The 67,111-nt window shown below is 39.2% G+C and overlaps 1 protein-coding gene across 3 annotated transcripts; it reads right to left on the reverse strand.

The window, feature by feature from the left end:
* Positions 1-10,161: 10,161 nt before the first annotated feature.
* Positions 10,162-35,538, reverse strand: Il7r (interleukin 7 receptor). Of its 3 annotated transcripts, none has more exons than XM_006257699.5 (8): positions 30,960-31,085; positions 24,857-24,992; positions 21,884-22,041; positions 18,639-18,796; positions 16,842-17,010; positions 15,926-16,019; positions 14,523-14,598; positions 10,162-14,154 (listed from the first exon to the last, which is right to left on the reverse strand). In XM_006257699.5, exons 2-8 carry the CDS (start codon positions 24,910-24,912, stop codon positions 13,657-13,659), a joined length of 1,209 nt encoding a protein of 402 aa, XP_006257761.1. In that variant the 5' UTR covers positions 24,913-24,992; positions 30,960-31,085; the 3' UTR covers positions 10,162-13,656. The 3 variants fall into 3 exon arrangements, with proteins under 3 accessions (XP_006257761.1, NP_001099888.1, XP_063137593.1); NM_001106418.1 differs by lacking the exon at positions 24,857-24,992 and adding an exon at positions 35,361-35,518 and having other exon boundaries at positions 11,983-14,154; positions 30,960-31,098; XM_063281523.1 differs by lacking the exons at positions 10,162-14,154; positions 15,926-16,019; positions 24,857-24,992 and adding an exon at positions 35,361-35,538 and having other exon boundaries at positions 14,519-14,598; positions 30,960-31,098.
* Between the last annotated feature and the right edge of the window lie 31,573 nt (positions 35,539-67,111).

The raw sequence follows: 67,111 nt of genomic DNA on the forward strand, positions 1-67,111 counted from the left end.
TTAGGTTTGTGTGTCTCTCTTCTTTTGTTTTTTTGCAAGGAGATTACTTTCTTGCTTTTTCTAGGGTTTAGATTACCTCCTTGTGTTGGGCTTTGCCATTTATCATCCTTTGTGGGGCTGTATTTGTAGAAAGATATTGTGTAAATTTGGTTTTGTCACAGAATATCTTGGTTTCTCCTCCAATGTTAATTGATAGTTTTGCTGGATACAGTAGCCTGGGCTGGCATTTGTGTTCTCTTAGGGTCTGTATGACATCTGTACAGTATCTTCTGACTGTCATAGTCTCTGGTGAGAAATCTGGGATAATTCTGATAGATCTGCCTTTATAAGTTACTTGACCTTTTCCCCTTACTGCTTTTAATATTCTTCATTTGTTTTGTGCATTTGGTGTTTTGACTATTATGTGATGGGAGGAATTTCTTTTCTGGTCCAGTCTATTTGGTATTCTGTAGGCTTCTTGTATGTTTATGGGCATCTCTTTCTTTAGGTTAGAGAAGTTTTCTTTTACGATTTTGTTGAAGATATTTACTGGCCCTTTAATTTGGAAGTCTTCACTCTCTTCTATACCTATTATCCTTAGGTTTGATCTTCTCATTGTGTCCTGGGTTTCCTGTATGTTGTGAGCTAGAAGCTTTTTCCATTTTCCATTATCTTTGACAGTTGTGTTTTGCTCCTTAGATTCTCTCTTCTATCTCTTGCATTCTGTTGGTGATGCTCGCATCTATGACTACTTATCTCTTTCCTAGGTTTTCTATCTCCAGGGTTGTCTCCCTTTGTGCTTTCTTTATTGTTTCTATTTCCATTTTTCTTTCCTGGATGATTTTGTACATTTCCTTCTCCTGTTTGGTTGTTTTTTCCAGGAGTTCTTTAAGGGATTTTTGTGTTTCCTATTTAAGCGCTTCTGGTTTTTTACTTGTTTTGTCCTGTACTTCCTTAAGGGAGTTATTTATGACCTTCTTAATGTCCTCTATCATCATGATAAAATGTGATTTTAAATCTACATCTTGCTTTTCCAGTGTGTTTGTGTATCCAGTGTTTCTTTTGGTGGGAGAACTGGGTTTTGATGATGCAAAGTAGTCTTGGTTTCTGTTGGTTGAGTTCCTGTCTATGTCTCTAGCCATCAGGTTGTCTCTGGTGTTAGCTTGTTTTGCTGTTTCTAAAGGTGGTTCGACCCTCCTGTGGGCCTGTGTGTTAGCACTCCTGGAGACCTGTTTTCCTGTTTTCTTTCAGTCAGTTATGGGAACAGAGTGTTCTGTTCTCAGGTATGTAGTCTCTCCTGGTGGCTGGCTTTCTGCTCTCCATGAGGGCAGGAACTAGAAGGGTCCTCTCCCTAGCTTTCCTAGGTCCCTGTGAGCAGTGGGCACAGATGGCACAAGGCGTTTTCCTCTTGATTCTGGAATGTGGGCAAAGAATAATCTCCTCTGGTTTCATAGGAATGACCACACTTCTGAGGGTCGATTTGTATGCAGGGAGCTGTTTGACTGGTTCGGTTCAGATCTGGGTGCAAATCTGGACCGTAGGTCTCCTCCAGCTTGACTGCTCCTATATTCATGTGTCCAGAGGCACTATGCAGTTTCCTCTTGGGCCAAGGATGTGGGAAAAGGTGGGCAGAAGTGGCAGTCTGTCCTACCCTGCAGTCTCAGGATTGCCTGTACTTCTGGGTGTTCAACTCTCTCCCCCATGGGATTTGGGAGCAGTGAGCTGTGTGCTGGGATCAGAGAAGTTAGGGCCACCTTACAACCAATTTAAAAAGACACACTTCTTCAACTTGTCATTTTTTATTGTTAATGTGATGGAGCATGTTTTTATATTTCAATTAGTCTTATTTTTTCTGAGAGCCTACTATTAATATATTAATATGCTTCACTCATTTTTCTTTGGATACTCTATCTTCCAAAAGCTTTTGGATGTTAAGGACATTTCACTTAAAAAGAGCTGCCAAAGTGTTTCTACATTTTTCTATTACATTTTTATCTTTTGTTGAGGAGATTTTAGAACCTAATAATGAAATCACCACTATAAATTTTATCTGATTTTTTTGATCTTTTGCTTGTCTTGCTTCTGTAAAAGAAATTAACATGAGTTATTAAACATGATGTCCTGTTAGAATGAGTTCAGAGGGGTTTTGCTAAATCATAGAGATCAATGTTTATTGATTATGATGTAAAATCGAATACTATGCTAGTGTAATAGTAAAAAACCCAATAAGGGTTGAAAGGAGTAAGTGAAGTAAGGAAATATTGCAAGGGAAATGCCTCAGGTAGGAAGCCTCAACTCTCTATTTACTGTATTCTTTGGTGTTTTCCAATCTTGAAGTAACTTCAGTTTCCAATGATGATATAACTTAATAGAGTTTTAAATCTATTGATATATTTAAGTAGCTCACTACTGAGAATGACATTGTCTTAAGTTTTATCAGAATTTTACTAAGTATTTAAAAGCAACATACTAATCATTATTAAACTCTTTATTGGCAATTTAACCTTAAGAAAATTTATTATTATGAAGATAAAAATTTTACAGAGTATGTATCAATGTCATATTACAGCATATACTGAACTTTTATATAATTAAATTATTGGTTCCCCAGCATCTAAAATTAACAATTCAGTCTACTAGTAACTAAGATTAACATTGAAATACTTAGGAGTATCCTAAATATTTTGATCCAAGGTCTTAAACACCTTATATATTTAGGAGTGAATTTGACATCAACAGAAATCTTTTTCCATACTATGTGATGTATTGCCCTTGAGGATGATAAATATTTATCTTGAGAGAGAGACTGGCACAATAATTTACAGTTGAGGAATGTTTCAGATTAACTCAAGTGTTTCAACAGAAATGAACCTTCAGGTTATTTTCCCAACCTCAGGGGATTTGCCTGTTGTTTGCCTCACATTTTGTTTTTGTCCATGTTTTGAGGAGTGTTAATATGTTCCTTGGACTCAACAAGCTTTATGTATAACATTTTGTTCTCTTTACAGCTGTTACTTCAAGCTACCTACAAATGTTTTCACATAGGCACACAGTGTCATAATTCAGAAATCAAGGTTGGCTTTCACAGGGACCTTAAATGAACTAAATTTATCAATAAACAAAATGAAATGTAGATAAATATCAGAGAAGTGAAGCTAGGAAAATTTTTACCCCCTCTCACTCTATAATTTCCCCACTTTTGTGGTCACAGTGGTTAAGAGTACAGCTGGGAGGGAAATGTGGACGGGGATGGCAACTGACTCCTTGCACGTGGCTGTCCAGATGCTCTGCTTCCCAGGGATGTGGGGCCAGCTCTTTCTGAGCAGTTTAGTTGCCTTTTTTTTAGAACAGTGATGAAGAAACAATGCAACATTATTTCTTCATGTGTTCATTCATTCTTTCCTTTGGTATTGTGTTTGGCAAGAGATACAATGTCCTGTAATTGTAGTCCTCAATGCCATACTACTTAGAGTCCATATTTAAAGAGGAATCACAGGATGGATCAGTGCGGTGTTGACAGTAATAAGCGTGAAGTAGTATAGGGATATAGAGATCAGCGAAATCCTGATTTATAAAGATATCTCTTCCAGAGCAGATAATATCTGAGAGGTAATGAAAATGAAATTACACAAGGTATTTTACACAATAGGCTTCTGAAGATGGACATATCCTGATTACAAGAGCATGTACACAGGACAAACAGGCTCTGTATATGTAAGTACAGTAAAAATATTGAAATAGGGAGGTGATTTTCATCTGTGTACATTTAATACAACCATTTCAGTTCTCATTAGGGGAAGGGAAAGAGCAACAGCCAAAGAAGATATTATAATAAGGGGAACTTGTTGCAACTATCCATTTCCATGATAAAGGGGTGATCTGAACCCTGGATTCTAGAGAATACTATTTGCATGAGCAACGAGAAAAGCAAGGAATGAATTCTCTAGAGATTCCAGAACCATGCAGTCCAGTGAATGCTTGGATCTTCAGCCAACTATGATTTGCTTTGGATACCTGACTCCTTGCTACATAGGGGAATACATTTGTTTTGTTTTAAGAATCTAAGTAGGTAATAATTTGCAATAGTAGCCATAAGAAATGAATAGACTAGAGCCCCCAGAGCCTTTTCTACCTGCTTGGAAGCTATCACAAGGCTTTCCCTGTGGAATGACTTGAGCAGGTTTCTGCTATAGCACTATTTCTCTGGTGATTTTGTTGGGTATGTCATATGAGAAGCAGGTCAGGGCAGGAAGAACCTCTCTGTCCACCCAGGCAGAACATTTATCATTTCCATGAATTAGTATTTATTAAATACCCAAGAACAGAGTGGAGAGTAGATGTTAACTAGAAGCTGAATTTTAGAATTGAAGACAACGGCCAGAAATCAGTGAAGGGAAAAGGCAATTAGTACCATAAAAGGAGATATGGTGGAAATAAATAAGGGTATGGCAAAGAGAAAAGGAAAAGCATCTTGTTTTTGACATTGTGATGTCTTCTGTAAGAAAATTACTCTGAAGCTAGGGCATAGAAGCCACATAAAGATTGAGAGGAGTGTGGGGGACAAAGAAAATGTGCCTTGTACTTTCGAACCTTGCCGTTATTAAGAGTTGGAGATGATTTCATGTAGGTCAAAGCATGAGAGCCCATAACTGGACGTGAAAGGACTGATTCAATTAAATAGAATTCAATAGGCTTCCTCTGAGAAAAATGACAGGAAAATGTTAAGTGTTTCATGTTTGCATCCATGAAACCCAGTACACACCTGTACCTGGTGGTTTCTAAATATGTGTTTAAAAGATTTGCTAGTCTGCAAATGATCCCTTTTGCAAAGGAAAACTTAGTTCTGACCATTGTTATCTCCAGATTTCATCTGAGTAGGCCTCAATGCTGTCACCGAGTCCAGTGCTTTTTGACTATAATATGATTGCTAATCTTTTGATAGTGTGATATGTGTATATATGAGTTTGTATATGTATGTGTGTTAATTCTTTCTAGATCCTTGTAGAATTTTACCTTTACCAATATTTTTGTACTTAAAAATGTTCAGATATGGGCAATTTTCATGTTTAATATAGACCTTTGCAATGTCTGATTTGTATCCTAGTATTGGAAACTAAGTCTGGGTCAGAAGAAAGCCCCCCATAGAGAAACTTGCATTCTAGAAATTGAGTTTTTTACTAGACTTTCAGGTATACTCAGATGTCCAGATGATGTGGGGAGGCAGAATTCCCACACAAGAGCAAGGGAAAGTGGTATCTTCATCATGAGAACGTAACTTATAGAGTGTCAACTTGGGCTGCTAAATTATTAAGTACATGTGTGTACACGTGCCTGTGTGAGCTTAGGTGCACTATGATCACACAGCAGTCTCAGTCAGAGAACAACACATGCCCTAGACCTGCAGTTATATGCAGTTTTGAGCTGCCACGTGGGTACAGAAAACTGAACTGAGGTCTTTTGCAACAGTAAGTTCTTAAATGCTGAGCCATTTCTCCAGTTCTCACATGAAATTCTTTTTTTTTTTATTTTTTATTAACTTGAGTATTTCTTATATACATTTCGAGTGTTATTCCCTTTCCCGGTTTCCGGGCAAACATCCCCCTCCCCCCTCCCCTTCCTTATGGGTGTTCCCCTCCCAACCCTCCCCCCATTGCCGCCCTCCCCCCACCAGTCTAGTTCACTGGGGGTTCAGTCTTAGCAGGACCCAGGGCTTCCCCTTCCACTGGTGCTCTTACTAGGATATTCATTGCTACCTATGAGGTCAGAGTCCAGGGTCAGTCCATGTATAGTCTTTAGGTAGTGGCTTAGTCCCTGGAAGCTCTGGTTGCTTGGCATTGTTGTACTTTTGGGGTCTCGAGCCCCTTCAAGCTCTTCCAGTTCTTTCTCTGATTCCTTCAACAGGGGACCTATTCTCAGTTCAGTGGTTTGCTGCTGGCATTCGCCTCTGTATTTGCTGTATTCTGGCTGTGTCTCTCAGGAGCGATCTACATCCGGCTCCTGTCGGTCTGCACTTCTTTGCTTCATCCATCTTGTCTAATTGGGTGGCTGTATATGTATGGGCCACATGTGGGGCAGGCTCTGAATGGGTGTTCCTTCAGTCTCTGTTTTAATCTTTGCCTCTCCCTTCCCTGCCAAGGGTATTCTTTTTCCTCATTTAAAGAAGGAGTGAAGCATTCACATTTTGATCATCCGTCTTGAGTTTCGTTTGTTCTAGGGATCTAGGGTAATTCAAGCATTTGGGCTAATAGCCACTTATCAATGAGTGCATACCATGTATGTCTTTCTGTGATTGGGTTAGCTCACTCAGGATGATATTTTCCAGTTCCAACCATTTGCCTACGAATTTCATAAACTCGTTGTTTTTGATAGCTGAGTAATATTCCATTGTGTAGATGTACCACATTTTCTGTATCCATTCCTCTGTTGAAGGGCATCTGGGTTCTTTCCAGCTTCTGGCTATTATAAATAAGGCTGCGATGAACATAGTGGAGCACGTGTCTCTTTTATATGTTGAGGCATCTTCTGGGTATATGCCCAAGAGAGGTATAGCTGGATCCTCAGGCAGTTCAATGTCCAATTTTCTGAGGAACCTCCAGACTGATTTCCAGAATGGTTTTACCAGTCTGCAATCCCACCAACAATGGAGGAGTGTTCCTCTTTCTCCACATCCTCGCCAGCATCTGCTGTCACCTGAGTTTTTGATCTTAGGCATTCTCACTGGTGTGAGGTGAAATCTCAGGGTTGTTTTGATTTGCATTTCCCTTATGACTAAAGATGTTGAACATTTCTTTAGGTGTTTCTCAGCCATTCGGCATTCCTCAGCTGTGAATTCTTTGTTTAGCTCTGAACCCCATTTTTTAATAGGGTTATTTGTTTCCCTGCGGTCTAACTTCTTGAGTTCTTTGTATATTTTGGATATAAGGCCTCTATCTGTTGTAGGATTGGTAAAGATCTTTTCCCAATCTGTTGGTTGCCGTTTTGTCCTAACCACAGTGTCCTTTGCCTTACAGAAGCTTTGCAGTTTTATGAGATCCCATTTGTCGATTCTTGATCTTAGAGCATAAGCCATTGGTGTTTTGTTCAGGAAATTTTTTCCAGTGCCCATGTGTTCCAGATGCTTCCCTAGTTTTCCTTCTATTAGTTTGAGTGTGTCTGGTTTGATGTGGAGGTCCTTGATCCACTTGGACTTAAGCTTTGTACAGGGTGATAAGCATGGATCGATCTGCATTCTTCTACATGTTGACCTCCAGTTGAACCAGCACCATTTGCTGAAAATGCTATCTTTTTTCCATTGGATGGTTTTGGCTCCTTTGTCAAAAATCAAGTGACCATAGGTGTGTGGGTTCATTTCTGGGTCTTCAATTCTATTCCATTGGTCTATCTGTCTGTCTCTGTACCAATACCATGCAATTTTTATCACTATTGCTCTGTAATACTGCTTGAGTTCAGGGATAGTGATTCCCCCTGAAGTCCTTTTATTGTTGAGGATAGCTTTAGCTATCCTGGGTTTTTTGTTATTCCAGATGAATTTGCAAATTGTTCTGTCTAACTCTTTGAAGAATTGGATTGGTATTTTGATGGGGATTGCATTGAATCTGTAGATTGCTTTTGGTAAAATGGCCATTTTTACTATATTAATCCTGCCAATCCATGAGCATGGGAGATCTTTCCATCTTCTGAGGTCTTCTTCAATTTCTTTCCTCAGTGTCTTGAAGTTCTTATTGTACAGATCTTTTACTTGCTTGGTTAAAGTCACACCGAGGTACTTTATATTATTTGGGTCTATTATGAAGGGTGTCGTTTCCCTAATTTCTTTCTCGGCTTGTTTCTCTTTTGTATAGAGGAAGGCAACTGATTTATTTGAGTTAATTTTATACCCAGCCACTTTGCTGAAATTGATTATCAGCTTTAGTAGTTCTCTGGTGGAACTTTTGGGATCACTTAAATATACTATCATGTCATCTGCAAATAGTGATATTTTGACCTCTTCTTTTCTGATCTGTATCCCCTTGATCTCCTTTTGTTGTCTGATTGCTCTGGCTAGAACTTCAAGAACTATATTGAATAAGTAGGGAGAGAGTGGGCAGCCTTGTCTAGTCCCTGATTTTAGTGGGATTGCTTCAAGTTTCTCTCCATTTAGTTTAATGTTAGCAACTGGTTTGCTGTATATGGCTTTTACTATGTTTAGGTATGGGCCTTGAATTCCTATTTTTTCCAGGACTTTTATCATGAAGGGGTGTTGAATTTTGTCAAATGCTTTCTCAGCAACTAATGAAATGATCATGTGGTTTTGTTCTTTCAGTTTGTTTATATAATGGATCACGTTGATGGTTTTCCGTATATTAAACCATCCCTGCATGCCTGGGATGAAGCCTACTTGATCATGGTGGATGATTGTTTTGATGTGCTCTTGAATTCGGTTTGCCAGAATTTTATTGAGTATTTTTGCGTCGATATTCATAAGGGAAATTGGTCTGAAGTTCTCTTTCTTTGTTGTGCCTTTGTGTGGTTTAGGTATAAGAGTAATTGTGGCTTCGTAGAAGGTATTCGGTAGTGATCCATCTGTTTCAATTTTGTGGAATAGTTTGGATAATATTGGTATGAGGTCTTCTATGAAGGTTTGATAGAATTCTGCACTAAACCCGTCTGGACCTGGGCTCTTTTTGGTTGGGAGACCTTTAATGACTGCTTCTATTTCCTTAGGAGTTATGGGGTTGTTTAACTGGTTTATCTGTTCCTGATTTAACTTCGATACCTGGTATCTGTCTAGGAAATTGTCCATTTCCTGAAGATTTTCAAATTTTGTTGAATATAGGTTTTTATAGTAAGATCTGATGATTTTTTGAATTTCCTCTGAATCTGTAGTTATGTCTCCCTTTTCATTTCTGATTTTGTTAATTTGGACACACTCTCTGTGTCCTCTCGTTAGTCTGGCTAAGGGTTTATCTATCTTGTTGATTTTCTCAAAGAACCAACTTTTGGTTCTGTTGATTCTTTCTATGGTCCTTTTTGTTTCTACTTGGTTGATTTCAGCTCTGAGTTTGATTATTTCCTGCCTTCTACTCCTCCTGGGTGTATTTGCTTCTTTTTGTTCTAGAGCTTTTAGGTGTGGTGTCAAGCTGCTGACATATGCTCTTTCCTGTTTCTTTCTGCAGGCACTCAGCGCTATGAGTTTTCCTCTTAGCACAGCTTTCATTATGTCCCATAAGTTTGGGTATGTTGTATCTTCATTTTCATTAAATTCTAAAAAGTTTTTAATTTCTTTCTTTATTTCTTCCTTGACCAGGTTATCATTGAGTAGAGCATTGTTCAATATGAAATTCTTTTTTCATCTCTGCCTCCCTCCCTCCCTCCCTCCCTCCCTCCCTCCCTCCCTCCCTCCCTCCATCTATCTATCCTAAATGCTGCTCCCCTTCCTTCCTCGTCGCTGTCTCACAGAGTCTCTCCTCTTATACCCCTAACTAAAGGACATACATGGGCTGGAAGGAGGCTCCCAGCACATCTGTAGCAGACATGAAGCTCACTCCCCATGGCTGCCTTGTTGGGCCTTGTTTGGCCTCAGTGGGAGACGATGTACCCCACGAAGTTCTTAAGGTCACACATTTTTGCAAGCATACTCAGCCCCTATAGGCTGAATAACAACAAACAAATTGTATGCTGAATTGTTGTCCTCTGTCAACTCTGTCATTTCCTCTCTAGTCCCCGCCTTTAGACCCTCTGAAACACTTGCTCTTAGGCAAGTAGCAGCTCATAAACATGACTTACCACACCGCTCACTGAGTGAACTGCTTCTATTCATCTTGTTTTAAATACATTAAGACTAGGGTGCATACACTCTGCACGACTGCTTGTGCTTAATCACATCTTTGCTCACAAAAGATAGTTATAGATGTTGCCTCTTGTTTTAGGCAGTAGAACTTGTTATAATGATAGTTAGGGAGCTAATGAATTATGACTATGCAATGAAAGGCAGCTCTCGAGCTAAGAGAATGACCTTGAAAATTCTGAGGACGTAATAGCTCTACAATCTAAGAACATTGCTAAAAAAATTTGAGTAGCAAAACATTGGCAGAAATTCTAAGGGCAGCAAATATATGTTTTTAAAGACGGGACTCTTTCTGTCTCTTCAATGATCTTGAAGTCGTTTCTCATTCTAAAGAAATAAAAAGTTAAAGAGGGTCATTTGTTGTTCAGTGCATTTATTGAAGAAATTATGACCATATCCTAGGATGAATGACCTTGTAATGTGCTGCAGTCCTCACAATTCACATAGAAGTTTTTTCTTCTTTGAAGTAGGACCTTTTAAAGTCTGTCCAAGGGTCCTTAGGAATACCTTCCATGATGTAAGGCACAGTGAGAACTCAGTGCTCTTTGACTCAGAGCCTTCATCAGAACTCCATGACAGCTGTGAGAAATGACTTTCAATTGTTTTTAAGTTACTTGTACTACAATGCCTTGTTTAAGTAGCCCAAATTGACCAACATAACATAGAATATACAGACATGCTTTAAGTAAACATTCAAGATGAATTGTGTTATTTCCATGAAAATGTGATTTCTCTTCCTTTCTGCAGTTAGTGGAGCTAAGTCTGAGTCAGCAATGACTATGGTAGTTCCTATACTTGTACATTCCTCCCAGTGCTTTCTGTCACAACTCCATGGACCACTATACTTTCCCTACAATGAGAGAAACCCCATGTCATCTCCAGGCTCAGATACTTGTCCCACTCCAGTGCCTTGCATTACCCTATGAAATGTGACCTTCACGTTGTCCTTGTTTGGATCTTCTTCCATATAGTCTTTACCCATTTTTTTTAATATTTTAAAAATTATTATTTTATCTGTGTGTGGGTGTTTTGTTTGCATCTACATCTGTGTACCATATGCATGCCTGGTGCTCTGGGTAGCCAGAATAGGGTGTTGGATTTCTGCAAAAAAGAAGTTACAGACAGTGCTGAATCACCATAGGAATACTGGGAATTGAACTTGGGTCCTCTGAAACTGGCGGGCAGCCAGTGTTTGTAGCCATTGAGTCATCTCTTCAGCCTCTTTACCTGGTTTTGTTTCTCTTTTCTTCTCTCCTAGAAGTAGAATCTTCATTGTATGTTGGAGATTTGCCCCAAATCCCTTAGCAATTGCCTGCATTTACTGTATACTTAAATGCCAGGAGTTCTTTGTGGCCCACACAAGGGCAAAACTTGCTGCTGTCATCCACAGGCTCTGGCTCTGTTATACTCCAGCAATCTGTGGTGTGAAGTCACTGGGTGTCATCACCAAGACTTCCCAGGAGCAGGTGACCCCAGGGAAAGTAACGATGTTTAGTTTCTGAAGGCGTCAGTCTCAGAGATATAGGGAGACGCTGTGGCCTGCAAGACTGGCTCTTCACCCTTCCAGCAGGTCTGGGAACCATCTAATATTTGAGTAAACTCTCTTTCTTCTTAAAATGCACTTATTTTGCTAAATGCTAAGAATCTTGACTGATATTTGGCATAAAACATAAGTGTGATATATTTTAATGCTAGTCTGTTTTTTTCCATATAACTGTGAGCTTGGAGTATCTCATCCCATTGTTTAGTGGCTAGCAGAGTGTAAAAGTAAGGCAGAATGGAGTCTCAACATATTGCTATTAGTTCATTATTGAATTACTTAAAAATATCTCTCTGAAAATAGTAACACATTAAATGGCCTAGGAACATTTTAAGTAGGTAAAGAGGTCTGTGCTGAACTATAGAGCCCATTTATTTATGTGTAGTTTTCATAGTCACAGAGTACATTGCAGACATACAGTTCCTTAGCATTTAGTTAAACATGAAATGGTAATGCATACCATACATTTATCTATGCAATAGCTCTACAGAATACTATTAATTCATTTAAAAAGTGTACAGTCAACCCAGAGAACTTCATTGTAGTGGATGTATGAAAGAACACTGGAGAAAAAAATTGCTGAGCTAAAAAAAAGAAAAGAAAAGAAAAGAAAAGAAAAATACCAGCACTGTGTCAATTCCAGAAATTTGCCCATTCTTTTATTTGAAGGCAAAAATTCCCATGGAAGTCTGGATGAAGAGAGAGACAAAGGCTTATAGAAAATAAATTGAATAACTAGAGATTCTCTGGATCCAGACATAGTTGGTTGATAAATTTGTTACCTATTTCTCATTGTATTTCACATTATTTAGACATAGTTCTTGACATCTCTGTTTTGCATACTGTCTCTGGCCAAGAGTTTTGGTCTTCCTTTCTAAATATCAAGAGGAAAAATGGCAGAACAAACCAGTAATGTTACATGGCATGTGGTTCCTGAGTATATAATCAAGCATTAGCAGCAGTTGTAGTTATCTGAATATAATGCATAGATATAATACATGACCGAAGAGACACACCGATTTAAACAACCAATGTCAACACTGAAACAAAGAATTTTAATGCTAAGGCACCCAATCACGGTGTCTTTCAGTTATTTGTTGTTTTCTTTAGGAGACTGGCCATACACAGCAGGGATTCAAAATTGTGGCTTGCAGTCATGAATCAACATTTGCATTTGAGTAACTTACCCATCTTCTTTATGCTTCCACAAACATAGTTTCAGTTGGGATAATCACTGAGGTGTGCACAGCCCTTTCTTCCTGTAGTTTAGGCAATATCCAAGGCTGTAGAACTTGGGGTAAGGTGTAATGGTGTCACAGGAGGAGACATCTACTCACTGTTAAATGTTGCTCTGATGTAGGTTGGCCATAGCTCCCCATACGATCTCACAGGGAAGCCGATGGGTAATAGCAGCAGGAAGATCATGGTCTAGATAACTGACTCTGGAACTTCTTGACTTATAACTTATTACTTTTTGGGTTCGTTTTCAAATGAAAGAAAACAAAATCAAATGAGCTTGGTGCCTTTTTTCTTTCTCCCACTTCCTTTGACACATGGTCACGGTATTTCACTCCCATAAGTGTATTTTGTCCTCTATGTTCATCCTCATAGACACTTTACGTGAAGTGACCATGTATCCACATCTCTCTAAGAAAGATACAGTTTATGCTTGCTATTAATTTTTTCTAACTTTCCCTTTCCAAAATGACCCAGTTTGGATTCTGACTGTAACCACCCACTTAGTGGTGATGTTTGATACTCAGTAGTAGGACAGGTTCATGGCCAAGGAGGGTTGAAGTTGGAATGCATGCTTCATCTGTTGCTGGAAGAAAAACCTGGACATTACTTAAAAATTTCCACTTTCAACTTCAGCATCTATGACAAAGAAAATAACAATTCTAATGGATGAACCCACATTGTAGTATTATTGTGAGGAAGAAATGAGAGCCGTTGTGTACTGCTGGATATATAGTAAGTCCTAATGATAGACCCACCACTGACATCCTTCTCTTCTTCCTGTATTCACCTCCTTCTATCTTTCCCTTTACTCTTCATTTAATTGAGTTTTACAATTTTAATTGGGTCATTTGTACTCATATGACTAATCCAACAAGGGGAAAGCAGATTCTTCCTGCTTTGAATAAATGCTTTTGAGCTAGGAGATCAAAATGATTTCTTAGAATGCTGAAGATGTGTAGCAAGTCCATGTTGACTTTCTCTTCTAAGAGCTATGAGGGAGACAAGCATTCCAGACTTTCCATCTCAGTGATCATTTGGTTTTCTGTGGAAGGGGTCTCAGGTTTCTTATAATTCATTTGTTTTGGTAAAAGCTAGACATAGTGACATATGCTTCTTCTTGATTCAATACTGAAGAAGTAGAGATGGGCTGTCCTTGAGAAACTGGTATCAGGATTCCTGACTGGAGAGGAAATGGTTGAGGGACAGTGCCATTTGTGTTTCTGGAGCTTGGCAGCAAGTCTTGATACACATGAGACCTATTTCCGTCACCTTCTCTGTAGTCAGGGGACCTAGAGGAAAGGAATGCAGGGGTATTGCATGTGCTTAGATTTCTAGCCAGGCATCTTAGGGGTGATTCTCTTCGGAACGTTTCTGGTGTGCTGCCTGAAATCTCAGATGGCCAGTTTGCACCGTGTACAGTTGCTCTATGTCCCTGCTTCTCCAGCTCCCCAGGCCGTGGAGGAAGATCATTTTGCAGAAAGCTTTCCACTTCATCCCTGGCTTGAATGCCATTCACCTCATGAATCTGGCAGTCCAGGAAACTTTCAGGATTGAAACTCACATTCAAATTCTGCAGAGAAAGACAGAAGCATTGGTGGCAATGGAAAGAGGAGCTACTATACAACTGATTCAGGAAAATAAAAAATGTCTAAGAAACTTTCTCACACAATTTACAGCACCATGTGAGAAAACAAACTGCTTGGTCTTCAGTTGGCTTCATTTCGACTGAGCTGTGATATGACAGGTTTGAAGTAAACATTGTTTTTTTCCTCCAACCCCCTGCCTTGTGTATCTTGGTTTTATTCTTCAGAGTCTTGTAAGGAGTCTTATTTATGAGATAAACGAAAGACCAAAAGTTGAGTGTTTGTTTCCCCTTCTCTTTTTTTCTCTTAGATTAAGATTTCAACATTATGGTATTTCTCCACCTCAAGCAATTACCTTTTTTGGCTTCTTACATAGTTGTTCCAGAGTTTTCTTATGATCAGGAAGACTAGGCCATACAACAGGTTTAATCCTAAAACCAGAGAACAGTCATACATGAAACAAACGGCAGAAGGAGAAGGCACATGGCCATCTCTTTCCCCTTATTTGAGGGAAAACAGTTTTCTGGTACTGGCTCTGTTACTGCTAGAGAGCAACTGTGGAAATATATCTTATTCTCTCTGACAGTATCTTGCTCTTGATTTAAGGAAGAGATAGAACAGAGCTCATTGATATTGATCTACTATGAACAAGACATTGGAATTATGTTGCAAAGCGCCCCAAAGAGAAGAGGGGGGTTTGCAGGGAGGCACTGTTGGTGTTGATATGGAGTTAAAATGGACCTGGTCTTTAATGCTCAATGTTGGCATTGTTGTCTTATTCATTGTCCTTACTGGAAGTAAAGGTTTTGCTTTAATTCCAGTGGAAATTGGGAATGCATTCTAAGCCATTCAAGGGAATTATTTTATGGTAGCACTTTTCAAATTGGAGTACTTTTTGTCCTAGGAATATGTAGCCCTGTGCTGAGGGCATCTTCCTAGAACACTGAGTAATTTCACACGGCATGATTCTACCACAGAGTAGAATACAAAAATCTTGCGAATTTGTGTGCAGAAAGTCATGAGATCAAATAGACTCTACACTAGCATGAGTAATCACCTCTTCTGCCTTTAGGAGGCTGTGGGAAAAGCACTAGAAAACACTTTTTAAATAATTCTTATTGGGGTGAGGGTCATGGCCTAGGGAGATAATCCAATAAACAAACTTCTTACCATACAACCCTGAAGAACTGAGTTTGGATAGCAATGCATGATAACATATATCTGTAACTCAAGGATGTTTGGAATGGTAGGGGCCAATTAGTCTGACTGAGACTGTGAGTTTCATGTTTAGTGGAAGACCCTGTCTCAAAAGACAAGGTAGAAGATAATCTGTATTGAGTTTGGATGCCAGTAGGCCAGTACACATTTGCATGTGTACACACATGAACACAAACATATACACAGACAGCCACCACATACACACACACACACACACACACACACACACACACAGTCATGCACATTCACATGTGTACATACACAGACACAGATACACACACATGTGTACACACACATAGAGAGACACAATTAATATTTGTGGAATAATGTTTGTCTTATATCTAGTTTGTATATTTTTACCTCTTCTGAGATCATCTACAGTAAATTGACTGGGACCTAGGAATAGGAAAGTGTATACTTGCCACTGTAATTCTGGAAATGTCAAGTCTTTTTAAAAATTTTCTAGATCAGTAAGTGGAAGCTGCGTCCTGCTTTTCTGGGGCTCCACAAAGAACCCTCTTGATTATTAAAGAAAATCACCTTTTTTTCCATAGCACATGGGCTAAAATGACCAACAAAACCATAGAGAACAAACTCAGAAGGATGATACTTGGCAAAACCGGATCCCATCCCCCTGGAATGTAAGGAGAGATCATAGTTAGTATTCAGTAAGCATAAAGTGGGGGTATATATTTGGGGTGGTTTGACTTTACTTAATAACACAGTCTCGCCTAATTGTTTCTTAGAAACAGTTCTTTGATAGACAGGAAGAGTGGTGCTGATCTTGGTGACCATGGCAAGAACATCAGCTACATGAAATATACAGACCTTTTATGATGGCCTAAAAACTTGCATCCAACTATCCATACCCAAAGGGAAACAAGTCTAAACAAGAGGTTCATCCTGAGGCTACACAAGTTCCAGAGTGAGAGTGTGAAGCTGGTTCAGCAGGGAAAACCTCCATCCTCCTCAAATAGAAGCTTTAGGTAAGTTGATTTGGGCACTGTGCTGAGGTATGTTCTCTGGCTTCTCTGACTATTGACATTCCCCATAGCATCTTTATTGTTCTAGGAGGGGAGATGTGATAGATACTCAAGCTGACCTGCTCCCTTTCTATTAGCAAAGATATTTATTACCTAGAGGGACCACAGAAAGATCAGCCATGACCCCTGACAAAGGTGCAAAGTGTGTAAGAAGTTCATGCAGATTCATTAGTAGATTCCTGAGAACCTAAGACAGTGACGTCGAGACAATCTGCTATATCCATTATCTGGCACTATGGCTCAGCTCCCACTGCTCTCAGTCCAGAAAAATGGCTAAGGTGGCAGGCAGACAATTTTCCAAAGAAAGTAAAGAGGGCTCCCAGTGTCCCAGCGATCTTCTGCTCCCTCTCTCTGCCACACTTCAGAATATAAAGTCATGGGGAAGGCACAGGGATTTTACAGCCTTTGCCTACCTTGATACTTGGAATCTGGTGTTTCAAAGGTAGAACTTGGACTCCACTCACTCCAGAAGCCTTTGAAGTATTCATGATTGGGAATGGATCGGACTTTGATTTCATACACTGCTTTTGGTTGTAGTTTTCTCTGTAGGATTGTTGTTCTTGTATGGAATAAATATACATGCTAGGGTGAAAAAACAAGTTACATTATTAGAAGCAAAAAGACATGTTGGCTAGACCTCTCAGTTGTAATAGGAACCCTTTTAGTCATGTTGGTAGTCTGTGGCAGTTCCTTCATATTCCTTAGATGAAGGAGTTGAACTCTGCAAAGTTTCAGAGGAGCAGAATGAGGGGCAGGCTCTAAATGATAGTAGGTGAGGGTCGGTACTCAGCTGAATTATTGTCTCTCACTTTGGAGGGTATAACCCCCTCCTAGGCTCATAGCTACCTCTTCTACTCCAGTATCTCCTTTTTCTTTCTATCTCTTTTCATGCACCAAAGGGAAACATATGGTAGGCAGTGAACAAGGCATTTCTGTCCAGAAAGATAACATTTTACACCATATATAATAATAAAGATATGATTTTTCCAACACTGTATTGTTTTTAAGAAAAAGATATTATATTGATTTTACAGACAAAAGTAGTATCCCATTGTTATTTGTATTTACTTGACTACGTTAATTGAATTCATATATTTCTTATTTATGACAGCTTTCTAAGTTTTCTGCTCATTCACCTGTTGTAATGTTTGTCTCTTTCTTGATGATTAACTAACAAGTGTATGTAGACAGACCATCTGTTAGCAGTTCTGTAGTCGTTTGATGCTAATTTTTTATTTGACTTAGCAATTACATTAGTGTGTATTGACACAAGTAAGCCTCGAATAGAGGTCAGACATTTTAATTTACTTTTTTTAATAGACAGTAAGTTTATTGTCTTAGAACCATCTATTCATAATCCTTTCTTCTTCTAATGTTGCTTTTGCACTGGTAGCATGGTCAGATGATGAACGAAAGAAGGTAGGATGAAGGCCATCCAGTTTGCATGTGGCTGTGGAGTAGATAGAGGAAGTCAACAGATGGCTTTGATGGAAATGCACATCTGGAAGTGGCATGCCTCAGCATACTGCAAAGTGCCACCAATGACCCAGCTTGAGTAAAGGGGCATCGGGCATATATGAGCATTCTTTTGTTCTTGAAAAAGAGAAGCCATCTTCTGTTTATCTATTTGAAATAGGGAGGGCTGAGGTTAAGCTGGCAGATGAAGAGAATCCCAACTGCCCAGGATCCGTTCTCTCCCAGCTCATCTCCCAAACAAAAGATAAGCCCAGAAAGATCATTTTAACCTCAGCAGATCATGAGGAAGCCCACTAAACATCCAGAAAATGAAGAGATCGGAAAAGCAAATTGTTCCTTCTGCAACTGAATCCTTAGGCATTAACATAAAAACAAAGTGACAGAAAAACCTTCCACCCTTTCTTCTGCTGACCTCCTGCTGCCGCCAAAAAGTCCTAGGGGAAAAAATCGTGGCTACTTCTTGGTTGTGCTATGCAAAACCATTATTCTTCCTGATCATTCCATACACTGGAGGCTTTGTATAGCGAGGATCAGGTTTGTCTGCGCATCCATTCCTGTCTAAGTTCAAACCATAATGAAAAACTAAAGTAAGTTCAATGAAGAGCAGCCAAGAAGATGCAGGAGCTGTGGGGTCTTAAAGGTGTAGGACTCTGGGGACCGCTCTGAGTGAAGACTAAATTCTAAAAACAGGACAAGATGATATTTATTTTATGAACACAATTGATTTACATTACCGTCCAGTTACTTTCACCCCTTTCTGGGCGGTAGGCCACATCATGCTTTAATGCTGTTACATATTTCTTTGTTGAGTGAGATGTATTAAATGTTACCAAAAAGTCATTTGCTTCTTTTCGATAAACTACTTTCAGGTTAGAAGGCGCCTCAGGTTTAACTGTTAAAAAAAAAAGAAGAAGAAGAAGAAGAAAAGAGAAAAGAAATGAAATCTGTGTATGGAGCCAAAAAGGACATAAGTACACTTAAAAATTATGTAATTGTGTCATTTTCCCCTTTCCTGGCCTCCCTTCAAACCCTCCCACATACCCTGCTTGCCCTCTTTCAAATTCCTGACCTCTTTTTCCATTCACTGTTGATAACTACATGTTCTAAAGCCCTCTGCTCTGAAACCCATCCAGAGCTTTCTATTTTAGGAGCTGATCATTCACAAAGCCAAATGTTCTTTCTCCTTGATTCACATCCAGACAGCACTGCCACACCCTTTCTGTGGCTGGTGTGGCCTTTTGAGTGTTGTGAGTAGACAGAACTGTCTCAGTTCCAATCTTGGCCCCTAAATCCTTCCATGTATAAATCTCATCTTGGTCTCTTTCTATATACTGAAGTCCTAGGGGAAAGAAAATTGGGTCACAGTGTGGAGGAAGTTCTAAATGGTCATAAAATAAATCTCATCACCTGTATACATCAGAATACAAGAGAATGTGTTACTAATGGGCTTCACGGTAAAAGAAGTGCAAGGATAGATCGGAGACCTCTGGCCCTCACCTCAAATACAAACAAGTGTGGAGTCTTCATCCCGGCCCTGGCTAACAAATTCCAGAGTGGCCTCCAGACTTTCTTCTGTCAATTTTAGCTAAATAAACCTATTTGCTTCATAGGCCTCTGCCTGCCTCATAGAGAGGCTGTTTAGAAATAATTTGCCATGTAAGATACACTACTGGAAGGAGAAAGCTAACACATCATCCGCACAAACCCAGAGAAAAGTATTGATTTTTCTAGGAAAACATCTGTGTCAGTCTGTTATGTCTAGCTTTGGCCTGAGACAGTTTTATCAGTGTCCGAAACAAAGCAGGAAGGCAGGACAGTAGGCTGGGCATCTGTGAAGAAATGGAGGTGGGAGAGAAAGTTGCAGGTGACTAGGATTCTGGTTCTAGGTATTAGTCAGGAGAGCATTTAGTTTAAAATTTGTGGAAAAGATAATTTAGTGAATGAGCTGTCTCTTGAGGAATTAGGAGGAAATAATCCTATTATTATTATTATTATTATTATTATTGTTGTTGTTGTTGTTGTTGTTGTTGTTGTTGTTGTTATTGTTATACTTGTTCAGGGATGCAGCACTTTCTAGGAACCTCCCAGAGACCCACACCACCTCTTTCACTGGGGAGCTGTTCTCCCCTCATTGCCTCTCATGTAAGAGGTTAGTCTTGAGGTCTATTGTGGAAGATGTCTCACGGTCCTTCATGAACACTAGATATTTTGGAACCAGGATTATGTTTGGAGCAGGAATCCCCAGATCCTGTGGGTGTGCTCTCTCTGCTCCCATAGCTGCAGAAGTTTGTGTTCTTAGATGGTTAATGCAAGAAAGCGAACATCTCCTGATGTTGAAGTGCTTTCTTAGATGATCAACAATTGCTACCTCACTCTTCAAGAGAAACACCTTAGCAGTCTGAGTGACTAGCCTTTCAATATGGTGCCTTTGTTCAGTGCACAAATTAAGCACTGATCTGTAGAAAAATATCATCTCCAAATGAGTAAACACCAACTTGCTCATGCTCAAAGCGCAAAGATCTTGTTCATTGGCGTCTATCCTCTGCTATTCATGCCAGCCTAGCTTTTGTGTCGTCAACCTGTTAAGCCATCTGTGACTTCTGCTCTCTCCCTAAGACATTGTTTAGACATAGAACTTCTATTTTCCTCTTTATTATCATCATTAAACAAAGATGGGGTAATTTTCCCACTGTATCTCATAGCTCTGTTTTCTTTTAGAATAGTGAAAGAGATATTGAGAAGAGGGGTCATAGACTTTAAAACCAGCAAAACTTACATGTATGTGATTATGCTGAATGCTTTTCTATATATATATTTCACTTGTAAATTTCCAGAGGCAGAAAAATAAAATAGTTAATATGCCATTGCATTAATTCGAATTATAGTTTAACTTAAAATATAACTGCCTTCACTATTATATAATTATGTGTATTCTAGGTTAAATCAATGTTTCACTCCTCACTTAATCTCTTTGGAAAAATAATTATATTTTAGATCATAATGGCTATGCTATGGTATTTACTTTTTAAAAGCTAAATAACAATCTAACGATATTTTAAAGATGTGATTAAAATGTAAATGAGTAGATTTGGAGTGACACTTTCCATAATCAGTAGGCACTGTCTGGTCAGTAAAAAACCTTTAGTTCAAAGGTATAAATTCCTTTCAGAAACAAGTTTGATTCAAATATGCAATAAATTCTTGTTTTCTACCTTAAGAACTTAGACCCAATTCAGCAACATCCACACTTAACCCGCACTTATAACCTCTAGCTTATCCTAAAGATTTTAAAACACCACTGTCCCAATCAGAGGACCCAGTTCTTATATCTATGTATCTATAACTATATTATATCTATGTATCTATCTATATATCCTATCTATCTATCTATCTATCTATCTATCTATCTATCTATCTACTATCTATCTATCTATCTATCTATCTATCACCTATCTACCTATCTAGTTATTTGTCATCCATTGATTTATCTAGCTACCTATCATCCATTTATCATTTACTTATCTATCCATTCATTTATCTCCCACCCCTAAGTTCTCTTTCACTTATAGAACTTTGAAAAATATGGAAAACGTATTTTTAAATGATTAATTGAGCCATACACATTTGGCATATGATGTGACTATGGAGAAAAGATCTCAAGATCTTCAGGTGAAGTGAATGAATTAAAGGAAAGACATATGGGAAGGTGGCAGATGGCCTGCTTCAGTTACATTCCTTATACTGATGTCAAACCCTCTCTTTCATAGCTGAGTTTGAATATTCTCAGCATAGTTTCTCACAGTAGGAATTCATGATTCAAGTGTCAAATTTTCATTTCTTAAAAATGAGTCAGAAAAGTTGCTATTGTCTATTACAAAGTGTTTTCATGACTTGCATATTTTTATCACTCTGAAAGCACAGATTTATCTCAGCAGCTGTCTGAACTATGGAAGCCATTCCATTACACACACTTTCTTACCTATTGTGCTTATGTCCAAAATTTTGCAAATTACATCCATTTTTCCAAGCTTCACACATACACTGCTGTTACCAATCAGTAAGAATTTTGATGTCTTTATAAAATACATCTCTCGTAGCTTATTAAGAGTTAGGCAATCTATGCCTAGAAGAGCCCCACTGTAGAAACAAAAAGTTATAAGTCTTTATTGAGGTATAACTTTCTGCATACAATTAAAGTAACATTGTTCCTTTAGTTATATGAATTCAATTTTAGTGTCCACAGGTATGTAAGTAGGTGAGCTAATGCTGAGGAGAAAAATAAGAGTGAATTTAAATAACAGAGCTTTCTGTTCTGTTACAATTATTATGTGCAAATGATTTTGAAGTGGTGAAAGCGTGCTTATGGAAATTAGGAGCAAGATCTATATAGTTCTTAGAATTAATCATTAAAAAAGCAAAAACTTTGTTCAGATAAAAAAGTAATCAATGTCTCTTGGGGACAAATGAAAAATATAACTGTAAGAAATGTTGATACTGTTACTTCGGATAGGATTAAAGGGAATGCTAAATTGGCTGGAAAGGTTTATATATACAACTACATATATTTAATAAGTAAGCTAAGGTGTTTTCATAGAGCCTTTGTGTATTTTTTTGTTGTTTGAGACAGAAACCTTTCTATATAGTCCCAAACTCATTACATAGACTGGCTCTGAACTCACAGAGATCCCACATAGTGCTGAAAGCACGTATCACTATGTCCAGGATCATAAGGACTTTGGCTAATAGAACTCAACAAAATAGGTCAAGAAAAGGAATCGAAGTTCTGCGTGGCAGATCATGACTGTAATCTTAACATTTGAGAGTCTAAAGCAGAAGGATTGCTGTGGATTTGAGTCCAGCACTGTCTACACAGAACTTCTATGATACTCTGGGTAGAAGATTAGAAGTTACTAATATCTGAAATGTCAGAGGAGACACAATTTTATATTACATAGATACTAAAACTATAGGACATATAACAATTTGTGAGAGTGAACATGAATTTTTGAAGTGAAAGCATTCTTAAAACTTAACCTCATACAAATTAAATGTCTCAATACAAGTCACATTCATATTAATACATACCCTCACAATTAAAACTACGTGCTTGATGGCTAAAGGATGCTGAGTTCTAGCAAGTGGTTAAGGAAGACAGTGCCAATACCACCAAATTTCTTCCCCAAATAGAGACGATCTATGTTATTCTGTGAAGACCATTTAAAATTGGCACCCAAACCTACCAAAATATAGGAAAGAAAACCATCTCTCCAGACTGTATACATAGGATTAAGGACTCACTTGTAGAATACTTACCTAGTTTCCTCAAAGCCCTACATAATTCTACTATGGCAGAATATACCTGTAATCACATGCTCCAAACATAGAGGGAGGAATACTAGATGTTTGAGACCATCCTCAACCACTTAGTGAGACTGAGCCAGCATAGGGCATCTAAAACAGTGTCTAAAAAATGTATACATGAGCAGAGGTCTGCCTGGTCTGGCCTCAGAGAGAGAACATGCACCTAACCCTCAAGAGACTTGAGGTCCCAGGGAATGGGGAGGTCTGGTGGGGTGGAGCCATCCTCTTGGAGACTGGGCTGGGGCATGAGGGGAAGGAGGAATGGGATGAGGAACTGTCAGAAGGTGGACCAGGATGGGGTAATGACTGGCCTGTAAAAAGAGATTAAAGAATAATAATTTCAAAATGTGTGTATGGTTTTCAAAGTAATCATACTGTATCATGTCAGGTGCGGTGAGTGCCAGCAAAACAGAGCAGGTGCAATGTTCAATCGTCAATCAGCATAACTGACCACACTGACAGAAGAAAAAGTCACTCATCTCTCATGGAAGCAGAATTTTTGATAGAATCACATATTTATTCATGATTAAAAACTCCCCAACCAACAAGAAACTGAATAAAGACAGTTGTTCAACTCAGTGAAATGCAATTATAAAAATTTAATATAATCATAATGGCAAACATGAGGACAAGAGACAGTTCTCTTTGTACACTCAGACACAGCAGCACACTGGAGCTCCTCCTCAGTTCACAGGAGAGGAGAAGCAAAGGCAAGTGTAAGCAGAATTGAAAAGAAAAAAACAAATTCATTTGCAGAAAAAACCTATCTGTTAATATGGACATTTATAAAGACTTCCAACATAATTAAAGGAAATAATTGAATCCATCAAAGCCACCAGAAAAAAGCTAGCTGTATTTCTATGGATAGCATCACAAAATTAGAAAATGAAGTTTAAAAATGATAGTTCCTTTGAGATAATAGTAGAAAGATAAAAGACTTAGAAATAAAATTTATAAAGGATATTCAAGGACTTTGTACTGGAAATTACAAAACATTTCAGACAGGTGTTTGAAGAAATTTAAATAAATTGCGCCTGCTCTGTTTTGCTGTGCAAACAAATTTGCTGCTTATAAATTAGAGCCTTTACTATTTTATATACTACTTATCAATGTTTTATCAGTAGAATGAAAGTATAGAAAAAACAAAACATTACTGAAAAAACAGAAGAATGAACACAGATGGCTTAAAATAGCACAGTATATAAATATGATCCTTAATCCTATACGATTTTATACATTTCTCACATCTAAATACAAAGTTAAGCCATAAAAATAAAATAATGTAAAAGATAATATTTCAGTTTTTCAGAGTAACCATATCTTGAGCACACACCAAGAAAGGCACTCAGTTCACCAAAGAAATCACCAAACCTTAGTTCCCAAGACTTATAATCTTCTGATCCATATGCATATGCTCATACATACACACACACACACACACACACACACACACACACACACACACACACACAGACACACACACACAAAGGGGTGGGCAGCCGAGACAGAGTCTCTTCCTCTCACACATACAGACACACACACACACACACACACACACACACACACACAAATGCACAAGACACACACTCACATGTAATCGGTTAGTAGGAAGAATTCATTTCGTGTAAGCAACTTGTACAGAGTCATTCTGCCAAGATCGCTACTTCCAACTGGCCCCAGCTTTTCTTCTCTTCAGGATGTCTTGCTGGGCTTGAAGAACAAAGAGTCTGCAGGAAAATAAACTCACAAGGACACTTTTCAAAAGAGGGAAATTAGGCTTGAAACATGGGAAAAGAGAACAAAACTAGCATTTTTTTTGCTCTGTATCATTTATTTTTATGATGAGAATGCATGACTTCATTTTTACTTCTCCCCCATTACTCCCTTAACTTTGCCTACTTTCTTTGCTCACAGTTCACTGCAGGGTTTGGAGTGGGAGGAGGGAACTGTGCATAGCAAGATATGTCAGTCTTCAGTGGTTTTTGAGAAATATGTGTGGTATGCAAATGTCAGTCAAGTTCTAGGTGTAGGATATTTCTTTTACACTGAATGGTTGCCTTTTGAGTGTGTGACAATTAACCTGATTCCTAAGGAAAACCAGAGTCCTCCCTTCTTTCCTGTCTTAGTTTTGCCAGCCAATAGTAGTTCTCATCAATGTAAAAACATTACTACTCGATTCTTTCATTCTTGACTTCTTTCATTTGGTCACATGCCCAGGAGTTGTAGTCTAGATGATGCTCATTTTCCTATACCCCGTCTTTGTAACTACTGAGTGGCCAGTCACTGGATGAATATGGTACAAGTTTTAATCCTTATTAGATGGCTCCTACCCTTTTTTTGTACCGGAAGACAAAGGTATCCTCATAGCTTTGGCAAAGCTAGACTTGGGTCAAAACTTACATGAGTAAGTTTATTTTTAATACATATATATTAATTTTTATATTTATTAAATTTATTTATTCACTTTCCATCCCAATATCAGTCTCTCCTCCTAGTAACCCTCATGCTGATCCTTCCTCTATTCCTCCCTCCCCTTGTTCCCTTTCCACTGTCAAATTTTAGTTTTTGTGAACGACTATCAGGATAGAGAGTTTTTCAGAAGCCCACATCCCCAGAATCTCTGTGTACCTGTGTAGGTTGAATGCAATGTCCTCTCTGAAATGTATCACTTAGAAAAAGAGTAAAAATTTAAAAAGCATCAACGTGAACTACATACAAGGGAACAGATGTGAAATGAGTGAAAAACTCAGAAGTCTGTCACCAACAACCACTTAATAGAAAGGCTGCCAGGATTTGCTGAATTAGAACAGAAGTGAGAGAGAGAGAGAGCATTGGGGGAAATACCAACTGTTGAGCTCAAGGTACCAGTGTGATGTAGAGAAAGCAGAGGCTAGTGGGCTCTAAGCAACTACTTAAATTTAAAACATCTTTTAAGTAAATGAGTAAATTCTTCAGTTATATGTCATGAACCTGAAGCAGCTCTTTGGTATTTTAGAAATTTAGGCTCGACTGCAAATGGCATACACCTGCTTCTTCGACAATGACATTAGTAAGTGATGACTAGTAAGAAGTCCCATATATCTGTCTGTGATGCTGGGCCCCTTGTGGACAGGTCCTAAGATCCAAGAACTGGCCATGTAGAGGGGAAGCCATGCTGGCATGGTAAAATAAAGCAAGTCGACTACAATCGCCAGCTTTTGTTTGTGTTACAACTTTACTTACACAATGGGAGGAAACTCATCATAGCCAGCAGGAGTATGCAATTCAGTGACAAAAATTTATTTGGTCTCTCTGTATTGGCTCACTTAGAGATGATTTGAAACTCTAGTATTCAATCCAATAACCACTCTCATATATATATGAGATATATATCTCAGTTGAAATATGGCTAGTTCAAACTATAATATGGTCTAAATGTATTTATGTACTGTATAGTTTGCACATGTTTATAAAAGGGGCACAAACTATCTGCGCATGCTATTTATATTGATTACATGTTGAAATAATAATTTTTGAAAGTATCAAATTAAATAACACATGTTGGAATGATTAACTTCATTTTTGTTTTAGTTTTTGAAAAAATGTGCTGCTGAAAGAGGTTGGCCAGATAACTCAGTGGGTAAGACTCTGGTTTAATCTACAGAACCCCTATAATGGAAAGAGAGAATTGGTATTACCTGTGTACTGCACACACACACACACACACACACACACACACACACACACACACACACACACATGAAATCATGCACACATGCATATCTACATGCATATGCACAAATACAAACACTAAATGTAATAAAAATGTAATGAAAACAATTTAAAGTGACCTATGTGCTCATAGATTTCGGGATTGCATTATATTTGTATTGACCAGAGATTCTCTAGGATATGTACGGCAAGGAGAAGATCACAGTTGTTACTCAAGTAGTACATATATAGTTCATGATTCTGATCTTGTATGCCATTCCTTGGGACACTGGCCCTAAGTCACATTCTCAAACCTGTTCTAAAAGTAGAGAGTGATGGCTAAAGATCATTTAACCTAAATTTTAATTCCATCATTCTCTTCTTCCCCCAGTCTTGTGCAGTTTAGTATGAGGGATGTGTTTGTCTTATCAACATAAACAGATGTTCAGACCAAAGGAAAATGTAGAAAAACAAAATATAGCAAAATCAATCAATCAACCAACCAACCAAACAAACAAACAAACAACAAAAATGGCCATGAAAGACAGGATATGACTCGAAATTTAAAGAGATAATATAGTTTACTGTCCAGAGGACTGAACACTTAACAATACTTGATAGATATTCCTAAGGGCTATAATATCAGTTGGCCTGTAAAGGTGACAGTCATGGAGAAAATTAGTGACATAATTAAAGTTGTAGGTGGTATGTGGGAATAATATGAGGGTACAGAAAACGTGGAAACAGTATGATTGCTTTTGTGGAAACTGATAGAAATTGAATGAGCTCCCCCAAAAGACATATCTGACTGTTGAATGCTAACATAATATTTTTATGTGAATTGCACTGAGAGATTGTCCAATTGGCAGTAGTAAAAGCAACAGATTGCCCTTGCTTTTTCCCCTATATGTTCGGGGACTGGAGAGATGGTTCAGGAGTTAATAGCACTGACTGTTCTTTCAGAGGTCCTGAGTTCAATTCCCAGCAACCACATGGTGGCTCACAACCATCTATAATGGGATCCGATGACCTCTTCTGTTGTGTCTGAAGACAGCCACAGTGTACCCACATACACAAAAATGTTCATACTGAAAGAATCAAGTACCATTTACAGATGCCTAGCACATGCCAGGCATTCACCAGGTGTACCCCAGTGTAAGACAGTTGCTGTGATGCTGGTCTGAACATCACCCTGGGAATAGGTCTAGTTAGCTTGACTGCTGGACTTTCATCCCAGTACTTCTTCCAGAGCTTTGTTGGTCAAGACACCTGAAACCTGACTCAAATTTCAGGGGAGAAAAGGTAGGACACTCTGTAGATAATTTAGGGTTTTTCTGGTATGTAATCTGTTGGACTTTTCCACCCTCTTCACCCTTTCCCCATTAATTCCTATTGGACCAAAGCCAATCATGAGTATTTATATCTTCATAATAATTGTATCTGTCACTGTGAACTAGCCCATTGGTATACTAGCAATTCACATCTGTGAGCTTTGTTAACCTGATCCCTCCCTGAAATCAGTTAACTAAAAAACAAACAAACGAACAAACAAACAGTCCATTTCTTGTTCAGTGATTGGCGGTTGGATCTAGGACAGATGTTAAATTTATCATGTTCTGAGAGAAGGATCCTAGTATCTACCAGTGATCACTGTGTAAACAACTTCAGTAAATCCCAACTTCTATTTCACACATTTATTTTTAAAAGAAAACAAATGTTTTACAAAACCTAGTACCCTTTTGAAGAAGAAACACACAAATTCAGAACTGTTTAATTACCGTATTCTCAACCTAGAAGGTACATGAATGTCCCTCTGAGAGTGTAGGTGCCTCACGGAAATGTTAGTTATCTAGAAATCTTTTTCAGCTATTTGACATCAACTTTCTGTTTTCCACCTTGTATACCTTAATCCATACACACACACACACAAACACACACACACTTACAAATACACACTCACACACACTCACACACACTCACATTCACACACTCACACACTCACATTCACACACTCACACACTCACACACATACTCACACACTCACACACTCACATACACACACTCACACACACATACACTCACACACACACTCACACACACTCACACACTCACACACACATACACTCATACACTCACACACACACTCACACACAGATATTAAGGCAGGTTTTCGAAACAGAAATATCTGTCCAACTGGAAAACATAATGTGACGATGCTCTGGAGAAGCTAATATATGTCAGAGGAACTGGGAACAGTAAAGGGAAGTTTGTTACAGTGGGCAAGAGCATGATTGAATATGTGAAAGAAAGTGGACACAAAGGTCAGCTGTGGCTTGGTCAAGTGAAACAACAGTGTTCATCACAGCTCACCAAGAACTGGGTGGGAAAACACAACCTCTGTGTGAAGGGGTATTTTACTTCCCATAAAAACTGAGAATATTGCTTAGATGAGTTAATTTACTGATTTATCAAGTTGTAAGAATAATTCTTGACATCTGTATTTTGTTTTGGTTTGAGTGTGGGGTATGTATGTATGTCCTGTATGTGTGTGTGTGTGTGTGTGTGTGTGTGTGTGTGTTTGCATATATCTGTGGGTGTTGATGTGTGAACACACCTTTGGAGAATAGTGGCCAATATCTTGGGTCTTCCTCTATCATTCTTCATGCTACTCTCTAAAACAGGGTCTCAGTGAACCTGGAGCTCATTGACTGGACTAGCTTGAGTAGCCAGTAAAGCTCACACATCCATCTCTCTTCATAACCCTCATCTGCAGCATAGCTCAGGGGTGGAATTGCAGATAGCACACTCAGCTTTTACATAGATTCTAGGCATCTCATCTCAGATTCACCAGCTTGCATAGCAGGAAATGTACTGACTAGGGTATGTCTCCAGATCTTGGGTATTTATGCTTTTGTTCTCCATAGAAAGTGTGCTCTAAAAATACAATAACAAAACCAGACAGGTGTTATGCTGTGAATTTCGACTCCAAGATGTTGTTCCTCTAATGGCTTCAGGAAAAACTTGTGCATAGACTCAGGAAGCTGCTATAGATTCAGGAAAGTGAGAAGCTACAGCTTATCTGGGTTGTAGATGGCAAAGGACTTCCTTAGTGCTCATGGAACTTAAGAAGTCCTCTTTTACTACTGCAGACCTTGACATACTTTCCTTATATGGAAACTTACAAAAAAGGAGGTCATCTGATATGAATTTGGAAATAGCCACAAGTCAGAATCTCATATTAGAGATAATAAACCTTGAGAACAAGCGATGACTGGTGAGGGAGGGAGAAGCTTCAGCTCCTTGAGGTCTCCATTAACTTTCAGACCTAAAGCTTTTCTTGCAGTTTGATTTCCTCCAGGGCCATATGAAACCAAGAATCAACTTGGTCCTATGGATAACTGGAAATTCTCCATTGACTAGATTGTCTGGAATTAAACTATTTCAAGAGGGTGGGTGTTTTAGATATATATGCATAGAATTATCACTTAATGTCTTTTCTCCATTACTAAATATTAGATGTTTATTTGAGCTCTTTACGTATATTTAATTGTTTAATCACCATAACTTTCCTGTGTGATCAAGTCATTCATTTTTTTTTTACATGAAGAAACTAAAGAATACATGTTGCATAACTTGCTGCAAATCAAAAACGTATTAAACATTGGCATTGGGACTAGAAGCCAAAGCAATTACATTGCATAATGGAATTTGAAAATAGTACACTGCCTTAAGAGAATGTTCTAGGCAAAGCAGCATTTATTTAGATTACTGTGAAATATGGAGGGATGTAGAATCTCCAAGATCAAAACCACCATTTGCATGTGTCCCTGTGAACTAACAAATGAAGTGAGAGTTGCCTCACTTTAATTTCTGGCAGTGGGCAAAGTATTTCAGAAAGTTTTGAGAACCTAGTAAATTTTAGCATTTGATACTTAGGACAGACACTCCCTCCTTTGCAGGTCCTGAAAGGAACACATAGAGACAGGAGACAGATTCCTCCTCACCATATTTGAAATTCCAGATTAGTGGTTTTGATGTCTGGGTCATTAAAAGCACACGTCAGTGAGTGCTGATTTCCATCCACTTCCAGCTGGCTGTGGCACCAGAAGGAGTGATCATCTGGTTCCGCATCCTCTAGATCTCCTGGGAAGAAAGAACAAGACACAGCTGTTAAGGGGCAAAGGCAAATGAATATATCAGTTGAAAATCTAATATCCTTTAATTAAAATGTCACCTGTGTAACAGACATGAAGGAGATTGATTATATATATATGTGTATATATATATATATATATATATATATATATATAGAAAGAAAGAAATTCCAAAGACACAGCAAAAGTTTCAATGTGCTCTGTCTCTCTGTCTCTGTCTCTGCTGTCTGTCTGTCTGTCTGTCTGTCTGTCTGTCTCTCTCTCTCTCTCTCTCTCTCTCACACACACACACACACACACACACACACACACACACACACACTCCAGAAACACACACACACCAACCTCAATGTGCAGATGCAGATTACAGAGTGTTCTAACTGAAAAAAAAGTCATAGTGGAGGAATGTGTCAGGAACATACAAACAGTTCTACCATTGGACTGGTATCTCGGAAAATTATAAGGGACATGGACAAACCCCTTTCCTTGTTTATATAAGAATTCCTTTGTTACACTTTAAAACTGTATTTAGAAAATATTTATTTGAGGTTATATTCTCCACTTCAGCCAGGTGATCTATCATGTTTGGGGAAGGAAATGCCTCGCATAAATAAAAAGTACTAAATGTTAATAAACAAATCCCCAGTGAGACTTTAAAATGTTGAAATTATCTTTTTTTACACTGAAGTGTTTACATGTTTCAGATAAGAGATCTTGTATTTCACTTATATGCCACCTAATCCAACCCTGGGTTTCTCTGCAGGTCTTCGTTTGTTCCCTTCCAAGTTTCTTTTCAAATGAAAGATAATAATAACTATTCTGGTTCCAAGTTCACATCTTTATATGTGTCTTTATTGTTCCCTGAAAGGACATCACAACCCAACAGTAATATTGATGGCTCTATTCTGGGCAACAGAGAGCATCTTATCTTAAATGACCTACTGAGGCAAGTATAAAACAGTAGACTCCAATGACGAGAAGGTTTAGCCTACATGAGTAGATTGTTTTCAGCTACTGTATTCTATGCATATCAGCAATATTCTAGAAGAAAGTGGGAAATGAATTTTTTTGCATGTGTAGCCATTTTAGGTAACTGCCATTTATCAAAGGTATTATTTGATTTCCTAAGCTACTTATAGAACCCATGATTGAATAGGTATTTGTGTATATATGTATATGAGATAGCCACATATGTATATATAAAGTGTGCACATATACATATATACACTATATATAATGTATTATATATGTATATATAATTATATTTAATAGGAGAATAAAGTCAGAAAAATCTTCCAGTAAATACATTTCAATAAGGACAAGGAAAATCTAGAGCAATCACGGGCTTATATCATGATAGTGGAGTGTGGACAGCCCCTGACAGCTTTCAGATGTTTAATCTCACCCAAATAGAGATTTTATACTTTTCTGGTTTTCATATGGAAGCAGGATGTACTGACAATAGCCCCAGATGAGTGACTGAGCAGCTATATGCAGTTTCAATTGCATTCACTTTAATGAATGACCTCCAAAGGTCTGTGGAAAGGTTAATAAAAGGTTGTGAACAGGCCAACCAGGCAAAGTGACCGTAATAAGGAATAGATCTCAGAGCTCACCTAGACACAGACTGGCGTCCCTGTTCACAAGAATTTAACTTCCTAGGCAATCCCAGAGCCTAGCATTTCACAGCTGGAACATCAACAAGTTTCTTTATGTATGGTATAAGTTATTGCCTGCCTTTACACAGCAGCTCTCAGCTCTCATACAGTCTTGTACTTCGCTTGTGCCTCTCACCAACACTCTGTAATAGAGATGACCTACTGTTTGGGTTTAGACATCCCGTGGATCATCTTTATTACAAAACCTTTCCTTCGATGACAGAGAGAGTGCACTTCAAGCCGATGACAGGCACCAGCTGAAGAAAAGACCTCCACACACTCCAACCACCCAGTGTGACAAAGTATGTCTCAAGTTATCTCACACAGTATGCAAATAGCTGACCACGCCATGTTTCCTGCACTCAAAGCAGCTGCGTTGACTGAATGAACTGTCCATTCAGTCTTTAGCAGGTGTTCTTACGGCATGCAACTGCTCTGTAACCAAAATCATTGCTGTAAAAATGGGGGAAAGTCACATGCCATTGTGGGAGAATAGTCTACCTCCTGTGAGCTGAAGAACTCTTAGCTGAGAGTACCACATGCAGGGGGTGTGCATGTCGATCTTCGCTGTTCTAACTTTGTAGCTGGGCTGGGCTCTCTTACTGAATGCACAGACACCCAAAGCCCATATTCACACACACACACACACACACACACACACACACACACACACACACACACACACACACGTATCCATGCAGCCTTTGGAGTTCTTTTGAAAAAAGATTGTAGTATATTGATGGAAGCTTTTACTCTTACTGTGGTTTTGAGATTATGTGGAACAATGAGTTAATGCATCCAGCGTTCGATAGGAAGTATCTAGGCATTAAATACAAATTCTAAGTGTAGAAATTTAAAACATTTGGAATACATATTATAAGCAAGGCAGTGCCATTTAGAAGACTTCTCACAGAGTGATTACTTGATGAAGAGCTTGAACTGTCAGGGCTTTTGAAGTTTTCTTTGCTTGATCTGACCCTCTGTTAGTTATTAGAAAACTAACTTTATCTTTAAAACAACAAAAGCAGATTGCCTCCAGCACAAAGTAGGAGGTATCTTGACATGCTTATGTGATGCATATGGGTGGCTATGCTCATCAATCTGAAAAAAAAAATCCCGAAATTTAAAAAGCTGAAGTGAAAATCCAGTTTACAGCAAGAATTTTTGCTATTTTTTTTTAAGCAGCAGTATGGCCAACAGGAAAAAAATAGTGGTAAAGGATTGCACGAAACAGCAGCAAGTTCTCATGCTTCCTGCCATACATTTGCACATATTTAACATGAAATAGTGACTCTCCTCACAAAGTGACTCATGCTCAGTCATGCTGGAGAGTGGGACTCTGATGACGCTCTTTGTAAGAAAATGCAAGGGTTTTCCATCCTTGCTGATTATGAAGTAAAGTCACACAAATATCTAAGCTTAGGAAGCGTGACTAAGGGAATTTGCCTAAAGAGCTAAACCGAGTCTCTAGACTGCTGTGTATTGATATTTTCCGTAAAGAAAACATAAATGTGTTTTGAGACAAGCTTTTATTATGTAGCTTAGGCTGGCCTGGAACTTATGACCTTCCTGTCTCAGACTCCTAAGATTCAGGATTACAGAAATGTGCTACAGTACCCAGTTTAAGAATGCACATATAAGTCAGGCATTGTGGTGCCTGCCTTTAACCCTAGCACTTAGGAGGCAGAGAGGCAGAATATATACCACTTTTCTAATGGTGTGTGTTTGTGTGTATGTCTGTATTTGTGTGTGTGTGTGTGTGTGTGTGTGTGTGTGTGTGTGAGAGAGAGAGAGAGAGAGAGAGAGAGAGAGAGAGAGAGAGAGAACAGTTTAATTAATTTGTAGAAACAAATTGGAGATCCACATTCCATGTAGCTCATTTGTCTACCAGAGACTTTTGAACACGTCTTGGAATTAGAATGCATATTTTTAAGGAGTCAAGATCTAAGTATTTTATGGATTCAGAAGAGAATTGTGATGACCATATGATGGATTCGCTGAATATAAAAGCAATCCTGTGTATTTCAAAGAAGACACTTTCCCCAGCACACTACTGAATTATTCATCAGCAATTTACCATGAATCTGCAGAAGCTAAAGTATTTGGAAGAAATACATTATCAAGTGACTCCTATGTTCTAGACACTAGAAATACAATTCTGGTGAATTCACAAACCTATTGCTTCTGACCATTAATTTATCATGGATATCTAGGGTTTTAGAACTCCATACATAGTTAAACAAAACAATGATGACTATATTTTCAGGCAGGCACAATTTTGGAAGAGATTTGTCCAACCAGCCCCAACAGAGAATTGATAAGAGGTTTCTTTTCTGAGTGCACCAGCATCCGTCCACATTTATGAGCCAGACTTTGAACCAAATTCACTGCTCCTTGACAGTTCTTGTGAGTTACAAGCCATTTGCAGCATTGTCCTCATTCCCTCTGTCCTGGTGATAAATACCCACAAAACGACCTAACTGGTGCTAAATTCTTGCTGCCCAGCTCTGGCCTGTTAGAGAACTGTGTAACCTAAACGTGTATGCTAAAGACAACCTGAAATCCTTTCAAAAAGGAATGAGAAATGACTCACCATCCTGGGCATTGCCACTTTCTCCAGAAGCAGCTTGAAGTAAGCAGAAAACTATAGCGAAAGCTCTACCCAGAGCCATCATTCTGAGAGAGAGAAGAGAGAAGAAGCACACTTGTGTGCGCAAGTGAATGAGAGAGGGGGAGACCAAACCCAGCTCTGTGCCTACTTAACCACAGACAGGGAACTATGAACATCACAGAAGAAGGCAAGTGCCAGAAACAGGAAGTCTGAGCAAAAGGATTGCTGCTGTAAGCAGAGGTAGAGGAAACAGAGAGGTAGAGTGTGACTTTTTTTTTGTCTGCATCTTAGTATTCCTTGCAGCACTCAAACTTAACAGCTTACTTTTGAGCAAGATGATAGGCTTCAAGTGATGGTTCAGGTGATCTCAGGGCCCAAAGTAACAGGGTCACAAGGCCAAAATACAAACTTCTGGTGCTCCACAGATGGTTGTTTCGGCAGGTTCTTGTTTTAGGATAATGCTAGGATTTAGTTGTCCCACTTAGGGCTGAACCCTCAATGGTCACACCCAGTTCTCTGCTCTCTGAGAGAGAAGTGAGAAAGGAGCTTCTCTAATGAGAGGCAAGGCTGCACTAATCCATGGGTATAAGGACAAATGTCTAAAAGACAGTTTGATACTATATGTTCTTTAAACAAAACAATAGTAGTGTGTTTCCCCCTATGCTCCTTGACCTTCCCCAGCAAGGGTTCTTGGCCAGGCTTATAGTACCAGCCATGAATCACTCCCCTTAAGGGCTCAGGGAACACTGTGGAAGAGAGGAAGAAAGATTGGGTGAGCCGGGGGCCAGAGAGAAATACAGTGAAATTATCTATTATAAAAATAATAGGATCTATGTGTTCAGAATTTCATAAAAGCTGTGGTTGCCTACGGAAGGCTGGCACAAGATCACACCAATCAACATTCCAAAATGGATGGGGCAGGTTTTCAAGAGGCTGCTTCCCTAGCTGAGAGCTACCAGCAGTGTCATAAATACCAGAAGAGCTAGAATCAGTTCAGTTTTCTTTAAAAGAGTGTCCCATGATAGATCGCCCAAACTCTAGTGGACAGTCTTACACTCATGAGCACAAGAGCAGAACTAATTGGGTTCTGTGGTTTCTTTTTGTTAAAAACCATTTTTAAAATTGATTAAGTTATTTATATATCCTACATCCTGATTTCAGCTTCCCCTCCCTCCTTTGCTCATAATCCCTTGCTCTCCCATTCCTCCTCCCTTCTCAGAAAATGGGATGCCTCCCTTGGATATCAACCAGCCTTGGCAAATCTAGTTGCAGTATGATGAGGCGCATCTTCTTTGGAGGCTCAACAAGGCAGCTCAGTAAGAGGAAAGAGATCCACCAGCAGGCAATGTAGTCAGAGACAGCCCCTCGTCATGCTTCAAGAGTCCCACGTGAAGACCCAGCTGCACAACTGTTACATATGTGCAGAGGATCTAGGTTTGTCCTGAGCTTGCTTCCTGGTTGATAGTTTAGTTTCTACCAACCCCTGTGGGCCCAGGTTAGTTGATTCTTAAGGTGTCCCAGACCCCTATGGGCTCCTTCGACTCTTTCTCCCTCTCTTCTGTAGGATTCCACAAGCTCCACCTAATGTTTGGCTGTGGGTCTCTGAATTTGGTTTCCATCAATACTAGGTGAAGCCTCTCAGATGACAGCTATGCTAGGCTCCTGTCTGAATGTATAGCAGAATGTCATTAATAGTGTCAGGGTGGGCTCCTTCTCATGTCACATGCCAGTCATTGGTTGGCCCTTCTCTCTCATTCTGTTTCATCTTTTACCCCTGCACATCTGGTAGGCAGGACAAACTGTGGGTTTAAGGTTTTATGGCTGGGTTGGTGTTCCAATCCCTCCATTGAAAGTCTTGCCTAGTTACAGGAGATGGGAATCTCTAGGACTAGCTAGAAACCTAGGACAGTGAAAACTTCAGGAATCTATGGGGGTGACCCTAGTTCAGACTCCTAGCAATGGGGGATAAGGAGTCAGTGGGTTATTAAGGAAGTAGAGAACATGGAGTTGGGAAAGAGAGTAGGTGTTGGAAAGGGGTAGGTAGGGGAGACTGGAGGGTGGTTATGGCTTAAATATACTCAATACATAGTTACAATTTCTAAAAACAAGTAAATGTACAAAATGAAGGTTTCATATTTCATAAACTATTACAGGTTCATTTAAAAAATTTTTAAACTCAAACTTTCAGTGTACAAAAGCAGCCATTTTTCTCCTTTGAGTTTTGCATATCTCTAGTACACATTTTAATTTAACTCTTCATTACAGACATGCAGGAATTATTAAACACAAGTGTTGGCAAATTGTGACCCAGGAACAAAATTTGATCCTTCACCTTGTTTTGTAAGTAATTCATTGTTGGAGTTCAATGCTACCTATTTGTTTGTATACTGTTTGCGGCTGCTCTCGTACAATCGTAAACATGAGTGGGCAAACAGGGAATTTTATGATTTATAAATAGTAAAACTTTTGCCATCTGAGTTTAAAAAACCTTCTGATATCTAAACAGCTACATATATATAATCTTGGAATATTTGAAACAGTTTCATCATACTGGTTATCAACTTTTTAGGAACAAAGGCTCTGTATAAACTGCATTGGCTCCAAGGCATGTAGGACAGGTGTTGGAGGTGGTCATAATTCAGACTGCGCATAAACTTATATGTCAGTCCAGTTTGTTTTTAACATGACCTCAATGAGAAGTGGTGCTTTTTGTTGAGAATGGCTGAGACTTTGATAAAAGTTGGATTATTTTCTTTAATTCATTATCAGGATTACTGTTGACTGGTTAGGAGTCCAGTCATAACTTGATGGATGACCGCTTTCCAGGTCTATGAAGGAATCAAGAAACCTATATCCAGACTATAAGTACAATTTTGTTGTTGTTGTTTTGTTTTAATTCACGATCACTCTTTGTCAAGAAGCAGGAAGACTGACTGATCACAATGGAAGGAGTTCAGAACATCTGAGTGGACAGGATGTTATGAACTTCTGTTATATCTCTATTTCTGGCTAACTTAGTTACTTGGGCTTATAAGATGACTGAGTAAACATATATGATCAATGCATCTCAGGGTTTGAATAGCATTAGTACCTAGGAGCTCTAGAGTTTGAATATAATTAGTCCTTAGAAGTTGGATGACTTACCTTTCCTCAACATGTCTTATTGAGATGACCTAATAAAAAAGGAAAGAGGAGATGGGTTATTTGTTCTATTCTCAGAAAATTTCTCTTCAGGTTGAGGGGATCTTGGAGGCAGATGTAATTTTCACCTGTTGTAGTAGCATGCTCTTGATTACAAGCCTAAGAAATGATGGAGAAAGAATTCAACTGAAGGTAGCATATTCCATCTATGGTGTGCATTAGGGCCTCTTTTTGAAATTTCAAAAGTTCTCCCAACCAACATAAGAGGTGATTTTAGGGAATCAGGTAATCGTTTATGCTCTGGCTTATAATCTTGCTTTGAAAGCTTTATCAGAAAAACTTATCACAAAATCAGGGTGTTTTGCACCTTAAGTTGAACGTGCTTTCTAGAAACTACAATGGTAAATTCTTGAAACTATGTAAAGTATGTATCTCTACCAACCCAGACCTCTTAACCTTTTTATGGGTTATCACTCCATGCTGAGCAATTGGGTCATGTCTCTTTAAATTCTCTTGTTTATCATTTAAGTGGACTATCATTTTGATTGTATCTCTTTCCTTTAGTTGTGAAGATGTAAAAGAACAAAGTCAAGACATAATATTTTGGTACAGCATGTGCTAGTTTGCTCAGGGGATTTCCACTAGTGTGCTTACCCCCTTTGGGTGGGGCAGGAGATGCTGAAAGGACATCAGAGAGAAATCTAAATAGAGTGCAGGGAACTTAAAGAAAAATGAGAAACATCACTAATCCTTCTAGCGATTGTGGGTGAGCAATGGTGACTCTGGTTCTTAACGTGGATTCTTTGAAGCTGAAAAAAGGAAAAGAACTTCCCTTTTCTTTTTTTTTTTTTTTTTTGATTTTTTTTTTTTTATTAACTTGAGTATTTCTTATATACATTTCGAGTGTTATTCCCTTTCCCGGTTTCCGGGCAAACATCCCCCTCCCCCTCCCCTTCCTTATGGGTGTTCCCCTCCCAACCCTCCCCCCATTGCCGCCCTCCCCCCATAGACTAGTTCACTGGGGGTTCAGTCTTAGCAGGACCCAGGGCTTCCCCTTCCACTGGTGCTCTTACTAGGATATTCATTGCTACCTATGGGGTCAGAGTCCAGGGTCAGTCCATGTATAGTCTTTAGGTAGTGGCTTAGTCCCTGGAAGCTCTGGTTGCTTGGCATTGTTGTACTTTTGGGGTCTCGAGCCCCTTCAAGCTCTTCCAGTTCTTTCTCTGATTCCTTCAATAGGGGACCTATTCTCAGTTCAGTGGTTTGCTGCTGGCATTCGCCTCTATATTTGCTGTATTCTGGCTGTGTCTCTCAGGAGCGATCTACATCCGGCTCCTGTCGGTCTGCACTTCTTTGCTTCATCCATCTTGTCTAATTGGGTGGCTGTATATGTATGGGCCACATGTGGGGCAGGCTCTGAATGGGTGTTCCTTCAGTCTCTGTTTTAATCTTTGCTTCTCCCTTCCCTGCCAAGAACTTCCCTTTTCTTATCTGTCCTCCCTGACCTTCACATGACAGGCATGTATTGCACTGCTTTGTCAGGGTTGTTTGAAAGGAAGATGAAGAAAGGGTCTCTAGGCATCTGAGAAGCCAGGACTCAAGGCAATGGTCCTTAGGTTTATTCCTTGGGTTTGGTCCTTATTAGTTTGCTCAGATTGTCAAACTCCTCTCTTCAGTCATCTCTTCCCTTCCTTACTCTTCTTCTCTAGTCTTTGTCTCATAAGTTCTTCAATGTGGTGGATCCCTAGAAAGGGAAGCTGTCTTCTCACATCTTGTATGTGAGCAGAATTGGAGCATTTCATAGATCTTCCAGTACCACTTGTGCAAGTGTCTGGAATCTTCTCTGGGCATTCAGGGCATCTATGAAACAGGCAAGCTATATAGGGGAGGTTCTTATTTTTGTGTTGTAAACCATCTTCCTATATAAACAAAGACTTTCGCTGAGGCCTTTGAGAGCTGAGCTTTTAGTGAGATTCCAGGTCCCAGGATGCTAAAACTGGATGAAGGGCTATGTGAATTCTCCGAGTGAGTACTCCTTGTTTGCTGATTCAGAGTCTACCCAAGAAAGGCACACATTACTTATATTCTCCCAGTTAGGAATGTTAAAACATCTTCTAGGAAAGTCTCAGACTGAATATCTTTTAAAGACGAGTTACTATTGATTTTAGTCAGTATATAAATGACTGGGTGCCATAATGACATTTTCGTGTTTATTACTTTATGTTGGTGGTAATCACCTTAATCACTTTCTTGGGCCTCTTACTAACATGCCTATTTCCTTTCCAGAACAGTCTCCCTCTTCATGTCACCCATTCATGTGTATCTCTATGAACTGTATATGTTCTGCAGATGAGAGTAAACATGAGACATTGTTTTTCATTTTTAAATCATTATTGTACTTTTTCTTCCTCCTCTTCTTATTCCTTACCTTCCTTCTGCCCTCATAGTCTTTCCTCTATTTATAAAACTTAACCCCTTCACACACACACACATACACACACACACACACACACACACACACATGATTCCACAAATGAGAGATACTGTGATTTTTCTGAGTCTGACTTATTTCCCTCAGTCCTACCTGAAGCTTCATCCATCTTCCTCCAAATAGCAAAATTTTCTTTTTAATTTTCTTCATATTTTTAATTGGTTATTTTATTTATTTATATTTCAAATGTTATTCCCCTTCTCAGTTTCCCCTCCACAAACCCCTTAACCCCTTCCCACACACCCTGCCTCTATGAGGGTGCTACCCAACCCATTACATTAAATAAGAGTCCACATATTCCTTATCCATTCCTTTCTGTCAGTGAAAAGTACTAGTCTGAATGTTTTTACTTGAAGGCTATAAAATTTCTCTTAAACATTATATTTTCCAAACGAGGACAATTGGAAAGTCACTTACCTTGCACACGAGTGTTGAAGGACATCAAAGTGAAACGATAATCAGAATAACAGGCATGGGATGCTAATCCTGGGTCCAAATCTGATGTTCTGCGAATACTTAAAAACGCTTTCCTGTATATTTCATCAGATCTGTACTAACTGCACCCCTTCTCCCTTCTTTAATTAGTAGATTCTGTATTTGAGATGTGAAGCAATCTTGGGCACCTGCTTTCTTCTGGGAAAGATCGTTACATCTGCTTAGTGGAGCAAGCGGTAAATGAAATGAAAACACTCCCAGGCATCAGGTAGGCGAGGGTGGTTGAAGGAACTCATTTACTCCAACACTAACTGAATAGAATTGTCTTAGCACTTTATATCGTGCTGACTCAGTCCCCAGGGCTCTGAGGGGGAGTCCCAGCATCTTGAAGTTTCATTTCTAGGAGTACAACTTTTTCCTTCTGTTGCTTTTCTTACATTTCTCTTTTCTCCTTACCACACATCTTCAGTTGTGTACCTTAATCTTTCAGTTTGTTCTCCTTCTTTTCTTCCCGGGTATAGTATGAAATGGCATAGCGTTATGCCTCCATAAGATTTCAAACTGTATCTTTGGGTATGACAGACACAGAGTCTGTGAGTTTTGGTGGTTTACTCCTTGTCAAAGACATTTCTATAAGCAGGCATGGACATCCCTTCCACTATAGTGATGATGCCTTGTCAGGAAAAGCACCCAGAGTAGTTTAAGGAAGAGGCTGGCTAAGAGACTGGTTCTGTCTCTGTTGTGACACAGACCTCATGAGCCTGTGTTCTGCCTCCATCCCTTGACCTTAGTCCTACAAGGTGCTTTCTGAGGGATTTCAGCTGTTTGCCACCACTCTTCGAGGCATATTGTAACCCAGATGTGATCTGGAAATTATTTCTTTCTTGAAACTTATTGGTCAGAAAAAGTAGCTGTTATGATCACTTTAGTTTCAAAGGAAGAAGGGAAATGTGTGCTGAACTAAAGCTAGAGTTATATTCTGTAGTGACCTAAATATTAATATCACCAGGGTCCCATGGTTCCAAGCAAAGATTCCCTTCAATAGATTTACCTACTTCCTGTTTGGGTTCAAAGGAGGGAACATTATTTCAATATTGTCCTCTTCTTTTCATGCCACAACCTTGCTGTTAAAGGAAAATGACTCAGGGCCAAGCTAATGGAATTCTTGGTAAAAAAAATTAGGTTTCATATTGTAGTTCTCTATGTAGGATTTTGTTTTAAAAGTGATTTCTACTTCAAACAGCACTTCAATGAACTACCAGGGATGAGGCCTGGACTTGGAGTTGTTCCAGAGTTCAAATCTTCTTTTGGCAGGGTCTTTCATATGTACTTCCATAATCTGCAAAATAGGAGCTGGCTTATTCCATGGCCATTCTGCTATCAAAGTATATTATTCAGTACCATCACATGTCATTTCGTGCAACCAATTTTCTTTTCTGCCCTCTTTAATCATGAAGATAAATACAGCAAACTACACAGTAGGACATAAAGACAAATGCTCCTGTTTTCATTCATTTTTACTCCATGGCAGCAAAGGCATCCTTTAAATTTTACTTTCAATTTCTAAAGCCACGTTCCAGAAGACAGGGACGAGATCAGCTGTCAGGAAAAGCATACTTCGCCTTCCTACGTTATTTTAAACTAGTTTACCACACACACACACACACACACACACACACACACACACACACACACACACACACACACACAGAGAGAGAGAGAGAGAGAGAGAGAGAGACAGAGACAGAGACAGAGACACAGAGACAGAGACAGACAGAGACAGACAGAGAGACACAGAGAGACAGACAGAGAGACAGAGACAGACAGACAGAGAGACAGAGACAGACAGAGAAACAAAGAGACAGAGAGTGTATCTTAAGTTCTGAAATGGAAAAGGTAGGCAAATTAAGTCAGACTGAAGAGCAGGGTAAATGCCGATAAATCTAAACTTAATCTAAACTGTGCTGAGAAAACCCCATAGGCTCAGGAGTTGCAGAAAATAGAGGCAAGTTGGCTTCCCTTCTTAAAGTGCTTCACCACAGAATTTTCTTAAACTAGCAAAGCCACAGGGAGCAGAGGACAGGTTAATTTCTTGGGGTCCCTCTCAGGAAGACTTTAGCTGCTTTCCTCAGTCCCCATGCACCCCACTTGTCTCTGAAAGGGTAATCTTTTTTATTCATTCCTGAAATCTGGAGGCTGTGTGACAAAGGTGCTTTAAGGTTAAGGATGTTTTAAGGATGAGTTAAGTGAATATAGTCCACATGCGTGGAGGTCTTCGGGAAGATGTTAAACTGAATATCCTGGCAAATGCTATGTACAGAAACACAAACGTATGGACGAGGTATCTAAGTGAAATGCCAATCACACCCAGGAAGAGAGAGGAAAGAAGAAAAAAATTCCTAACTTAGTTAGATCAACTAAAATAGGACTTCCATCCTGAATGAGAAAGTCAAACTTTTCACTGAGGCTAAAACCAAGGACTGAGGTAAAAGTGAGTTCCTGAGTTGTAGAAGTAAAGGATCATATAGCTTACACACCACAGTGCTCTCCACACCTAAAAAACCAGTGCACTTTCTTAGAGAAAAAACAGGTCCCCAGGGAAAGCCTGGACCCACAGTGCCCAACAGAACTCTGAAGATCTCTTATTTTATGGATCTCTCAACCAGGCAAACCAGTTCTAGGCAGTGTCGTCAGTGATCTACTTGCAACAGTTACAGGAACGCCATCAGCAGGGCCTTGGCTTCCGAGACTCATTCTGAGAACTGTGACTCGATGGCTCACTGCATGCTTTTCTCTGTAGCAAGAAGTCATCCAAAGGATAAGGAAGTCCAAGGCCATTTTAACTGAGGAGTAAAAACCAGGTCCAACATTTATATTTTTTTTATGCGATGTAGACTTCCCAGGGAGTACAAAAAATCTTTGTCTTAACATTTATTAAATAACAATATATCCAGATGCTTCCCTGACAAGTAGAGGATCCTAGGCTTGTTTTGAAAATGCTGTCGGGCTACATGCTCACCTGTGGCCTCGGCCTCAGGAGCTGGGTGAATTTTAAAGCTGACTCTGGAAGTCCAGTCCTTTAAAATGTGGGCAAATGAAAGATTGTTGGATGGGTTTTCCACAGTCAAACAGATAAATACAAAGTTGGGGAGAAGCTGGCCAAGCATGCGAGCTTGTGATGTGTTTCTGCTCAAAGTTGTCAGGGCTTTGATTGTCAAGTGGGGACAAGACTGGCATGTTTAATTATGCTCTAATGCTGAGCCCACAGACAGGAGAAGATTAAGATGAGGAATTATGAACAAAATTTGAGATGTCTAAAACTTTTCTGTCTACTTTTGTAGGAAAGAGAGCTATAGTTTTCCTCAAGTATCCAGGTGTCTATAATCTCAAAGATGTTAATAAATACTGTCTGCCTGACTTGAAATGGGTGAAGGACAGACACGAAGAACTCAGAATACTTACTGCCTCAGGTCCCACATCTGGTCTCCACATCCCTGATTTTGTCATTTTCATTCCCATTGGTTTTCAGCCCGACTGAGTCTCTCACTCATAATTATACAGTATGTAAAGTTTAAGACGTTCAGCCTTGTCCTTGACCAGCAGCTTCAGTATGCGTTAGCATGGGCTCACGGGGGAGCGGTGTCCCCTGGATATTTTGCATATGGGCGTATTAAAGAATCAGTGCTTATTTGTCTCTGCTACTGCATCATATGCTCCTACCAGGAGGCTGTGTTAGAGGCAGAGCTTCCACCATCGGCTTTGGGTCTTAGAGCCCCTGTGCGCTTCTTGCTACTGAAAATCACAGCAGCTACTGAAAACTCCCTTCTCTTGATTTAATGAATTCGAACTTTTCCAAAGAAGTTTTACATTGAGAATAAAAACAAATGAAATGAGGGTATAAATAAAACAACCTATGGAGCTCAGTTTCTCTTCCCTATGTAGATGACCTAAGAAAGTCTGCCAACTCAAGACTGAGCTGTTGCCACTCATCTTGGATCCCTTTCCATGCCGACCTTAGGCCCAACTGGTAACCTACTCTCACCGCATCCCAAATCCACCTTCCATGGTCGATATTCCTATCTGTTTTCATAGCCTCTGGTAGTGCTCAAATGTTCTCCCCACGCTGTACCCCATCCATCTCTAGGATGAATGTTCTTCCTTACAGCCTAGGGGACCTGCTCTCTTAGACTAGCTTTACGACTCCAGGCAGAAGCCTGCCATAGTCCCCATCCTGACTGCTAAGGTGTCATCCATCCTATGTCACAAACACCATATTGTCACATGCACCATCTTTTCACATGCACTTTATGCCATTCACACTCATTCTTGCCAGCATTGTGTCGAAGAACTAGCTGAGCCCTGGTTCAATACAGTGGTGGTCAATACAGTACATAGATCTCCTCTAAGATCTATGACTTCACTAGTCCCAGGCAGTTGGCTAGATTTCTAATACCAGGCATGTTCCTTTCCTTTTTGAGCAGAGCTAGTGTTGCGTATGTCACTATTGTACTTTTATGGATATTGTGCCATGTTGGTCATTGTTGTAGTTCACAAGCATCATAGCTGTGTAGGGCTATTAGTTGCTCCCATTCTTTGGAAGCTTGCATCTGGAACCATGGAAGCTAGCCCTCAGGGAGAAGGGCTACTGACTCTGTATGTGGTATTTTCAGCAATAGGCATTTATCTTCAACCTCTGGAAAGCGACCTTCAAGGTCAATATAAAGAGTCTATCATGTTTGGGAGTCTCTTGGACAACCCTGTCTAACAACTTACTGACAAAGACATCATACTTTATCAACATAGTATGAGTGACCAAAATCACAGCATGCCTACAGGAAGAGATGGCTCAAAGTTCAGAAGATGTGATTTAAGAGTTACACATGACTCATGGGATTCCCATGAAGTTGACCAAGACCTCATAGGTCACATGGTGATATGATCATAGATGTACATGTGAGTCAGAGATCATATTTAAAACTGCCCACATTTCCCAATGCTGCAGGTGTGATGGAAAGCATGTCTGACCAGGACTGACATTTTCTCTTCGGGCATTAGGGCTTGGACAAGATTACCAGATACCTGTGTGAGTGATGGTTAGCTCTGTCATGTATAGTGGCAAGGTTTTAGAATTGACTTCATTTGTTTCATTAAAGAAAAAAAGATGACATTACGTGAATATATGGAGAAAATTCAGACATGGGTTCAAAGATCTTAAGGGGGAGGGAGAACCTAGGAACCAAAGGAGGAAGAACAGTGAACTGGTTTGACAACTGCCATGCTGTAGAAACTTGAGAGCAAATTGAGTCTAGGGGTACCCTACTGTGTGTTTTCATAAACAATAGATAGCTCTGATTCCTGTTCTAAAGAAACTTGCAGTAAAATCACCATCACACACACACACACACACACACACACACACACACACACACACACACACAAAGGATGGGAGAAAGAGAGAGAGAGAGAGAGAGAGAGAGAGAGAGAGAGAGAGAGAGAGAGAGTGTAAGAAATCAGTTGCATGGTACAAACAAACCACAGAAAGTATGTTCTTGTTTCCATAGAGTTTTAGGCTTCTGGAAAATGTCCTTAGCAACACCAAGAGTAGGTGAAATTGCAGTAACTCTGCCTCCTTTGCAGTTAGTTTGGGTGCCATGTTGATTTTTTTAATTGCCTAATCCCTATTCATAAAGACTAGTTACATTTTTGTTAGATCCCCACCCCAATTTCTGTGTAAATTTCAATGTGCTGATACTATTTTGCTTTTCCCAGAGGTCTCTGAAACATAACCATTGTTAGTTACTTTTTCCCCCTTATTTTACACTTTATAATTCTTTTCACACTTTGACTTTGAAAATTTCACTCCAAAGAGCCTTTGTCAGAAAATGAAGAGCTCATGTAGTCTCTGCTATAACTTTCACAATGTCATAGAATAAACAGAATTCTGCAAGAATTTGACTCCCTAAGGCATTGTATTCTAACAGGTGACATTGTTCATTTACCTAAGACAAATTGTGTCACTCTACAGACTTTTCCATGGCAGGTGTAATTGTACTGCAACTAGACTCATTAAATATTAGATGAATTTTCAATGCAAAACAAAATAATTATTCAATAAGACGTGTGTGAATTAAAAGTAGTTGGTTAATTTATTGCATGGAAACACCATGAGTATGTGTGACATAAGGTTAGGAAAGTCTGCTTCACAAAGCAGCATCATACATCATGGGTTATCACTGACCTTCACAGGTATCATTAGTTAATTATTCCATGTAAAAGAAAGATACACGAGTTTATCACATGAGACTTTCTGACCAGACTGGGAAAATATATCAAACTTTCTATATTCGGGGGAAACTCATTATTATTAAGAAATTAGAAATGAATGCATTTAATATACTTCAAATACAAATGTTTAGGTTATAATTTTCTTTAATAAATTTGACTATTCTATTACTTTTAGCTAACTGGTAATCCCTGCTCCTAATAGATTACGAACTTTTGCAGCAGTCAATTTACTGTCATTTATTTGTGTAAGGATTGGTTGTTTTATTGATGCTTTATCAAAATAATTTTAACTGATTATATAATTCCCATGTTATAGGTTAAATGTGTAAAAATGAAGTTATGGACCGAAAGTCTCACAGTTAGAACTCTATAATCAAAAAATAAATAATAGAGAGAATGAACCCAAAAATTCTCTCCTATTCAAATTTTTTTATTTTTTTATATTTAAAATTTTTTATTAGATATATTTCTTTACCTACATTTCAAACATTATTCCCCTTCCTGGTTTCCTGTCCATAAACCCCCATTCCCTCCCCCCCATATGGGTATTCCCCCTAACATCCCCCTTATTGTCCCCCATATTCCCTGCACTGGGGTTCCAACCTTGGCCAGACCAAGGACTTCCCCTTCCCCTGGTGCCCCAACAAGGCTATTCTCTGCTACATATGCAATTGGAGCCCTGGGTCAGTTCATGTAGTGGTTTAGTCTCTGGAAGCTCTGGTTGGTTGGCATTGTTGTTTTTATAGGGCTGCAAACTCCTTCAATTCTTTCGATACTTCCTCTAATTCTCCCTAAGGGGGTCCTGTTCTTAGTTCAGTGGTTTGCTGCTAGCATTGATCTCTGCATTGGACATGATCTGGATGTGTCTCTCAGGAGAGATCTATATCTGGTTCCTCTCAGCATGCATTTTCTAGCTTCATCAATCTTATTTAGTTTTGTTGGCTGTATATATATGGGCCACATATGGATCAGGCTCTGAATGGCCATTCCTTGAGTCGCTGCTCTAAATTTTGCTTCCATATCCCCTCCTGTGGATATATTTTTCCCCCTTTTAAGAAGGAGTGGGAGCATCTACATTTTGGTTATCCTTCTTCTTGAGCTTCCTGTGGTCTGTGGATTACATCTTGAACTAATATCCACTTACCAATGAGTGCATGTTTTTCCGCGATTGAGTTACCTCACTCAGGATGATATTTTCTAGTTCATTCCATTTGCCAATGAATTTCATGAAGTCATTGTTTTTGATAGCTGAGTAGTACTCCATTATGTAGATGTACCACAGGTTTTTTAACCCATTCCTCTGTTGAAGGGCATTTGGGTGCTTTCCAGCTTCTGGCTATTATAAATAAGGCTGCGATGAACATAGTGGAGCACGCGTCTTTTTTATATGTTGGGACACCTTTTGGGTATATGCCCAAGAGAGGTATAGCTGGATCCTCAGGCAGTTCAATGTCCAATTTTCTGAGGAACCTTCAGACTGATTTCCAGAGTGGTTGTACCAGTTTGCAATCCCACCAGCAATGGAAGAGTGTTCCTCTTTCTCCACATCCTCACCACCATCTGCTGTCACCTGAGTTTTTTATCTTAGTCATTCTGACTGGTGTGTGGTAGAATCTCAGGGTTGTTTTGATTTGCATTTCCCTGATGACTATTCTACTCAAATTTCTAAAATTGTAATCTTCATTCATTAAAAATAAACAAACAAAAGAACAACTAAGGGTTAGAAGAATACTGGACAATTTTCATAAATACATATATCTAAAAGTGACATGATTGTATGAAACAATTAAACCAAGTAACCATAATCTAATATGTAAAACACTGTGGCCACAAATCTAATCAATTACAGGGTGGTATCAAGAATATAGCTGTGTAAGCCATCCCTCTATTTTCCTCTTCCTCCTTCTTTTTTAGATTATTGTTTTCAAATTTTGTTTTGCAAATGAAATTACTATTAATGCATATAATACCATTCTAAAGGAAAGTTTTTTTCAAGGGCAGCTAGCAGTTGCTCTGCAAATGGTGGCTATTTCAGCTAGCAGATCTGTTGGCTTTGTGAGCATCTGAACAGAAGGCTGGTTCTGCTACTTGGTCCCCTTTGGTTTTATGAAAACTGGGGCTTTTAAATTCATGGCCCATGAATCAATGAATTCAAACTACATCCATGAGATCAGTAATTTTTGGAGGTCATACACCCTGAGTTTATCTTCTTATATATCTTCCTGTGCTGATCCTGGGTGGATATGGTCCATGAACAACACCTCCCAAGTCATTATGGTCCTGTGAGGCTGGGAGAGATGGCAGTCAGGGAACATGAGCAAAGCTTTCTGAAGTAATATGAAAATTCAGCCAGCTGAGGGATGGCGAAATGAATTCTTGGTATCCGCATTTATTTCTGTGCCTTGTCAGGGGTGAGTTGAATATTTCTTATGTATATCTTTTCTTTTTTATACCAGTTTTTATTTGTCTCTCTTTTGGCAAAATAAGAGTTTTAAATATTTTTATTGCCAATTCCCTGGTACTTTGGTACTGTTTTTATTTTTTCTCCTTTGAGTTCTTATTGGTTTTGTTTCACTATTGCTCAAGATGTTATTCTCCTTTTTGGTCATCATTAATTCACTCCTGTTTGTCACATTTGCAAATGAACTGAGGTAAGCGGTCCACATGCAATTTTTATCAAGTTTAAAGCTATAGTTATTGGGAATTAAAATTTCATCATTTGGAAAATTAAATTTCCAGAAGTGAGTTGAAGCAACTGAAAAGCATGTTGGAATCCATATTTAATGCTAGCCACTGGCTCCCCTGTCAACTTGAAGAGTCTCTCTCATGTCTTCAAAGATGCAGTCACAAAGTACCACTTTCAGTCTTTCTCTGATTCACATTGAAAACAGAAACCAATTACCCTTTCCCCTCAACTTTCTAGGTAGATACTTTTGTGATTACAAGAAATGTTTGTTTATGAAGCCACTGGAGGAGCAATTACAATGCAGAATACAAGTTAATCATGAGTGTCAGCAGTAGCCAGCGTGACTATTGCTGGAATCACAAGGGATTTCTTTCAAAGGAAAACTCTGAACATGTTGCATGTAGAATAAAAGAATCCTAGTCAGAAGAGGGAATTGAGCAGCTCATGGTGGGTAAGCCCACACAGGTAGGAAGGTAGTACAGTGGTGTATTGCTTCCCTGTAAGTTCTGAGAGTCCTGAAGTTATCAGTCCCCAATGAGCTGTGTGAGAAGACCCATGTAGCTGCTGACTTGTAGCTGTTCTTGCTGGTGTTCCCATCTTCTTCCCACCACAGCTAAAGCATGCTTGGGACTCACATTTGTGGCTGTTCAGGTGAGTGCCACTTTCATGAGGAACATTGTGAACTTATAAACACACTTCCCCTTCCAAGAAGAGCCTCACTGCATGAATTTTGGCTACCGCTTCATCCCTCAGCACTTCCTTCCCTTCCCTTCCTTTCTGAGGGCTTCCCAAGCTTTTCTCCAGGTGTGGAGGTCTGGAGAGCATGCAGCAGGGTTTGCTGTGGCAGCTCATGCTCTTTCACCGCCGACTCCTTTGACCACACCACTACATCTTCTACAATCAAGAATAAACTCTTGTACCTTCCATGACAGCCAAGGCATGTGTGGAGACAATTTCAGTGAAACAGGAAACACAAAGGAATATGTTCAGGAACAAACTAATTTACTATTTAAAAAACTTAAATCTGGCCTGGTAAGGGCACCAGTGGAAGGGGAAGCCCTTGGTCCTGCCAAGGCTGGACCCCCAGTGTATGTGATTGTTGGGGGGAGGGCGGTAATGGGGGGAGGATGGGGAGGGGGACACTCATAAAGAAGGGGAGAGGGAGGGATTAGGGGGATGTTGGCCTGGAAACCGGGAAAGGGAATAACATTTGAAATGTAAATAAGAAATACTCACGTTAATAAAGATGGAAAAAAATTTTAAATTTGAAAATAGGTCACTTCAAGTTTAATGAGAAACTTGAGTTTTGAGTTACCCTTGCCTCATTCTCGTTCTTTCTTTTTAAAATCGAGTTATGTATTTACATCCCAAATGCTGCCCACCATCCCAGTCCTCCCTCCCAGGGTTCCTGCCCCCAATTCCTTCTCCCTTTCACCTCTGAGACCCATCACCCAGCCCTGGCGCATCAAGTCTCTGTAGAATTAGGCGCATCCTTTCCCACTGAGGCCAGACAAAGCAACCCTCTGCCCCTATGCATCTGAGGCCCTCGGCCCAGCCTGCTTATGCTCTTTGGGTGGTGACTCAGTCTCTGTGAGCTCTCAGGGGGTCCAGGTTAGTTGACACTGTTGACTGTTGATCTTCCTGTGGGGTTGCCATCCCTTTCAGAGTCTTCAACCTTTCCTCTAACTGTTCCATTGGGTTCCCCACCCTTGGTCTAATGTTTAGCTCTGGGTTTCTGCAACTCTTCCCTCACATTCTTATTTTAATTCCAAGTTAAACTAGTGATCTGATTTTTTTTTTTGGTCTATATTTCCTCCTTGTCTCTCTTTTTAGCGCAGGCCACACATAGCTCATTCAGTTCTGTCACCTACAACCCAACCACACTTTGGCTCCCTTTCAGAGATTGACTATGTCAAAGGATCAGTGTTTTAATCGACTCACATGGCCGTCAGCCATTCCTCAGTCATGCACCAGCTTGCTTGCCGAGCACGGAGACAAGGTGTACAGGTAGGAAACTCACAGAAGTGGGGTTTTCCTGTTTACACAGTTTAGACAACAGTTCTGTCTCGATGCACAGCTTTGTTCCTGTCATGTACCAGAAGCTTCTCAGCCACTTTGAGGTACTCATTTGAGGTTTCAAATGAGTAGGGTTGCGTCTTGCTTTTCAGGCATTAAAAGTACAGAAAAATCAGCTGCCTTTTATTTTTTTTTTTTAGCTGAAAGGGAAAGCATTGCTGTTGCCCTTCTGATTGATTTACAAAATCTACTTTGTTCTTGGCCCCTTTCTTTTTACATGGTCTTATTACCTTCTGAGCTGCGAGCGAACGCCAAGTCTAAGTCAGTCAGCACTTTGTCTTAGAGCTGTGTTGGTTTCAGCTTTTGCTTACAGATGCAAATTGTTCATCAACAAACGTGGGAACCAAGAACTTTGTTTATTCTGACACCACTCCACTTGTGGTTTTCTAGGTGTTAAAAACTTTTTCCTAATAAGACAAACTCAAAATACATGTAATCAGTGCTTTGGCCATTAGGTAATTTAAAAAAAAAGATGGATATGGGTAGGGAGATAATTTTCAAACCTCTAAACATGTAGGTCTTCACAAAGCTCCATCTTGTCTCATTTCAAGATGATGTACACTAAATAAAGAATTCTTTAGGTGTAGTGGTGTCCGTTCAGCACCAAAGATATGTAGATGGATTACCTGAGCCTTCCAATACTATAGTGGCTAGTGACCAAGTCTCTCAAATAAGTTTTGAATTCAGAGAATTAATACAGCTCATTCAATTATGAATCATCATCTATTAGGAGATAGGAGTTAATGAAAGAGGGCTTTTTTTTCCTGCCAGTTTTATTTTTATTCTGCTTTTCTTAGACAGGGTCTTGCTATTTATCGCAGGATGGCCTCAGCTCATGACAACCGTTCTTCAGCCTTCTGAGTACTGAGATTATGGATATGATCATGCCTACTTCAAGGTTGAAATTTTGGCTCTTCAGAATGATACATCATTAGAGACACTCAAGGAGAAAAGTAGAAGATAATGGAAAATGATGTCTTTGTCTACAGAACAGAGAATATGGTTTATAATAGTACTTTCCTGTCATTTTATTTCTATCTGACTGAAGAAGCAATTCCATAATGATTTTAATTTATGTTCCATCTCAACAAGTACTTGGAGTTTTTTTAGAACCTGAAACAGGTCAGCCCAGCCAGAATGGTGAATGATTTGCAATTGTGCAAACCAGTCCCATGAAAGTAGGTCAAGGCATCGTCCTGCTCAGGACCTCTCCAGTTGTTCAGGAAGAAGTCCATCTTTAGCATCGAAGATCCATGCAGAGATTGACAACAAACAAGAAAGAGATTAGAGCTGTACATTCTGCCCTTTGGAATGCTGAACTGTGTGTCTCAATGCATTAATATAGATGGAACTGGCCTACACTATAGCGAGACAGATTCCTAGCTTGGAAAGCAACAGTGTCAACAGTAAAAATAGCCTTTAGAACAAAATGGCTGTCCTGGTGACATCAAATATTTCAAATTTCAGTAAATAAATAACCACAAAGGAGGTTTCATTGTGGGATAGCGGTAAAAGAAATATTTCCTGGATTAAGACATAGCTTAAAAAAAAAATCAAAGGGTCAAACGAACCAACCCAACATGATAAGGCAGGATTAAGAGAGCAGCTTACTCTAAAAGCCTTTTAATTACTTGGGCATGGATAGGATTGATTTGTGAATTTAATACTCTTCTGACTTAAATTCAAAAATATTTGATAAGTATTCCAATAACTACTTGGTAATCGATTCCAATTTCAAGGATGTTAATTTGTTAAAAATTTTTTAAAAGATATCTATAGAAATGTCTGTTGAGAAGTCAGCTCTTTGTCATGCTAACCTTGCAAACGTATCATTGATGCTTAGAAAGAATAAAAGTATAGAATGTTATGTTTCTCTTCAGTTTAGAGTAGGTGCCCCATCAAATCACTAAAATCATACTTCCCACTGTGCACGAGCAAGGGTCACTCATGTTGCTCCACACATTCCTTGTGTGTTGCACAGTTTTGTCTTCTCATGAAATGGCTTTTCCTACATCCTCTTCTAATATTACTTGGGAGTATATTCAGTAATTAGAAGTCTAGAACCTAGCATTTTAGGTGACATTAGTATTCTGGAGATGCTAAGGAGAAAGAAAGCAGGGTGAAGCTGTTACCACCTTGGTGACCTCCCAGCCAAGGTAATGTCTCCTAGGAATGAGCAGGTATTGGACGACATCTAGCTGTAGGTTAGTGTTTGTCTGGAGGAAAAGGTGGCAAATCAAAAGGTAAATTATTCTTAGTTGATGGCCATCACCATTTCAACCAAGTAGGATTTAGAGCTTGTCCACTTGATATGTGAAATATGTTTTCCATAGACAATGGGAACACATACACAGACACAGACACAGACACAGACACACACACACACACACACACACAGACACACACACACAGACATATATGTAAACACAGAGACACACAAATATACAGACATGCACACAGACAGATGCACACAGGGACGCATACACACATTGGTTCACACAATTATATTTGCCAAAGGAGATTAAATATTTATACTTACTTGACACTTGAAATTCTTTGAACAAGACCCCCGTTATCAAATTATTAGTAGTTATATATATCTGCAATATTATTACAAGAAAATGAGACAGAAGACTATCTTTGTCCTACCTCATGAACAGAACATTTTTTGCAAAATAATAGTAAGAGAAATAATAATAACAGTAATAACAATAAAAACAATAACAAAACAAAAGATCTCAGGAAGAAGGAAGCACATAGCAGATGTTTTGATGTCTGGATGTCATTGTACTTCCCCATTGCCAAAAAAAGTAAACCTTTGAGTGAAAAAACATAATTTTTTAGACCCAATAGTTTGCACTGAAACCAAGCTAAAGTCTGTGCCTGTAGCACAGAGAGAGTTCACGAAACTTACATTTAGTTATATTCCTGAAGTGGTTAAAAATATTTCCCTGGACTCTGAAGCTAGGACTGTGGTTTTGGAAACGATCTTTGATATTATCAGAAAATCTACAAAGCAAAATGCAAGTGTGGCCATATTTTTTTCTTCCTAGTTGATCCGCTATATGTGTATTGTAGATGTCTCTGATTGTGTTCAGATGTGGGTAAGTAGTGAGGAGGAAAAAAAAATAATACATCTAATCTTTGAGGATTGGAACAAAAACCCTTTTAACTTGTGTCTGTAGTAAGAAGGAGGAAGAACTGATACTTCTTAACTCTGAGGGCTGAAAATAAAACTTTCAAATTACGTATGCATCTCATATACTTGGGTAATGTGTCCCCCCTTCTGCACCACAATGTGGGGCAGACGTGTAGTGCTAGGGATGTGTGTTTCTTCAGAAATGGGTGGAGAAGGACATGTGAGAAGAGGCACTGAAGAAGGTTGTACCAACCTGGTTTAGGAACTACGAGACCTAGAATCAGGTAAGGTGTCAAGAAGCTTTCATTACTGCAATGATGCTCATCTTTAAAGATGACTGATTTGAAGGGGGTGGGCTCATGTCACCTTGGTCATCACTATGGTATCAGTCTTCACTGCCATTTCACTATTTGGTGGAACACCTGATCTGAGACTTCTCTAGGTATTAATCAGGTAAGCAAGACTCTTAAAGAAGTTAATCATAATGCTAGTTTAATAACTTAAGAAGGACAGACCATGTTCTGCTAGTACTGAAGCACTATGGTTTTTGTCATAAACTACATACATATTTTGTTCCTTTAAGATTTTATGATTTGGGAATTTAATTACACGAATATATTGTGTCTGGATCAAACCTACCCATCTATTATTTCTTCTTAAATGCCTTTCCTTCCCCCCATCACATTTTCCACCCAACTTAGTGTATTCCTTTTCAACATATTGAATTCACTTGCTGTTTTCAGCTTGCTCATGGCTATAGGGCTATGTACTGTAACATGGACAGCCTGTTGGAGTTGCATCCAGTGAAAACAGATTGTCTTTCCCTAATAGTCATCAGTTGACAATAAGCCTCAGATAAGGATGGGGACTTTGAGGGCGCCCCATCCCCCCAGTGTTGGAATGTAGCTGGGTTAATCTTGGGAAGCTCTTGAGCATATTTTGTTGTTAATGTTAGTGGGTGTTTTTTTCCAGTGTCAGTATGTGTAAACAGGGTTGTGTGCCCATGTATAATTTTACATCAGTATAATAGTAAATGCTACTTTTGAATGTTTTTCATTTTTTCCCTTGTACTCTCAATTTGGTCCTTAAATTTGGAATAATTAATTAGTGTGTATATTACATAGTTACAAATTTATTTGTGTGTGTGTGTGTGTGTGTGTGTGTGTGTGTGTGTGAACAGCTATGTATACATGAGTGTGGGTACCCAAGGAGGCCAGAGGATAACATCAGAACTCCTGTATCTGGAATAAAGCTGGTTCTGAGCTGCCTAGCATGCATGCTGAGAACTAAACTCCAGTACTCTGTAAGTTTTTTTAATTTATTTATTAATTTACTCCCCAAATATTGCCCCCTCCCCATTGAGCCACTGCAGATCTCCTCCATATTTTTATATAGGAACATAGAATAATATGCAGATTCTGTATACATAAACAAAAATATGTAGGTAGTGCTAAACTAAGAGCAGAAATTGATGCTTCCCTATGCCTGAGCTTCACATCTACTCAACAGTGTTCTGTGGAAACTTCTCTAAGTTATTAATTCTATAGCCCTTTCCTCTTTTATTAAAACACTGCAGTGCCCTGTGTTACAAATATATTACTACTGATTCTATTTTTTTTGAGTTGGCTTTTATTTCCTAGTTATGTAATTGTTTTTCAAAAAATATATTTTTTGATAGATTTACTGTGTATTCCAGGCTGGCCTTGAACTTGCAACTTTCTGGCTTCTGTTTCTCTTGGGATAAGGTATGTGCCATCACACACAGCTTACTATATGCAAAAACCAAAGGATCACAGTTTAGATATATAAAGCATCAACATTTTTATGTCTTTAAGTCTTCCTCTATATAACAGTACTAAATGAAATTTCTGAGTAGATTTCAAATATTTAGTTTTAATAAACTAGTTTGTTGTTTTCCTGGCATTGACTCTTACTTGCTTCCCTGTATGGGAGTAAATAAAATATTCTAAATAGTTCCCCAAGTGGAGTTAATGGATGCAATAGGTAAACACACAGGTTGAAGATAGACTTCTCTGGAATTAAAACCAGAGAGTGTGAACCCCAGTGACTCAGATGCACTGAACCCACTGAAATTCCTGTTTTCAATCACTTGCCATCAGTTAATCTGCAGGTATAGTCATCTACCATCCGTCTCTCCAACAGTTGCAGAACACAGCATAGGGGCTGGTTCTGTGGTGGAAAGTACCAGAGCTGGGAGATGAGCCTAGGATTAAAAACAGTAAAGGCTACTAAATAAGAAATACTCAAGTTAATAAAAAAAAACAAACAAAAAAAAAAAACAGCTTTTAGCCATATATTTGTGTGACAAGGGATCTAGGCACGCATTTTTCTCTTTCAAGGAGAACTCTGCAAATAGTTACATCTTCCTCTCCAGACTCCCTGGAAAAATAACTCACACACCTCTATCAGTGTCATCACACCATTGCGTACCCATCTAAGAGTTGTGGTGCAAATGGAAGCATTTCCCAGCTCTGCATCTTAGGTCTCTTTTGACGATATGAGAATGTAGTGATGTCAGTGAGGGTTTATTTGATAGGGCATAGTTGGTAAAGCAGAAAGTGAGTCAGTGTCATAGGAAACTTGCAAACATTTCTACACAGTCCCATGGTTTGAATTATGACCACGAACCTTCTGTTAAATATGCAGTAATGGGCCTTCTAGAACAGTAAAGGCTACTAAATTGACTTAGATGCAGGGATCTGACAGACTGATTTGAGACACCTTGAACCCCAGTGACTCAGATTTATACAGGGTATAAAATAAAATTTGTTGAGAGGGTGAGGTTTGACGACATGCGTAAGTATCGCTATCATGTTGGTTAGCTTTGGAGCCTCTTCACCATAATGCTGGTTCCTAGAAATCTTCCTCAGTTGAAAATCCCTGACAGGAACTGAAAATGTGAGTCAAATGCTCAGGATCAGCTCCCCAAACCAACATCAGGTTTAAGAAATGCCTGCAACTACAGTTTCAATGGATCCAGCACCCTCTTTTTGACCTCTATAGTGACACCCACACATGTTCACACACACACACACACACACACACACACACACACACACACACTTAAAAATAAATCTTAGAAATGTCCCTCCTCTGCATCAGGAATGCATCATATATATAATTTCTTCTTTGTTAGCATTTCATGAAGCCTAAAAACATACAGAAATCTAATTGGGCTTGCATAGTTAAATTCCACAAGTCTTTTAAACCTCTTTAAGGCTGTGAATAGTCTTACTCTTAAAAGCAGATATTCACATTTCTGTAGCTGTTACCTCTACTCACTTTCTCAGGGGCAATGGCCACCTAAAAATGTTACCCAAGTATTTTGGAGGAAGAGGGCTGTCTCCATCTTTTCAAGGCAAGTCCTGTTGTCCTGGGAGCACCTGCCATTCCTAACTTTCCTTCAGATTTGCTCCTTTCATCTGGGCACTCTCGTTCTTGCTGGTAAAATCTGCCTCTGCTTTCTTCTAGCATGCACTGTTCCTGGTATGGCTAGAATGTAGAGGGATGGATAGGAAGAACATTGCCTTCTTCGTGGCGGAAAGGACTCAGTCTCTCTTCCTTATCTGCCATATTTTGATAGAAGCACCAACCATCAGATGGTAGGGAAACAGCACTTAGCACATACTTAAGTTTCTCTTTTATGATTTTTTTGAGATTATAACACAATTACATCAATTTCCTTTCCCTTTCCAAACTCTCCACACACTCCTCCCAGCTCTCCTTAAATTCATGGACTCTTTTTCATTGATTCTTGTTACATGCATATATGTGCAAATGCAACCTGCCCAGTCTGTATAATATTTCACATTATGTGTGTGTGTGTGTGTGTGTCTGTGTGTGTGTGTGTTTCAGTGTTTCAGGTTGACCATTTGCTACTAGATAACAAATTGCTGTGCTTTTCCCATGGAAGACTCTTTCTCTTTCCCCAAACCTCTGTATTTCTTAGTTGCCTGTAGTTCTTTGTGTCAGGTTTCTCTTTCCTGAGGTCATCAGTACAAGAAAGTTGTGGCAGAAGACAAATCCAAATAAAAGAACACAGTGCCTGTGACTCTATCTAGGAACCTGATTGCTGGGCTCTGTCTGCTTCATCTGTGCCCAGGATCCACTTTATACAGGATGCTAACTTCCTGAGTTCCAGTGTAGTGCTGAGATTATTTTTCCATCCATGGCGAAAAATTCAGGTTAGTAACAAACAATAGCTTGTTGTCTAGACTACGCCGAACCATGGAACATCTGTGGGCTTCATGACTAAATATCATCTTCTCATTTCTTAAGGTCATTCTAGGAACAGAAAGCTAGGGACAAAACCATCCTTGTCTTTGCTTTGGCCACTTCCTCCTGCTGTCTTGGGAGTTAAAATAACTCAGAGCCTTCTTGAGTGAGAAGAAGCAATAGTTAGCATGTCCTAGGCGGATGGAGGAAGAAGAACCATCTTCATTTTCAGTTTCAGTAATTTCCATGTGAAGCTCAACTCTGAGAGTGGGAGGCTGAGTTGGGAGACAGATTGAGAACAAGCAGACAGAAGAACAAAGGGGAGTCTGCTCACCTGAGTTCCACAAAGCACAGTAATGAAGGCTTTCAGAAAAAGCATTTTAATTTTGCAAGTCTTATTTTACCTAGCAAAGATCAAAGGGTGTGGTAATGGTGTCTGAAAACAAGGTGATTGTTGGGAATGGGTGTGTGTGTGTGTGTGTGTGTGTGTGTGTGTGTGTGTGTGTGTGTATGTGTGTGTGTGTGTGTGTGTGTGTGTGTGTGTGTGTGTGTGTCACATTTTTGACCATGCTTTCTAGCCTCTAAGAATTTCTGCAAGAGAAAGGGAATTCTTATGGTGTGGTGCTGTAGCCTATTTGGAAATGTTTTTCAGCTATGGTTTCCAGATGAACAGTCTGCTCATAATTAATATCTAAATAGTTATTTATTGCCATTTCAATTCCTTTACAATATCCTTCATCATAGAAAGAGGACTAGCTGCAAAAATCTGAGCTGGCTTTTTCATTTCAATTTATTCTTGTGGTTAAAATTGATGGGTAGGTAAAAGTGCATCACCAAACATCCTTTTGCTACCCACCTTGCAGGCAATTGTGTGATGCATCAAGAGATTGTGAAGTTTGCTTATGTGCTTATTCTCGTAACCTGTCCTATTTTACCACGTCCAGGTTTCTTCAAGGTTCAACCTCATCCCACGCAAGAGGCTCAGCATCTCTCTTCTACCTTTCCGTGTCTAGCATGGGCGGCGGGTGCAGGCAATGAGGAAGTAGACTGTAGGAAGGGTTTTTAGCTCTATCATTGATCTAGTTGTACATCCCTAGACTTCCTGGGTTCAAATGCCTGGCAGCTGCAGACTAGTTAGGCATCATTTGGAGAAGACACAAGCTTTTTATGTTCTTTCTTTATATATGCTATATAAGTGTACATCAAGTCTGATAATCAAGCATATATGCAACCAGTTGAGAGGAAAATAGGAGCTGGAGTGTCCTAATGAATCTGCCAAGCTCTGTCTCTGCCATGGTGCTGCAGTTCACTGCTGAAGAGACCATCTTTTAAACTCAGACTCTCAGGGAATGACTTGTAAAGGGGCACAGGACACTGGAGGGGTTAGCAGGGATGGAGGATTGGGATTCTCAACATGGAGACCAGTGCTTCTCAACTTAGTTAAAATGATATCCTCCGGAAAAGTCTGACCATGGGAAAGTGACAATCCACAAATCATAATAACAGTCTCATACACTGTATTTATTTATTTTATACAACGTTGGACCACATAGTATTATAAAACATTTGAATTAATTGTTAACATTTAAAACTCAAGGGACTTTGCAAAATATTCCGAATTTATTTACAGCTATCATTGGTAGTTGCCAGGTAACATGTGCCCCAGCCATTGTCATGCCCTGTGGCCTCCCTAGCTAACCTTGAGCATGAAGTTAATTGCTGTTTATCATAAGGCTTGCTCTCCATTTTTATTTAAAAGAACTGAAGAGGGGAGTGAACACTATTCTGCATTCCTTAAAAAAGAAAAGACAGAAACTTTAAAAATTATTTTTTGGGGAGTTTTAATTAACAATATTTCTCCCTTTTCTTTCTTCCTCCAAACTTTCCTCTATATCCCTCTTGCTCTCCTTCAAATTCATGGCCTCCTTTTTCATTGTTCTTCCATGCACATATGTAGACATATATGTGTACATGTACATGTATACATGTATGTGTATGTATTTGCATATGTATTTGCTCAGTCTAAATAATGTTACTCATGTGCATATTCCAGGGCTGATCATTTGGTCATTGTACAATCAATTGTTCATCTCTGGGGAAGCACAACTCTCCTGCCTCCACCTTTCCTTAGGTGCCTATAGCTGTCTATGAAGTGTTGAGCTTTTACCTGCCCGCTCTGCATGTCCATTCCTGTCCTCCTTGCTCAGCTCACTTTTGAGAGGTCATGTTGCCAAGAGTTTATGGGTATAAGCAATCATTTTTAACATTTCTGTCCTGTTGCATATTTTGAAGAAGGCTACACAGAGACCTGTACTTTCAGCCCATGCTCCAAATAGTCTTAATAGTCAAGTAATAGGAGAAATCAGAGAAATTGTTTTCTACTGCGTGCACCTTCATTTGACCACTAGCTCAAACTTAGATGTGTAAAGGAAGCCTTACTTCTCACGGCTGTGTTAGGGAGGCTTTGCTTGGGAAGCGTAGTCTCAGAACTCAGCCCTTCGGAGGTTTATCATCTAAAACATTTATCAAGGCAAAGGAGTTAGACTCTATGGTAGTTGATTTCGGTTCTGTAGGAATAAATACCCAAAGTGATTGATAAAGAAAAGAAGTTGGGGGCTCAGTCTCTGGGTCACCAACTTTTCTCTATAAATCACGTTGTGGATGTGTGTTTAATATTGCAGAGACTTGGCATGGGGTGAGGGGTGGGGGAGGAACTCTTAGATGATAGTTAATTAATTAATTACTTAAGAAAAAGAAAAGTTTGCTTGATTCACAGTTCTAAAGGTTAAGAGTTCGAAGCCACAAGACTAGAACAGGCAAATAGTGGAGCGCAGTGGAGACTGAGGACAAATTCCTTCCTGGATAACAATCCCAGATTCTTACTAATTATTCATGCCTTGCCTCCTTTTCTTATATCCTGAGGATAGTAAAATACATACCTTGTAAGTGGCTATGGGCCAACACCAACAATAAGAGTGAATCTGTATGAAAAATATGCAAAAATATCACATGATAGCTACTTCTCCTGCCTCTTTAAGAAAGTGTTATTTATTACAACCGTGCACATCAGCTTGGAGGAAGTTGCCTGCTTAAATTTCAACAGTGGCATAGCCTTATATTCCATTTTAAGGGAAGTTTCTAAGCCGTGCCCCCAGCAGAATGGATCAAACTCTCAGAGGCAGAAATTCAGAAGGAAAATGTTAAGGGGTTCTTGTAGCATCAGGAAGCTAAGTGATGCCTTCCAATGTACAGAGGGAACATGCCAGCAAAGACTTTAATTTGCACGGACTTTGGTACAAAATGGGTTCAGACAGTGAAAGTGGAGGGGAAGAAGAGTAAGTTCTCTGCCTCCAGAGTACACGGTGAAGTCTGCCGTACACTAGAAGGATGTTGTGGTTTCTGCCTGGTTTGTGGGGGCACAGCACGGTGAGGATGTTTAAGAGATGGCGAACAGTGTAGCTGTCTCCCTGTGGTTAGCCCTAAGTTAGCAAAGACACAGCAAGCGTTTGAGCTGAAATGCTCAAGGCGCGTCTTTGAGCCCCTTGGTCCCCTTTGGGGCTTTGAACTGCAGCCACAAGTCTGGGCTGGCATCTCTTTCCAGATTTGTTTTGAAGCAAGCTTGAAAACAGAATTCACTTTGTACTTATGCTTAGAGTCTGAGAGCAAACCTGCTTGTAGCCTTGCTTATGGCTGGCTCAACAGGATGCCCAGAGACGCCTCTGTGGATCAAGGCTTTGTCGTGGAATCCACATGACAACTTTGGGGAGTGGATGGAGTTGCATCTTCTAGGCAACATGTTCTTTTTATTAGGCCAAATCTAGTGAGAAGAGGCGGAATGAATTGCAAAGGGTATCAAGAAAAAGTCATGGCAGCTTTATTTAGAAAGGAGAGAAGCAGGAGAAAATAAGGTTGATGGTGGCTTCATAGCTGGCCTGATTAGGGTAACCCCAGGCTCAAGATTCTAAAAAGAGTTTACTGGATTAGACTATGGCTCTCACTAGCCTTCGTAAATCCTTGCTTTCTAGTAACATATACTCTAATGTGGTTCTCTGTATAGATTTAGAATAAACAGAGGATAAGGTCAGGGGGAAATCTCCTTCCTGGCAAGTTAGTTTCCATTTTCTAGAATTGTGTTGATGGGAGATGTCTTTTGTTCATTAAGTTATTTCAAGTTTATTAAGTGCAGAAACTAGATGCTATCCTGGACAAAGCTGCTTAGGTATTGAGTGTAAGAAAACCATGACTAAAATTGAAATCAGATTCTGAGTAATGTTCCTGGAGCTTTGGAAATTAAATTGGATGGCAAAGACTTTTTTTTTTTTTAGCAAAATATGACATGACACTTTGAGATAATTTCAGGAAAATGGTGCTGTCTGTACTCTGAGGATGAACTGGGGGAGAATAAAGGATCCATGAGAAGATGATCAAAAGAACAGGGTCAACTTAGGGAGGGTTATTTCCAGAGTCTGAAAGATTCTGAATGCCTTTGAGACAGGAGTAACCATTGTGAGTATTAACTATAGCAATAGTGAGTAAGATTTGGGTGTGAAGGAAGAGGCAGAGTTAGCATTGAAATTTGAATAAGGGAGACTAGGAGAATCTAGGACATTTCCTTTGCTACAGGACAGGACGTCAGAAGAACTTTAGAGATGATTGTGGCCACAGTCATCCAGGCACGTGCTCAACACCTGCAACCACTTTACTTTCACTGTTATCTTCTCAGAGAGAACATCAGGCCTGGACAGAGAAACAGCTTAATGGTGCTATTTTAGTTCTCAAGAAAGGGTTCTTCAAGCACTGGTCAAAGAGTACTAGAGGAAGAACAGATCCATCCTTGGTGAAGACCATGTCAAAATGGCCCATTAGGTAGAGAGCAGTTAAAAGGAGAGTTGAGACAATGGCTCACTAGAGATGGAATTTTAGAAGAGTCAAGGCAATGGTGAACTGCTGGATACCTGTCCTCTCACACATCCCTCATAGCTCATCCCTCAACCCTGCCCAATCAGGAAACATCTGTACTTCTGTCAAGAGAGGCTGTTAGCACTCACATCAGTGAGCGCGGCTTATCCTTAGGGGACACAGAAAAGTCACTTCATCTGAACAGCTTGTGTGGTTTATATCTTTATTTCTTGTTAATCAATCACTTGGTAATCTCAGCATGACCCACATGTCCTTCTTCTCATCAAATCTTATTTCTGCTTGATTATGGTTTATATTCTTTCTAAATCTGAAGTTTCTCTTCTCAAAGCTAAGGACTTCTGATTTTCCTTACAAATATACTGTGGTTCTTTTTTAATAGATAACATGTAAGTATAATGATACATAGTTATAATACAGTGTCTCTATTTAAGTATACATGATATAAAATATGCAAATATAGTATATATACAAAATGCAAACATGCAACACGTGACATACAGCTAATAAACTATAATTATATGTAATATATTCCATTTATCTGTGTTTATAGTACATGAATATGTAAAATTGTGTGGCCATGAGCTGTGTAGACAGTGGCTGTTGAGATCTTGCCACAGCAGATCACAGAATAATTAGCTTATCCCTTATTTTAAGTGTTACATTTACATTATTATTCCAAGGATATTGACTTCTTAAGGATCACATAACACATCATGTTAGGTTAGCTTTAGTTTTGAATAAAGAACAACTTTTGGGTTAAAGCGCAACTAAGCTAGCCTTCCTCTACCCTGTGCTTGTGCAGTTGGTGTTTTATACACAGACACAGAAAATGAGGTAAGTGTGTGGCTTTGTGTTGAAAAAACTGGCTTCTAGTTTCTATCTATAATTATAGCTTTGTAGCTATGGGCAGGTACATAACCTTCCTTTGCATTATTGTCACTGGCAATCTTACAGATTAGTGAGAATTAAATGAGATAAAGAGCTCTGTTTTTATTTGTTGGGATATTTTTAAGACAGGGTTTCTAGCTGGCTGTCCTAGAACTCACTCTGCAGACCAAGCTGGCCTTAAACTCAGAGATATGCCTGCGTCTACCTCCTGACTGCTGGGACCAAAGGCAAAGAGATAAAGAGCTATTAACACATTCTTGGCTCATAGTGAGACATCAACAGTATTATCTAATATTGGCATTGTTGCATGTTATTACAATCTCTTGCTTGTTGGGTACAACTCATATTTTTCAGGAACCACGGGTCTGTTTCTGTTATTGAGCATCATTTGCTTCAAAATATTTTCCAATACAGTGGAAAAGCATAATTATAATTAACAAGGACATGATATCTCTCTGAATGTCTGCATTGATGTTGGATCATAACGGTGTGTAAGACACAAACGGAAGATATGTCACACAAATTAAGGCCCACAAATAATGGTAATTAATGCTTAACTCATGAGAAGAACATTACATCTTTGCTAAACTTACTATAGTATTTGCAAATTCATTTCTCATTGTCTTATATCTGTACTTGCTTACCTATATTCAGTGCATCTTTTGGAACAGGATATCATGAATAATTTTGTGAAATGCCTCACTGATGTCCAACTACTCAATATCTAAGGAAGACTTGGGCAGTAACACAACTTCAGGTTTGGAGATCCATATAGTTAAGGAATGTGGGTCCTTAAAGTTCACAGGCATTGGAGTATAAACTACTGAAGGTTATGGAAGTCAGTGATGGAGAAAAACTATCTGCTTCATTTACCCATAGATCAAGTTAAAGATAAATATGTAGTTATAATAACACAGAGTTGTATGTGATGTAAGGAGAAAGAAAAGAAACAAGCTGATATAGTTAGTTAAATGAGAGAAGTGAAGAAACTCAAAGGAAGATAGTTTTAAGAACAAGGGAGTGAATAAGAGTTTGAATGTACAAAAGTATCTACAGGACATAGTTGAGGTAGTGAGAAAGCTGCATGCCATAATGGCTAAATTCCAGGTACTGACCAAAGACATAATTGTAAATCTAAGTAATAAAGAGTTGTTTCTTTTAAACAATGAGTGGAATTGATAAATAAATATTTAGCCAGAAAAAGTAAACATAGTTGACAAACATAAGCAGCAAAAATACAATCACCACTCCAGAAGCTGTCAATAACAAACAGACAAGAGGGGCTGGAGAGATAGCTCCATTGGTTCAGCTATTGCAATTAGGAGCACCAGAACCACCATGTAAAAAAAATGTCTGTCTGTCTGTCTGTCTGTCTGTCTGTCTGTCTCTCTCTCTCTCTCTCTCTGTCTCTGTGTCCCCCTCCTCTGGTGCATATT

This window comes from Rattus norvegicus, chromosome 2, assembly GCF_036323735.1.
Source record: "Rattus norvegicus strain BN/NHsdMcwi chromosome 2, GRCr8, whole genome shotgun sequence".
NCBI lineage: Eukaryota > Metazoa > Chordata > Mammalia > Rodentia > Muridae > Rattus > Rattus norvegicus.

Coding starts and splice junctions, on each gene's coding strand:
- Il7r (NM_001106418.1), bottom strand. CDS start 35,442: ATGATGGCTCTGGGTAGAGCTTTCGCTATAGTTTTCTGCTTACTTCAA. Junction 31,099..35,360: donor AAGTGGCAATGCCCAGGATG/GTGAGTCATTTC, acceptor CTTTCTTCCCAG/GAGATCTAGAGGATGCGGAA. Junction 22,042..30,959: donor AATCTGGAATTTCAAATATG/GTGAGGAGGAAT, acceptor TTGTTTCTACAG/TGGGGCTCTTCTAGGCATAG.